The 72,089-nt window shown below is 33.1% G+C and overlaps 5 protein-coding genes across 10 annotated transcripts in view; 2 read left to right on the forward strand and 3 right to left on the reverse strand.

Annotated features, from left to right (window-relative positions):
- LOC111405507 (biotin carboxyl carrier protein of acetyl-CoA carboxylase-like) overlaps positions 1 to 1,735 on the forward strand; it is a 6,721-nt gene extending 4,986 nt beyond the window's left edge. Inside the window, exons 8-9 of the mRNA XM_023034429.1 lie at positions 1,237 to 1,282; positions 1,381 to 1,735. Of these exons, the coding sequence (XP_022890197.1) occupies positions 1,237 to 1,282; positions 1,381 to 1,451 (117 nt within the window). The 3' untranslated portion in view covers positions 1,452 to 1,735. The remainder of the gene's footprint in view (positions 1 to 1,236; positions 1,283 to 1,380) is intronic.
- Positions 1,736 to 4,320: 2,585 nt separating this feature from the next.
- Positions 4,321 to 7,312, forward strand: LOC111405508 (zinc finger CCCH domain-containing protein 39-like). Its single transcript, XM_023034431.1, has 2 exons — positions 4,321 to 5,368; positions 6,926 to 7,312. Exons 1-2 carry the CDS (start codon positions 4,780 to 4,782, stop codon positions 7,114 to 7,116), a joined length of 780 nt encoding a protein of 259 aa, XP_022890199.1. The 5' UTR covers positions 4,321 to 4,779; the 3' UTR covers positions 7,117 to 7,312.
- Positions 7,313 to 15,783: 8,471 nt separating this feature from the next.
- On the reverse strand, positions 15,784 to 24,709 carry LOC111405509 (DNA replication complex GINS protein PSF1-like). Of its 6 annotated transcripts, XM_023034432.1 has the most exons (8): positions 24,185 to 24,285; positions 23,949 to 24,062; positions 21,356 to 21,423; positions 20,587 to 20,797; positions 20,302 to 20,496; positions 20,026 to 20,188; positions 16,125 to 16,271; positions 15,784 to 16,034 (listed from the first exon to the last, which is right to left on the reverse strand). In XM_023034432.1, exons 4-8 carry the CDS (start codon positions 20,793 to 20,795, stop codon positions 16,008 to 16,010), a joined length of 741 nt encoding a protein of 246 aa, XP_022890200.1. In that variant the 5' UTR covers positions 20,796 to 20,797; positions 21,356 to 21,423; positions 23,949 to 24,062; positions 24,185 to 24,285; the 3' UTR covers positions 15,784 to 16,007. The 6 variants fall into 6 exon arrangements, with proteins under 6 accessions (XP_022890200.1, XP_022890203.1, XP_022890201.1 ...); XM_023034435.1 differs by lacking the exons at positions 20,587 to 20,797; positions 23,949 to 24,062 and adding an exon at positions 24,683 to 24,709 and having other exon boundaries at positions 24,185 to 24,293; XM_023034433.1 differs by lacking the exons at positions 20,587 to 20,797; positions 23,949 to 24,062 and adding an exon at positions 24,520 to 24,674 and having other exon boundaries at positions 24,185 to 24,293.
- Positions 24,710 to 37,918: 13,209 nt separating this feature from the next.
- Positions 37,919 to 38,679, reverse strand: LOC111406953 (protein LEO1 homolog). The gene is made up of 2 exons (XM_023036305.1): positions 38,475 to 38,679; positions 37,919 to 38,223 (listed from the first exon to the last, which is right to left on the reverse strand). The coding sequence occupies exons 1-2, from the start codon at positions 38,643 to 38,645 to the stop codon at positions 38,074 to 38,076; spliced, it is 321 nt and encodes a 106-aa protein (XP_022892073.1). The 5' UTR covers positions 38,646 to 38,679; the 3' UTR covers positions 37,919 to 38,073.
- Positions 38,680 to 70,201: 31,522 nt separating this feature from the next.
- Positions 70,202 to 70,900, reverse strand: LOC111406545 (ATP-dependent DNA helicase PIF1-like). The gene is made up of 2 exons (XM_023035952.1): positions 70,612 to 70,900; positions 70,202 to 70,512 (listed from the first exon to the last, which is right to left on the reverse strand). Exons 1-2 carry the CDS (start codon positions 70,898 to 70,900, stop codon positions 70,202 to 70,204), a joined length of 600 nt encoding a protein of 199 aa, XP_022891720.1.
- Between the last annotated feature and the right edge of the window lie 1,189 nt (positions 70,901 to 72,089).

A 72,089-nucleotide genomic window follows, 5' to 3' on the forward strand; every position in this document is an offset into this window, starting at 1 on the left:
GACATATTGAATGCACCCAAAATTTCATCAATAACCTAACGACTAAAAATGCAAAATGTCATAATTTAAACACCATCGTTGTTTGCTAGTCAGTCCTGTACATTCATCTATCATTGCCTCTTGATTCATATTCCTTGGAAACTAACCACGCTAGGAATTAAGACAATAGGCGCCACTGGCTCATTCATTGGCTCTGTTATAACTCTTATCATGTGACTTCTTGGCACAAATGAAAGCGTTGTACCTCTATCTCATTGAACATACTAAAATTCTTGTACTTCTGAACGAAGTCTTCATTACTCTTGAACCTGTCAAGATCAAGAAAGTCAAGTAAGCCATGCAATTTTTCAGAGAGAAACTAACATAAACCACCAGCAGGCTACATATAGATAAAGATACCCATCAAACATAAACGTATAGATAGAGAACTTCCACAACAGTTCATTAATATGCAATAATTACAAGTGGTCCACAAGATACATGCAAATAAACAGAAATAACAAGTGTCCCATGAACTCACCCCCCCCCCCAACCCCACGCGGGGCAAAGAAGAAATCTTCTTTTACCATGATGGCGCAAAAGAACCCAAATGATTTACCTGCAACGCCATGTTTAACACGAAGCGCGATGATCTCTGACATAACCTTGAATTCCGTCTCTGCTTTCTCTGTTTTTTGTGCCATAGTTACAAAAATAATTCATAATTTTGACAACTAACTAGATAATCATATCTTTTGGGAGTGGGTGTCATTTCAAGGATTTGAAGTATTAGTGCGAAGGGGAGTTTGAGGGAGGTGAAGGCAATGAGAGAGGAGGAATTGGGACATTGAGAGGCGATCTTGAAAGAGGAGTATTTTGAAATGAAGGCTAAAATATTTTTCTTTTTATACCTAAAAAGTTAATACCGTAATTAATATGTATGAAGAAATATTAGAAGGCCAAGTGCATTAATCAATTTTATGGCACCCAGGTCGTACTGGGCCTAATTTGCCCTAAAATATATCAGATGGAATTAGTTTGGTCTTGGTTTATAAGATCAGCAAAATAAAAATATCGAATCTTACATTTGTCGGACATTGTAAACNCTAACAAATTTGGATTATCTCTGAAAATTTCTGCACTACAATGGGCCTCTTGACACCGCAACTACCAACTTGGCTCTGTCTATACTAATGCACTTAAATGTCTCATGCCAAGGACATGACTTAATTTTTGGTTCCCTCTGTTTATTTTCAGTCCGATGTATCGGGAGAGGTGGTTAAGATACTGCGACAAGACGGTGGTATGTATCTTTTTCACTTTAACTTTCATTTGACATATATTTTCATGTTTGTCTCAACTTCTTTTTTTAATCACTTTGATGGCTCATTAAATGGACAGATCCCGTTGGGTATGGCGATGCTCTTATTGCAGTCCTGCCTTCCTTTCCAGGAATAAAGAAGCTTCAGTAGATAGTTCCGCTTAATTTCCTTTACTTACCCTTTTATCCGGTTCTTTATTTATTTTCGCACGGGTGAGGGATTGCATTGGTGGAGAACCAACTCCATTTTCATTGAGATATCTTATTGGGTGTCAAATAAAATTGTCTTGATTGACTTGTATGGAGAAGATTCAATCTCTGTTGGCTTGGCAATAATTTTGTTTTTTCTTTCATTTTTTTATTTTTTTTTTCGTTGTAAAATCTTTTTGTACAAGATGATGTGATTAATTCCTTAGTGCCTTCTTCTCTCTTGTATCTCTGTGAATCTATAGGTACAGTCGAGCTGAGAAGCTCGTTCAACTCTAATTGCCATTGGTTGTAGTAGGATGTTGAACTTGTCGACTACCAAGTTTACCAATGATCTAAGAAGTTTGACCCTTCCAAAAGTTGAGCTTCTGTAGTTTGTTAAAGACATTGACCTTACGTTTCTCTGAGTTAAACACTTGATAAATTTTTTGGATACTAATTTTCAATGCATGGTGGTGGGATTGAGGATGGAATTGATAGTTGATAGCGAATGCACTCGCAGTTTAGACAGATCATGTGTCAGTCATGTTGAACTTTTCATTTTTGGAAGGGAAAAGGATCAAGATCAATCTATATTATAGCATGATACACACTCTTGTATGGTACGCTCGTCCTCCAGACAGATGAAAATTACTTATAATTGATGTTCCACTAAAAGGCTACATGGTACCCCCCAAAAACGAGTTTCTCCCTAGAGCTATTATCATCCTCTTTTCTGGGTAAAACCCTTCATGTATTTGAGAAAATAATGACAAAATCTCAGTAAAATTTTGGGAAAAATTCCCCCCCCCCCCCCCCCCCCCCCTCCCCCAAAAAATAATAATAATAATAATAATAATCCTCCTCCTCTTTTCACTATAAAAACTTCAAGCCAAAAATTCAGAGAAAGATGTACTCCAAAATTTTATTGAAAATTGGTAAAATTATTTTCTAGCACAATAACTTGAGTGGAATTATTAGAGTATGATTGATCATTAATTTTCACTTTTTAATTGACGAGACCCATAATCGGATAATCCCTATTCTCATGTTAGAGCATTTCCATTCGTACTTTTTATTCTAAAGAGCATCTTTTATCAAAGGGATCCCCCCCCCCCAACCCCCCAATAAAGAGTTTAACTTTGTGTGTGTGTGTGTGTGTGTAGAAGAGGCCTGACTCTTTAAAATGGGGAAAATGAGGTTAACAAAGAGTTTATAGAAGATGCTCTTAGCACATTTGGTTCATTATTCTAATTACTTAGTTTTAACAAAATCGAGAAATCTCCAAATTTCATGTAATTACACCACTAGCTAAATAAATTTGTGAGCTTAGGTACGTGGCTATTATTTCGAAGATGGAGGTATGACCGTATGAGCGATTCTAACTCTTTATATAATCCGACAGAGCATTTCACAATTTTAATCAATTTTTGGTCCACGAGGTTCAAACCGTGTATTTACTCAATAAAGACGGAGAAATAGTGAATATTAAAAATTGAGGGAGCATGTATCATAGTCAAAATCAATTTTATCAAATAGATTAGAGCATTTTTTTTTTCTCGTATCAATTTTAAGTTTGGATCAATTTACTACATATCGATAAGAAAGGCTAACCTATTGCATTTAGGGCAAGTTAGGCTAAACTTAAAAATAAAAGAACTTTTTACTTTGAGATTGGCGACTTTTTTTTTTTTTAAATTTATTTTCATCTAAAATTATATTATTTAACTCACTCGACTTGTTAAAAGTGAATGATGTTAGATTATGATTTATTTATTTTTCTTTTTACTACATATGTTTTCGTTAGTTGTCACAACTACATTTTAAAGATCCTTTTCCATTACAATACTTCAAAATTTCAATATTTAATTACAAAATAAATAGCTCGATCATGTTAAGAGCCTAATTTTATTTTATAGTTGAGGACAATTAGACCGAGGCTTCGTTGCCCCCATGATGCATTACAAGAACTTTTCCTGCTTCCCAAGTGAATGGTCCATGAAAGTATAGATACTTTTTTTTGAAATATCACATAGGTCTATTTTGCCGCAAGTACCTCCACATTGAATATCTCTACTAGACAGAATTTTAGTGGCCTAAACACTTATTTTTTTTTTTACGAGAAACTAATCCAATTCGTAGCTATTCATGCTAGATCTTCTAGAATCCTATCGATTCATATGATATGAAGAGAACCGTTTGAAAATTTGACGCCCCTTTACTTATAAGTAAAATTGGTTATAAGGGCCCCTACAGGCATGACGCAATGGTAAAACAGGAAAGTTTTCTACGAAGCATTGGAAGTTTGAATTCTCGTGGCAACTGAAAGACAACACTTATATTGGAATGCAGATGTCCTATGAAAGTAAAGTTATGGTGCGCTTCATCCTCCCTTCAAGAGGTCTGTCAGCACGTCGTAAAGGGAGATCCACATGAAAGAGAATCGCATCTCGAATGTCCGACTCAAAAGTGTATAAATTATCTAGATGAAAATCGTCCAAAACACCATCAGTTGACTCGAAAAACTTCTTGAACTATTTGCTATCGCGATGATTTTATTGAATGTTGATACCTTTTTGGACGGTATTTTGGATAGTTTTATTGGATGTTGATTCCTTAATTTTTCCGGTCAACTGATAGTGTTTTGGACAGTTTCCGTCCATATGGAACTTAGGTGCATATTTATGAAAGATTAGGAATCTTCGCTGACACAAAATGAAGATTAGGGTAAAGTTTACAAAAAAATAAAAATATTGGGGACCGCTGCTGCAATTTCCCCCTTTCAAAATTAGCCCAATAACGCTTTTCCTTTTCCATTACCATTTTCAGTTTCCCAGTACATAACTCTGTACCATATTTATCCATTACTCTTTGCATGATCGTACCAAGGGAGGGTTTTGGAACTTACAGGGTTCATAATTTCTTTTCTTCCTTTTCACCTTAATCAATTTCACAATCAAGCATGCAAATCTGCACTCTGGTTATGGCTATGTTTGATTTTATCTGATTATCAAACTATATATTTCCATTATTGGAGAGTCATGCCCAAATTTCACATTTGTGATATTTGATTAATGTCTTTTGCGGATTTGTGGCTTATCCCAACTGCGTATTCTCCAAATTTCAGTTCAATCTGCTTAAATCCCAACTGCGTATTCTCCAAATTTCAGTTCAATCTGAAGTTGTTGCTAAAGTTTCATCTAGGTCACTTCATTTTTGAACACAGAGGATAAAAAAGCTGCAGCAATTTCTCAAATTTTATCCGTTTTTCGAAACCCTGAAATCTTTTGAAAATGGACAGTGTTCATGAGAATGAAACTCGAAGTGTTCATGGTGTCAACGATGCATCTAACCAGCAATTTTTTAATCAATCTAATGCTGAGTTTGGGCATTTCAAGAAGCCCAGATTTTCTGAAGCAATGAGGAATCCAAGGGTTTACCTAACAATCAACAGGTCGAAATTGGACATTCCCTTCAAATCAGAGTTGTGCATTCTGTTCCAAAGAGGCAAATGCTATTATGGTGACAATTGTCATTATGCCCATAGCATGAGTGACATTAGGAATCAAAGTTTTAACGGGCCTGCAAATGGGTATCAAAGAAATACAATGAATAAATGGAAAAAGTGTTTTAAGTTTTCTAGTGGGAAAGGTTGTCCTTATGGCGACAAATGTCAATTTCTTCATGAACGTGTTGGTGAATACAGGGAGAGTTCTGCTATCAGCATTGTGAATGGAGCTGATCAGATTGAATGCAAGAGTTTGAATGCAGGTCAAGAGTATAAGAGGCTGAATTTTCGCAAGATGAAGCTCTGTAACAAGTGGGAGAAATTTGGAAGCTGTCCTTATGGGGTGAATTGTGTCTACGCTCATGGACAAGCAGGTCTATCAGCGCTTCACTTAATTTACTGCAATTCGATTCTTTGGCGATTTCTAATTCATTGTTTCCATTTATTGACATGTTCTGCTACAAATATGGCTTCTTATGTAGTAATTTTTTGTGCTAAATAATCCTTACGAGGACAATCTTTTGGGTTGTTTAGAGAAGGCACGTTTCTGCCTGATATGAGGGCACAACTGAAACTGTGCTGTTGATTAGAGTTACATCTTATCTGCCCTGGTATTGTTGAGTCGAGTCACAAAAATTTTAAGCTCCTGAATTGGAATAATATTTATTTAAATGCTTGAAAATATCTATCCATTTCGATTATATAGGCTAGATAATCCATTATAAGTTGTTGATTCTTCTAGTCTCAATACTTAAATGTGTTCTTCAGCGAACACTCACGAGAAGTTCTGTTTAGTAATTTATTTTGCTGCTCTTACACAAATCTTGTTTAACCAAACTTTATGTCATGGGCCTGCTTGAATAATTGTTTGAAGGGGGAGTTTCTTCATTGTTCTGAGTTTTCTTGAGTCAGAAATGATGTAAATATTGATTAATGACACTTCTATTTACCCAATTTTTTCATGTGTAAGAAAATGACTCTGGTTATCTAACTTAATTTGGAGTGGTGATACTAATATATTCTCAAGTTTTATGAGTCCAATCGCACTGAGGATAAGCACATTTGACTGTGTGCGCTTTCTTTTCAGTTACATCACCAGGTTTGTAAATCACAATACCACCATTTTTTAAACATCGTCTTTCTACCCTGCAAGGCAATCAATTATTTAATTATCTTAAGTACATATTTGAGTTCTTTTATTGGAAGTCACTAGGATGAGGTGTCTAAAAGAAGACCACAGCAGAACCAACACTTTGAGAAACTTGATGGCTGTGAGAGTGTAGATAAAATTGAGAATGCCTAATGCCAGTTATGTGGTAGTACACAGTGCTGGAGATTTTATGGTTCCATTTATGTAATGTCATCTCTTATATGGCCTTATTTATCCCAGCCTCTGAATCTTCGTTATTTTGCAGCTTCTTTTGATGATTATATTGCACTTACAGGGTATATTGTTTTTCAATTGTGGCTGTTTTATATAGGTATTTGCCCGGATTTTTTATGTGCATCTTTTTCCTGGGTTTAATGGTTTAAAAATGGAAGTGCAACTGTTTACAGATTAGATTAATGGATACGGAGTTGCAAAATACTTGCACTAAGGGGGTAACTTTAGCATTCTACAGAAGGCATGTTTTGTAAGGGATAAATGCTGGAAGTTGTTCCTCAAAAAGTGGTTCATTCTATGGTCCTTCCTTCCTTTTGGTTGAGCATTATACATTATAACCTATAGCAAGTCCTTTTATCTTCGATCATTTAAGCCAGAATATCGCTGTTGAAATTTAAGCCAGAATATCGCTGTTGAAATGCAGGAGGCACTCACTGGATAGCCATTTTTTACATTTATCTGCTTCTGTCCCTTTCTTGGTTTTTTCCCTCTTTCGTGGTAGACGAAAAATAAATACTCGACTGATTCTTGTCAACTGGATGGACAGAACTGCAAAGGTCTGGTTGCATTACTGAGCTGGAATGTGCAAATGCTTCCAATGCAAAAGCTGTTGCTATGCAATCCAGTGATTCAGAACAAAAGACTGCTCGTGAGCTGAGGCTACAAGGCAAAAGGTGCTTTACAAAGTGGAATGTTGAGAAGATTAATCGTATCTATGCTGATTGGATTGAAAGCTGAATTTGAGTAATCTGTTGCTTTATATTCTTTTGCGAGGATAATGACAGTGTGAATCTTTACTGTTGGCAGTTTGGTCGAATTCAACCAGTTACTTGATTGACTAAAGACTTGGTGTTTAGCTTTTCTTTCTGGTTCTTGCATCTACATGATAGATCTGAAAAACAGCTTTTACATAGTGTGATTTGTTGTATGAAAATGCATATTGATCCTCTTTCAATTGATGACACTGTTAGGAACTGGGTAATTAGAGGTAAATTACTAAGTTTTAAGAGGAAATATAATTTTTTTTTTTTTTTTGGTTTGTCAAATTAAAAAATTAGTTATTTTTTTCTTTAGGCACATTACAACAAGGATGAAGTATTTATTCTAACTCGGAAAAAAAAAAAATACGAGTACTTAGCTTAAGAACGAAGAGCATAATAGAAGTGACAAATTCTAATTGTCACGTAATCTCGTCATATTTCTTGTTATCATGTATGATATTTTGTAAGCTCTTGTTCACTTTCATAATCACCTCTCATATTAAATTCATTAGTGTTTGTCTATAACTCGTCTCTTCTGGATCCAAACCCTCGTCGATATTACCGTGAGTATATTTAAAGACATCATCCGAATATAGTAGAGTTGGACGGGAACCTTCTAGATTATCCATGCAAAGCCCTAGTCCAATAAACTTGGATCTTCATGAATTTTACGTCGAACTCGATTGCTTTTCTATTGGTGAATATTAATCGGACATATTCTTTGACGCTCCAAATCTTAAGTTCGATTCGCTATTAGGATTTTTTTAAAGTTTTTTTTAAACAATTAAACTAATTTTTTAACAAATTTATTCAACCTCGAAACCTGCACAACGTAATGTCCGCGCATATTTGGATTACCAGTTGGATTTTGAATGTTATCTGAAAATCATGTATTAGAATTTAGAGTTTTTCAACAACATTTAATCATTTAATGAATTGTTCAAACTCATACTACCAATTGCTCTCGGGTACACATATTGCAATGCACGAGAAATGCAGCAACTTTTCTTGCCAACCTCTAAATGACTTGATTCCAAAGCCTATGGATAGAGGACTCGTAGGGCTATCCAATTCCACTGATCTTTTCCAAATATTCAAAGAATTCGGTTTGACGTGGGAGATAAAAGGTCGGACAAAAACCTCTTTACAAGTCTAAGATTTATTCTTGAATTCTATAGCAACTTAAATTAACTACATTATTATGTAAAGGATCCTTGATCTTAGCCAGTCCATAGGAGCAAATCATGGACACAGTCAATCTCAGCTCTAAAATCTTGGATATACAACCAAACTAAAGACACAAATCAGGGACATGGCTACTGTAAATCTACTATTACACCTTGTATATTGATTCACAATTAATAGGCTTCCTAGTATAGCTTTTCTTTGTGGTGTATGTATACATTGTAGCCCTCGCTGTAATTTGTGTAGAAGCCAAATAATTTCATACATAAAATATATTCTTACACCACAGTGCCTGTTTTTCTGTATGGCATCAGAGCATTTTGACTCTAAAGAGTATGATTCGCTTGCTTCCGTCATGACTTCTTTGATTGTCTCTCTTACCTGACTGGTGGTTAGACTTTTGAACAATCTTTAATCTCCATAAACACTAGCCAATTACAATGCCTCACCACCTCCAGCTGCCCATCTTGGTGTGCTACTTTCTCTCCTCTCCTCTTTGGATACGGTCTTATGGGGTATCTTGATGGATCCCTCCCATGTCCTACCGTACCCACCAAAAACACTTCAACAAATGATGTTGTGGCCTATTCTCGCTGGTTTAGACATGATCAACTCCTCTTGAACGCCATCTTGGCTTCAGTTTCGAAACAAATTGTCCCTCTTATTGCTTCGGCAAAAACCTCCTGTGACGCTTGGGACAAGCTTTCTCGCTTGTACGCCAACATGTCACGAACACGCGTCATGCAACTTAAAGAGGCACTCACTCTCATGCAATGTGATGACAAACCCATTATTGACTATCTCCATAGTATCAAATGCATTGTGGATGAGCCGGCTCTCATTGATGCTCCTCTATCTAATGATGACATAATAGTCTATGTCTTGCATGGGCTAGGTCCCGATTATCATGACATTGTTGCTCCTATCCGCACTTGCACCACTTCCTTGACATTCGAGGAATTGCATGACGTGCTTGTTGGTCATGAGACTTATCTCAAACGTCTTGAAGCTGCTAACAACACGCTGGTTGTTACAGCAAACCCAGCTACACATGGCAATTTCACCTATTGTGGCCGTCGCAAGGACTTCACTTGAGGCACTCCATCGAGTCAACCCGACTCAACTCATCCCGTGATGTTTTTCACAAGCCCAAGTGCCAATATTGTGATACCCTTGGCCACACTACTAAATCTTGCCCAAAGCTCTCTACCTCAACCTCTGGTGCAGCCAACTATGTTGGTAAATCACTGGCTAAGGACAAGAAATGGATGGTTGACTCCGGTGCTTCTCACAACATCACATCTGAATTGTCTAATCTCTCTATCCACTCAGAATATGATGGCATTGATGAAGTAGTAATTGGTGATGGTAAAGGTCTATTAGTTACTCATGTTGGCTCTCTTGTCCCTCGCGTTCATTTCATGTTACCAATATTTTATGTGTTCCTGAAATGCATAAAAATCTTATATATGTTCATCATTTTACCAAGTCCAACAATGTACTGATTGAATTTCATCCTGATTATTTTTTGTGAAGGATCGGACCATAGGGGCGATACTGCTACGCGGTGATTTTGAAAATGGTGTCTATCCTCTTCCGTCCATAGCCAAAACACAGTCATCAATTGCTGCCAATGTGGGAGAGCATACCTCTACCAACACTTGGCATCGTCATTTGGGTCATCCTGCTCACAAAATTGTTTCTCACATGGTTAAACAGTTTTCACTTCCTTTTACGTAATTCTGTTTTACCAAATAATTGGACATCATGTCGTCTCAATAAAAGTTATAAATTACCTTTTGGTACTAGCTCCATTGTTAGTCATAATCGTCTCTAATACATTTTTTTCGATGTTTGGGGTCCCACACAAATTCAATCCTCTAATGGATATCGCTATTATGTGATCTTTATTAACTACTATACTTGCTATTGTTGGTTTTTTCCCATGCACCAAAAATCTGATGTCTATCAAATCTCCACTCACCTAAAACCTATGTTGGAAAAGCAGTTTAACCATCGAATTAAAAAATTTCTACACAGATAATGGTGGTGAATATATCAAGTTAAAGACATATCTTCTAAATCATGGGATCAGCCACCTTACTACTCCACCTCACACACCCCAACACAATGGCATCTCAGAAAGACGACATCGGCACATTGTTGAAATCGGAATGACCCTTCTTACCCAATCTACCTTACCTATTACATATTGGCCTTATGCTTTTCAAACAGCCGTGTACCTCATCAATAGACTCCCATCCCTTGCCCTAAAATATAGTTCACCCTATGAACGTTTGTTTGAAACATCACCAAATTATCTCAAATTACGAACATTTGGTTGCTAATGTTTTCCTTGGCTTAAACCCTGCACTGGTCATAAGCTCGACTCCAAATCTCATGCTTGTATTTTTCTTAGATACTCTACCTCTCAGAGTGCATACAAGTACTTAGATTTAGCAACATCTTGACTTTATCTTTCCCGCCATGTACAATTCAACGAAAATGAATTCTCCTTTCTTCGGTTAAAGCCACCTTCTAAGCCTATCCACACGGGTCCACCCACTGTGGTCTCGCTCCACCTATCTATTATTCCAATAGGTGTGCCCAACCCATCCTCTAATCCGGTTGACGAGTCCTCCCCCAACCTAAACCATTCACATCACTCACAGCAGCAACCCTTGAATTCGAGTCCTTCGCATACTACATTAGCCACTTCTTTGGACAGTAGCCCAAGTGCTATATCTGGCCTACCAGAACCTGAAGCACCGGTCCCCACTCATAGCATGATTACACGAGCCATGAATAATATCTACCGACCCAAGCAGATATACCAAGTGCCCAAACATTCACTAGCACCTGCTCTTGAGTCCACTTGTGTATCACAGGCTATGAAGGACCATCTTTGGCGCCAGGCCATTAGTGAGGAATTCACTTCCTTATTGAAACATGGTACTTGGACCCTTGTTGAGAAATTCCTCATCATAATCTCATTGGTTACAAATGGGTGTATCGTATCAAGCGAAAATCAGATGGCAGCATTGACTGTTATAAAGCCAGATTAGTGGCTAAAGGGTTCCAGCAGCAACGACCTGGCTTGGATTATAAAGAAACTTTTTCTCTTGTTGTCAAGCCAGCTACAAATCCGCACGGTACTTACTCTTGCAGTGTCTAAGGGTTGGCCTCTTCGTCAACTAGATGTTAACAATGCGTTTCTCCATGCACTTTGACTGACGAAGTTTACATGACTCAACTAGCTGGTTTTGTCGACCCCAACTCACCTCATCATATATGCAAGCTTTATCACTCTCTCTATGGACTCAAACAAGCCCCACAGGCTTGGTATCATGCATTAAGTGATTGTCTCACTACAATGGGATTTTCTTAATCAAAAGCCGACTCCTCCCTATTTATCTACCATATGGATGATCTAACAGCATATTTTCTTATTTATGTTGATGATCTCGTTCTCACAGGAAATTCGAGCACTTTTATCCAGCAGATTGTCACTTCCTTGGGCAAGGCCTTCTAACTTAAAGATCTCAGCCCATTGAAATTCTTTCTCGGTGTTGAAGTTATCCCCAGCATCGATGGTATAGTTTTATCTCAGCATAAGTACATTAGAGAATTACTCTCTAAAATAGGCCTTGACAATGTGAAAGAGATTTTGACCCAATGTCTACCTCTGATGTTCTTCGCCTGGATGACAGCACAACCATTGTTGATTGCACGGAGTATCGTCAAGTTATTGGTTCACTTCAATATCTATCTCTTACGAGAACCGACATTGCTTTCCCGATTTCTCGACTTGCTCAGTTTAGCGATACCTCAAAGCAACTCTTTATCATGGTCTATGGCTTCACAAAACTAAAGGTCTTCATCTCACTGCATACTCTGATGCTGGCTGGGCAGGTAATATGGACGATTGAACCTCCACTTCAGCCTACATTATTTATCTCGACAACAATCCAATATCTTGGAGCACGCCAAAACAGCTCGTTGTTGCCCTCTCCTCCACCGAAGCTGAATACCGTGTTATTGCAACCACTGTTTCGCAAATAGCATGGCTCATTTTCCTCTTTCAAGAACTCCAAGTGTCTCTCCCTGCTGCACCAAAATTATATTGTGACAATATTGGTGCCACTCAGCTTAACTTAAATTCTATTCAACATTCTTGTATGAAGCATATTGCCATTGATATTCATTTTGTTCGGAACTATGTTAACAAAGGCCTGCTCAATGTATCTCATATCTACCCATGATCAACTTGCAGATCTCATGACGAAGGCTCTTTCAAAGTCTCGCTTTCAAGAGCTTCGCACCAAGATCGGTGTTACCAATGGAAGCACCGTCTTGCGGGAGCGTGTAAAGGATCCTTGATCTTAGCCAGTCCACAGGAGCAAATCATGGACACGGTCAATCTCAACTCTAAAATCATGGACATAGAACCAAACTAAAGACACAAATCAAGGACACGACTACTGTAAATCTGCTGTTATACCTTGTATATTGATTCACAATTAATAGGCTTCCTAATATAGCTTTTCTTTGTGGTTATATATACATTGCAACCCTCACTGTAATTTGTGTGTAGAAGCCAAATAATTTCATACATAAAATATATTCTTACACCACGGTACCTGTTTTTTATATATTAAACCAATTAAAATTATAATGTTCAGAACTAGAAAGTCTTTTAAATAGTAAAGATAAACTAACATCTTTCAAAAATTAAAGATAACTAATAAAAACTATAAATTCTTCAAATGTGAGTAACTACAAAAATTAAACTCCTTTCTCCCTTCATATCCTCCGCAATCCATGTGAATCTCACTTCCTTGACCATTCTTTAATTTGAAAAAATTGTCAACATAGAAGGTGGATTTTAAGCTCCACAGGAGTTATATCACTTGGTGCCCTTTGATCGGAAACATATGCACATATATACAAATGAAAGAAAAGAATTTAACACTTCATATTAATGGATACTAGCAAATTCATGATTTTCAAGAATTTATTGGGATTGTAGAAATCAGTTTTGACCATACATAAACATCTAAGCTCATAACTTCAAGAATGGTACAGAATCTCTCCTTCACAATCACACCTAGCTTTTCGTTTGAACTTAAGTTAACTAGAAATAGATTTTTGAGAGAAAATCAAAGGCAATTCGTTTTTAATATAAAATGCAGAAAAATGAATGGTTTATGTGAATTTTCACATATCTTCATGAATACCCATTAACTAGAAACTTTTTTTTCTTCAACTAACTTGACATAATTGTGCTTTAACGTGGAAAATGAAGATCTTTAATTCCAAAAATGTTTTTATTGATCAGAAACATATTACATATATACGAAGTAACAAAAAAAGATTTAACATTTCTCATAGATGAATATTGACAAATTCATAATTTCGAAGAATCCCTTGGGAATGTAAAAATCGATTATGATCATACATAAATCTCTCGGTTCATAACTTTAAGAATTCTAATATATATCACAAGCATACATATATACGTATCATGAACAAAAATAGTGAATAATTAGTACCACCTACCTTGGTTTTCTTGAAATACAAATGAAAAAATGGTGTAAAAATCTCTCATTCACACCCTTGCTGAGAAAAGTGAATGGTTTATGTGAATTTTAACATATCCCCATGAATGTCCATTAACAACTAACTTATTTACTCCAATTAATTTGACATAATGTCCTTTAACATGTAAAATGAAGATCTTTAACTCCAAAAACGTTTGTGTTGATCAAAAACACATACACATATGCAAAATAACAAAAAAGATTTAACATTTCACGTAGATGAATACTAATAAATTTATGATTCCAAAGAATCCACTGGGAATGTAAAAATTGGTTATGGTCATGCATAAACCTTTCGGTTCGTAACCTCAAAAATTCTAATATACATTACAAGCATACATATATACATATCATGAACAAAAAATGATAAATAATTAGAACCACCTACTTTGATTTCCTTGAAATATAAAGAAAAAATGGTGTAGAAACCTCTCTCTTTCACACCAAACTTTCTATTCCTTTGAACTTAAGTGTGTGTGTATATATATATATGTGTGTGTGTGTGTGTGTGTGTGTGTGTGTGTGAAAGAAAATCAAAGGAAAATTCATTACTCATGTGAAATGAAGAAAAATGAATTATTTATGTGAATTGTATCCTATCTCCATGAATGTCCATTAACAAGAAACTTATTCCTTCCAATTAACTTGACATAATTGTGACAAAGAGAAAGGGGAATGATCTTATTATAACAAGAAATCACACACACACACACATATATATATATACTTAAGTTCAAAGGAATAGAAAGTTTGGTGTGAAAGAGAGAGGTTTCTACACCATTTTTTCTTTATATTTCAAGGAAATCAAAGTAGGTGGTTCTAATTATTTATCATTTTTTGTTCATGATATGTATATATGTATGCTTGTAATGTATATTAGAATTTTTGAGGTTACGAACCGAAAGGTTTATGCATGACCATAACCAATTTTTACATTCCCAGTGGATTCTTTGGAATCATAAATTTATTAGTATTCATCTACGTGAAATGTTAAATCTTTTTTGTTATTTTGCATATGTGTATGTGTTTTTGATCAACACAAACGCTTTTGGAGTTAAAGATCTTCATTTTACATGTTAAACCACATTATGTCAAATTAATTGGAGTAAATAAGTTAGTTGTTAATGGACATTCATGGGGATATGTTAAAATTCACATAAACCATTCACTTTTCTCAGCAAGGGTGTGAATGAGAGATTTTACACCATTTTTTCATTTGTATTTCAAGAAAACCAAGGTAGGTGGTACTAATTATTCACTATTTTTGTTCATGATACGTATATATGTATGCTTGTGATATATATTAGAATAACTGACCCTACAACCTTATTAGAACAAAGTTTCAACCTATAGTCACTAGTTTAGAATAATTAACTTTCTATGGATAACAACTAGTGGTTGTATGTGCCTCTCAAAACTAACACCCAATTTGTAAGTCTCTCATCAATTAAAAACACTCGATCACATGCTCAATAATTTGTTTAAAATAGAAATAAATAACAAGTATCTATCTAGTAACATAATATTTGACAATTACAACAATGTCGTAATATTTTGGGCATATATCCCAACATTAGACTTGTTACAAGCACTTCATTGGAATTTTTAGCTGTCAACCCACTTAGATGCAAGGGTAGGGATGGCAACCAAGCTTGAGATTTTCGAGAAACAAGTATGAAGAACTAAAATATCTCCATCTACTACTCTTTACTTATTTATTTACTATCTTGCGTCGTCAAGGATTTTCAAAAAGCAGGGCCCAAAAAAAAAAAAAAAGGAAAAAAAAATTATAGTTTTGTTAAATTAAGTAAATATATTTTAAATTTTTTTAAATATGATTTAATTAAAAAACATAAAAATAAAATAAAAAATACAATTACTTGGCAACCAAATTTGATTCTACAACAGTAATTTCTCTACAATGCTTTCAAACAAGAACATCATTGGAAGACATTAATTCCACTCAACTAACTGTATTATCATGGCCATTATCCTCTTGCTTTACATAACTAGTTTATTCATATGTAATCATTGTATAGCTATTGAACCTTTTCGACTGTTGATGGATCCTCCAACCTTTCTATCAACCAGTGAGTTCTTCCATTAAGCCCTGGGGTTAATTTAAAAACAATAAAGATGTCAAAAGCCGGGGACTAGTTATAGAAGAATTTGATAATTGTCAACAGGAGGGAGTTAATACCTGAGAGATGTACTGCTCGGCATCAGTTCTCCGCAGGAATAACATTGCATGGCGAGCTAGGTTCGCTACCTGATCACTAAGCACAACCTCACCAATATCTTCGAGAACCCTCACCTTGATGTATGGATCTTTCGGAGGAATCATATCCTGGGGAGACGTGAATAGAGTAAAATTGCTGGGACATTTATGCCTAATCATTGAGATTTCATAGAATTACAAAATTCAGCCATAAACCAGTAGACAGGAATAAGTCGAACCCTTACAAAATTAGTTACTAATGTTATTGAATTCAAGCTTTAAACTATTAACTCTTGGCAGACAAGCGTAAAACCACCCTTCCAAAAGAAAAAGAAAAAAAAAATGAAAAGAAAACAATTCTAATGCAAATGAAGGTTCATAACATCAAATTAACGTGAGCAAAAAGTATTCAAATTCCTATATAATCAAAAGGGGTGATTGATCTCCCTTTTTAAGAAACATTTCAGCAAAACAATTATGTCAATTATGTTGGGAAAAAAACAAACAAGTGAATAGTGCCCCAGCATAGAGCAGATGATGTTTAGATGTCCTTGTCAAGCATAATGTTTTTAAAACAGGGCAAGATAACACGTTCCAAGTTCTTCAGAACTTGGCAGAAAAACGTAACATATGAACCTGCATGTCAAGTACTAAATGCTTATCTTCAAAACGTTCTCAAAGCTTAGTTCGTACAGATTTTTCCAAGGGGGGGAAAATTGTAGAATGTGTAGTTAGAAGTGGGGAAAAGTAATGGATCTCATAGACGTGGATGAAAATGATTTTGCAGAAAATAAATCTTTGACAAACAAGTCTTTAATAACATGTTTTGGAGTAAAAAAATTGACATAATTAGCACCCCATGGGGCAATTTTTGAATGTCATGGACATCTACTACTGTTTAGGGTTGATCAGATAGTTAACAAGCAATATAGACGAGAAACTCCAGCTCATACCTTCTCTGACCACTAAAGGTTACTTGTGCAATCGATCTAATGATGTAGTTTTACATTAACATGACAAATAAGCAACAAACAAAAGCTGAAACTGCAACTTTACCAATAGAAGCCCAGTCACCAGTGTTCTCAGTTTCACTTAATGCTTTCCCAAGATACTTCTTGTGAATTTACTTCCTTTGAAATTTTGTTTCCCCAAGGATGAAGGAATACCTTCCCTAAATGCATTGACAAGCTTAGCAACAGCCACCTTATTTACAACTTTAGATGAGGTTGCAAGAAACTAATGAATGCAAGGGGAAAATCTATCCAGAAGTCATTTTTAATGAGAAGCCTTCGGTAACTGAGCTGAACTTGTCTGCTCTCAAGGACACAATCTCGACCAGCCTTCCGAATTCTACCCCTGCTATCACGAAGATCAATATCCAGTCACCGCTTGAGGGTCCTAACTGAGAAAAATGGAATTTTCCTTATATGACATCTTAAGGGCGAGGTGGGGAACATTCAATCATCCACCTCATAATGCTAAAACTTTGAAGAGTGTGAATCAACGACGAAAATTTTATTCTGAATGTGCCAGCATCATTGATTGAACTTTCTCAAAGCTCTTTTAATCAGTAAATTTGGGGCGACCGTTTACTCTATATACTTTGAGTTGACACATATTTTAGCAACAGCCACCTTATTTACAACTTTAGATGAGGTTGCAAGAAACTAATGAATGCAAGGGGAAAATCTATCCAGAAGTCATTTTTAATGAGAAGCCTTCGGTAACTGAGCTGAACTTGTCTGCTCTCAAGGACACAATCTCGACCAGCCTTCCGAATTCTACCCCTGCTATCACGAAGATCAAAAAAATCATACGTCTGATCTGATTTCAAAAATAAAGCTTATTGGATTATGAAGAGTAAAATTGTATATCATTTAAAATTTCCTTTTTGCAAGTAATGCTATTATGCTTGGAAGGACTTAGTTTCCTTCTGCAGCCTTTGATTATTATTCTGAGAATGATCGTAGTCATTATAACATATGAAATGAAGTAATAGAAGGAAATAAATATTTTAGAACACTCATCCTGTAAGTTATTTTGTATGCTCTTCTTGCAGAGACCTCGATTTCAACAAACTAAGTGGACCAATTCCTGGCTCCTTTTCTAGTCTGTCAGATGTAGGTCGCATGTAAGGATTTCAGTTATCAAGACTTAAATTTCCATCTTTCATTCCCAACCCCCCCCCCCCCCCCGCCCCCCAAAAAAAAAAAAAAAAAATGAGACTTGTAACAAAAGGGCATCGTTATAACATTTTATTGATGCCTAGATGAAATTCAACAGACTTAAGTTAGCAAGTAATCTAATTATATTCTACTGCGTATCAGCCAGAAATGCTTTATGAATTTTTCTATTAAGCGAGTCATCGTATTCTGGCAGTGACTCTATCCCAGAGCAACAATGCAACTGACCTAGATAAACCATCAAGATAGAGTGGAAGATGGTTTCTAGCACTTCACAAAAAAAAAATAATAATAATAATAAATTAAAATTGATGGGCACTTCAAAAATAATAAATAAAAAAAATCATTTAGTGATGTCTTAAATTTTAAACTTTATGCAGTTATTGTACACTTCAGGCTTCAGTAACTCATTTCCAACATAAAAAGGTTGTGTGTGCTCCAAATGAGAGAGAGAGAGAGAGAGAGAGAGAGAGAGAGATGATGGGCAGAAAAGCACAGAATGAATCCGTCCACCCGCTTTAATGTTGCAGGACTAAAGTTTAAATAAGATTCGACCAGGTGATTCCCCCAACACAAAGTCATAAAATAAGAAAAAATTCAAAGGAATGAGGAAATTTCCTTTCCTGAACCTGAAGATTATAATGGAGACCATGTCGGGAAACTTACATCTGTGATGCTCGGACTTTTAGAAATGGCCGGCGTACCCGTGTCAACACGACATGAGTACTGGTACTTCACGGCAATTTATATAAGGGTTTATGTCTTCCAGCCATTACACAATTTTCATGATTTTAGTCAAATGAATTATTGCTTTCATTGTTACTAATGTTTTTTTCTTGTTAATAGGTTAATAAGGTTGACAAAAAAGCCATATTAACGAAATTTGGACTCTTTTTAGCCATGTCTCCATATCCTACATTTTAAAAAATGAAATATCCAACACTTAAATACGTACCCATACCCGATACTCATACCCGAGTCCAAGTATCTTAGATATCAAGTTCTCTAAAAATACAAATGCTTGCTATTAAAGCTGTGAGCCTCATTGGACTTCAAAGAATGAAGATATAACCTCTAAGTGCTCATTGAGGGTCATTCTAAGACATAAACCTTATAATCCCGGAAGTTACTTCTAATTGTTACCTGTTTTCGTGGATGTTAGATAAGGAATCACATCCTAGACAAATTTTTCTTAAGGGGGGAAAAAATACAAAAAATGTCTGCTGCATGGCAATGAACTATGTCGTATAAGATTATGATAAAATAAACTGCTGCTTTATGTTATATATATATATATATACATACATACATATATATATATACATACATACATACATATACATATATATATGTATATATATACATATATACATATATACATATACATATCTATATGTATATATATACATATATACATATATATATATATACATATCTATATGTATATATATACATATATATATATATTACAGCATCAATTCAGCTTGGAGACAAAACTTCAACATTATCTAGCTGATAGGTATATCAGATTCCAAAAGAATTATACAAGTAAAACACAATTTCAGAATCGTCAATGGGATCCACATTGTATAAGTAACATAAAGATCTTTTGAATTCAAAATGACCTAGTACCAAAATTGGCAATCTGCTCAAATTTGAAACATGTCCAATGAAAATTAAGTGAGAAGAGAATCAATTACCACACTCAAATCAAGATCAAGTTCTGACATATATGATTGTAGGGTTGCAGCATGATTCTTGAAATATTCTTTCTCTGAGCTACTGAGTTTCTCTTCAATTTCTTCAGGAAGAACACAGTCAACCACCCACCCCAAACTTCTGATAACTTCTGCTCGATTATATCTATAAAACCAAAAGAACAGAATAGAGTCACAATGAAGAAATGATCTGAGACAAGCATAGTGAGAAAGATTTACTCTAAAGAAAGAAAAAAGGTTGGAGAAGATGTTGGTTACACATAAGCCATGAGACAGCGCTTATTGCGGACCAATGAGAGGTGATGGATCAGGGCACCAAACTGATCTGATTTCATAGCTGTCTGGATGACTATCTTTTCGGCTTCTGATTTCCTCCTCTCGTCTTCTGATAACTCCATTTCATCTTCCGATCTCCTATTATCTTTCAATTTATTTTCATGCTCTTGTATTTTCCTGTCATATTATCAAGTTGAATGTAAAATCATACTAAACATTGACATGGAACTAGCAGTCATACTCACAGCCAATCCCTACCCCACATACCTGCTCACCACAATCAATATAGAGTGTGACAACCAACAGAAAGGCTTTCCGCAGCAGAAAAATTCCGTCAAATAACCAATACAAGGGTCGATGGTATGACAAACAAAAATTAAAGTACAAATGGAGCTATGCAATACTCTTTGGCTGTCCATAACATTGAGACACTGGAGGGATAATAGGAATGAAATGACAGCAGTAGGCCCTGTCATGGCTGGACAAAATAAATATGAGGTTTCGATGATCACTGAAGTCGAGATAAGATTAAATAACTTTAACCCGAAAGAATAAATGGAGGGAAACATCTTCAATAATCAGCCAATTTTAGATACTTCTAAGATAACAGAAAAAAAAATGCCTGCAGTAGGCTCAGTCATCCTTGGACAAAGAAAATTTGATTTTCAATGATATACTCTGGTGAAGATCACATTGGAAAACTTAAATCCAACAAAATGAACTGCAAGGGAATGAATCAATCTCGTATCAAATTGTCAACACTGGGCAATGAATTGTCATTTTGTATTGCAAGTTCAAGCATTAATAATGGGAGAGGTAATAACACCCAACAAAAAAAAAAGCTAGACAACTACTGATTTCCTATAAAATGACAGGTCAAACTTAACCGAAAAAACTTAAGTCTGTTATAGGTTTCATAACAAACAGTGTTAGAAACGAAGGCTGAGAAAAGAGCGTGGAAGAGAAAATAAGCTAAATGAAAGAAAAGTAGGGAAGGTTGAGTGGAGCATACAGAGAACAATAGGAAGAGAATTACCTCATCAAGGGCTGAAGGTGAAGGAGATGACCATTACACTCTTCAATCACTTGGCCAAATAGGTCATTCTGTGCACCAAAAGAGACCAAAGATGTCAAGTAATACACAGAGATCTAACTACATAAATATTATAACAGAGCAAAAATTGACAGAATTTTAGTAAAAGTGGGACCACAAACATGCAGGGGAAATCCATACACCCGGGTATATGGAACATGTTGCCGTATATAGTTCTGATATTTCTTTCCTTCATTTTGAAAATTAAAACTCATTTCTACTTCTGATGTGGGCAATATTGTGTCCAATGAAAGCCTAAATACTAACGATAGAAATGAATGAACTGTAATTTTTTTATCAACAAACAGGAATTTAACTTCACAATTCAGATTCCTTTGCATACTAGAGCCTTCCCTTCTGTCTCCACTTCATCCCCCACCTCTCCCACAAAATAAAAATAAATATGCAGCAATTATATTGTTATATCATTTTTATTGAGCAAACAGGAATTCAACTCTTGAAACTCACCTTCTACAGAATATTTTGTCAATCGGATCTAAATATTATGTACTGAGCCTCCTGGAAAGGCCATTTATTACTGCAATCTACATGGTTCAGTTATTCAATTTTTCCTTAAGATGAGAATCCTTAAATGATAGGCAGTGCAAAATGAGGTACAAAACCATGTTCAGGAATCATGTAAATTTATAATATGTATGTCATAAGAATACATATGCATAATATATCAATGGTTGTATACAAATGCCCATTGACTGCTTGTACTATATTCTTAACACGGTTAAAGGAACTCTGCTGTGCTTTTGTTCATTTTCAGTGTCATAATAAGCTGCTTGAAGGAAGCACTTGGGGAAAGAAAAAGAAAAGATCTCAACGGCATTACCAGAATTTTGAAGCTAGAGACGGCACCGTTTAGCATTTCAATTTAATTGTTTTAGCAGAAACCTTCAGTAAGATCAAGCAAAGAGAATTAGTAGCTGAACACCAGGAACTCTATGAGGATCTCAAATCTCAGGTTATGTTGTCTCTTCCCCACCTTCTTGAGTCGTATTATATCTCCATCTTTACTAGTGGATTGAAGGAGAAAATTCGATCCATGGTGAAAATCATCAAACCAACCTCTATTTCCCAAGCCTTTGAAACAGCCTTCTTACAGGAAAACACAATACTAGCTCTAAACAAAAACATAAAAAACCCAACCAAGTTCAGTTATCAATCCAAATGGCCTAGCCTACCACAAAAACCCACCGAAACTAATCCAAAACTTTTCCCTAGCAATGGCACTGAACAGACTCAAAAAAACCAAACCAAACCCCTAAGATTCAAAACAATAAGCCCCACTGATATACAAACCAAAGAGAAGCCTTGAGTCATGTTTTAGATGTGATGAAAAATATACCCCTGGACATATGTGTAAAAACAGAATTTTGAACTTCATATTGGTGGATGACGAAGTAGAAGGGAAAAAGGTGGATGCAGAGAAAATGGCTAAGCAAAGTGAAAGGGAAGAGGATGAGGAAATCATGGATATTTCCATTAATGCCTTATCAAGTAGCCTGAAACCTAATACCATCCGGATCCTAGGCCAAGTGAGGAGGAAGAAAGTATCAATCATTATTAATAGTGGCAGCACCCATAGCTTTATTGATGAGAAATTAGTAAAAGAGTTGAGATGTAAAACAAAACCAACTCAATCTATGACATTCGCTATAGCCAATGGAGACAAGCTACATAGTACTGCTATATGTAATCCACTTACTTGGGTCATGCAAGAAAGGGAATGTCAATTCTAGCTGAGGTTGTTGAGATTAGGTGGGGGTGATATGGTATAGGGGGTAAACTAGCTAAGCTAATTTAACCCATTTGTATTTGATTTCCAACGAGGTAGCATCAGGTTCTCTTACCAAGGGATGAAGGTGGAGCTGAGAAATGAAGCCCTGAATGAAGAATTTCTGATGATGGAAGGGGGACAGATGGGTCAGTGGATCCATAAGCAACCTAATGGAATTGTAGCTCAAATTCAAGCAATAAATGAAGAGGGCAAACACAAAATTCCTGCTGAGGTGCAGAATATCCTTATGCAATATCCAAAAGTGTTTGCGGAATAAAAAGGAATGCCCCTTCCCAGATTTAATGATCAAAGAATTCCTTTGAAAGAAGGAGAACAGCCTTTTAAAATAAGGCCATATGGATGCCCTTATGTGCAGAAGATTGAATGTCAGAATTTGATCTCCTTTCTTCCCCACTCTCTCCTAAATTCTCCCTCCCTTCTTACTCAATTTCATCTGTAATTCGTTCATCAAATTTCGGTTAAATATCATTACGGTTTTGGGGTATTGAATTACAGCTGATTCTGTAAATTGTGATTGAATTGCGCTGTAATTTGTTGGAATTAGTCGGTTTTGATTGAAGATTTAATCAATCATCACAGTCAGACAAATCATGCATTTTACAGTCATTCTCAACTATACTCCACAAACGACACTCTTGCAGGAAATTCATAGTGTTAAGAGGATAGCTAGTCACATCATTCATGTGGAAATTGGAATGCTTGGAAATAGAAATGACGGAATCTTACTCTTCCATGTATATCACATTATTTCTGTACCCCGAAATATTTGACTATTTCTTTTCTTTTCTTGGGCCACATTTGAATGTATCTTGAAGATTTTTGTAGGTCATATCATCTACACTAAAGATACATAAGATAAAATAAATTACAATATATTGAACAGACACTTTTTTGAGTTCAAATTTAGTGCACCGGAAAACAAGACATTACTCTCCATAAATCAAACAAGTAAGAATACTTACGTTGAAAGTGGTAAGCTGCCCAGGTTCACAGCTCACAAATTCTTTCACTAACTCACTTGCTTTTTTACCGTACATTTTCCTTAAATCTCAGACAGTAGTCCTCGTATTACTGCAATTCATCAGAAGCAATTTATCAAACAGCTTATCTACAGAACATCAAGTACATTAAAATTCAGAAGTGACAAGCAGATATAATCGCGCAAACCGGTTCACGCCTAGAAACAAGATATATAGATAGACACATATACGAAATACACATCATTGGGTTTGTGTTTGTGTGTGCGCGCACGCCCACAAACAAGTAAATTTCGATAAGAAAACAAATGTATATTTACATGGGGAAAGTGAAGATTCCCCGAAGAATAGTGGAGACAAGAGATTCAGGAAAAATAAAAATAAAAATAAAAAATACAGGAATTTTAACGGGAATATATGCGACTGAGAAATTTTTTTTGGCGGGAGGGTTCGAATAGCTTGAAAACTAAGCGCTTATCTGACCTCGGATTATGCCTCTTTGATTGGATTAAAATCAGTTTTTTAATGGATTTTGACGAAAGTTGTTAAAAAATTTGATTCCGTTATTAAAATTAATTGTTAATTTTTATTTAAATTAAAATTAAAATTAAAATTAATTTTAATTTTTACCAAATAGAAGTCTCTATCTGGATTTCCACAATTGATTTTTGCCAATATTATATTACCCTTGTTTTATTTTGCTACAAATAAGTTTTTTAATAGATTTTGATTAAAATTAATAAAATATGTATTTAAAAAATTAATAAAAGTTGTAGATATTGACTAACCAAATTAGGGCTAAATGTGATTTATGGGCAGTGTTTTAAAAGGCGACGCCAAGACGTACCTAGATGTGATGCTCAGCCAAAACGTCAAGTCTAGTGACTTGGCGTTTTGTTTGGCGGTCAACGGTGATCGTTGACCACTAAGACGCACCTATGCGCAATTATGTGCGCATTGGCAAGCATTATCATCATTTTTTAATTTTTTTTAAAAGTTTGTATTATTAAAAAACTATCAACGGCTAATTTCTTCATTTTGCCCTAATTTAATACAATCACTTGTATCGGAAGACACGAATGATGAATTAGATGAAGAGGAAGATAATGAATTGGAGTCTGATAAAGAGTTATATAAGATTTAAGTCCTCATACTATTTATTTACTATTTTATATTTAAATTTGAAATTTATTTTTTTTGTTGGAAACATTGAAAAAATATATAATGTTCCTATAAATTTGTTTTAAATGTTTAGTAAGTATTATTTTTAATTATTAAATAATTTTTTGATTTATCAAAAATTATAATAATATTAAAATAAAAAACGCAATTTTACGTTTTTTTACGATTAAGCCTTGTCTAAATTCGCGTGGTTCATAACTTGGCCTCTACACATCACCACACATTACGCCTTTTAGAACAATGTTTATGGGAGTGTTCTCAACTAAAATTTTAATGAATTTTAAAATATTATAAATTCTATTGAATTTCGTGGATTTGAATAGATTGTTACAAATTCCATAAGAATTTTAAATATGATAAAATTTCAAAAGATTTGGTTATATGTATTTTTAACTTAAAATTCATCCAAGTCTTTTAAAATCCTTCTATTAATGAATCTTTATAAATTCACTGGATATTGAGGATATCTAAATTTCAATGATTTAAAAATCAACCCAGACATCGACCCGAAAAATCAAAAGAGTCAAGGGTCTAACAATCGAACCGAAATCAACCAGGGTCAAACCGGATATCCAAAAATAATAATAATAATAATAATAATAATAATAATAATAATAATAATAATAATAATAATAATAATAAAACCCCAACAAACTATAAAATGTAATAACAACAACAACAACAATTTTTTAAATTTTAGTATTACTAATTCAAAGTAAATATAAATCAATATTTGTCAATTAGTTTTATTATCCTATGATTTATTTTAAAACATCAAAACTAACAATTATTGTGCTTAAAATAATTTGTTTTGTTCAAATTGAAATTATTTGTGCTTTGGGGGCCAAAATTTATTTAATAGAAAAAAGGAAGTGAACAATTATTATTTAAAATGCAAAAGATTACACAACTTATCTCACATCGAAAGTTGAGGAAAACATTACATAACTCTTCTCCTTTAAAAACAACACTAGGATTGAAAAGGAAGGCAAAATTGGGCTTGCAAATATTTGAGCCCATTTATTAAAATATTTTTTTTTTTTTTTTTGAAAAAAAAAAAAGGTAAAACCGTGACTAGTTTTTCAGTTTCAAGTTAAAATGGCAAGTTCAATGTGCTATTTGAGATTGATTAATATATTAGTATGGGACTGGATTTGAGATTGGATCTCGATTTTTCCGATTGAATTGGTCAGTCCGGTCCGATTTTCAAAATATTGCTAAACTTTAAAGGATTTCGTTAAATTTCATTAAAATCTCAATTAGGGACACCTAAATTTTAATGGATTTCATTAAAATTTTAATTGAAGACATCTAGACATAGAATAACTTTTAAAATTCATCACAATTTCAATTGAGAACGCATCATTTAGTTTTGGTTTTGGTTTTGAAAGTGAAATATTGTGAAGATTTGTTTCCATACATATTCAATCAAACCTTACATTCTATCTCCAGGGCCGGTCCTATGATTGTCGGGGCCTGAGGCAAATTCCACAAATTAGGCCTCGGCGAAATCAACGTAAATGCAAAATTCAACAGTATATTATGCGACCTATTGCTAACTTAAAACTAGCATTTAAACAACAACCAAATATATTATAAAAAGGATTTATATTATAAAATAACAAAACCAAATATTTAATCATAGAGTTGAGGAACTTGTGCCAAGTGTAGAAGTACAGATTAAGAAATCGACATAATTGACTAAAGATTTATTATCAACTAAAATTAAACAAAAATATACATATAGATTAAAATACGACTTTCTATCCCTTTTAAAGTAGATTTAGAATGAAAGAATTGTAAAATGTAGTAATATCTTTTCAAAGTTTTTGTACAAAAATAAGACGATGACGTGGATTTAACAAATACAACACATAAATATCTATCTTCACAAAGTTTTTGTACAAAAATAAGATAACGACATGAATATTTATAGACACTCATTTATAAAATTCATCAAATTCCGCATCATTTTCAAGAAAATAAACTCCAAATTTAACCATTTTAGATCTTGTCTTCAATAAATTTACATCAAATCTCACACCATTGGATCTGGGCTGTTTTGCCTTGTTTTGAAAAAAAAATAATAATAATAAAATCTGGACCGAAATGAGGCCCCTTATGGTCTTGGGCCTGAGGCGAGGGCCTCATTTGCCTCGCCTCTGGACCGACCATGTCTATCTCGACCATAAATTGCCCATTCACAAATGTAAATTTATATTGGCACATTAACATCCTAAAAAGTAAAAATCAAAGAAAGTATATATGACAAAATGAAGAACCGGAAGAAGTTCTATACGCATATAATTAATCACATGTTCCAAATCAAGCATGGGCAGATTGATAATTTTAAGTTCAAATTACACAAAAGTAGATGTGTGTAAGCTTTGGTTAATGCTGATGGAATTACGTTTGATCTTGGAGATTGACGAGTGTATTTTATACGCTTATTTGTGGCCTAAAATATCAATATTGGTAGTTCTTTTGATAAAATATATTCTAAATTGTTGTATTTTATAGGTAAAATTCAACGATTGAACGAGAAATTGAAAGAAACAAGGAAAAAATAAAGGAAAAGATTGAAATAAAAAGTATGGGACCAGCTAGCAACAATTCGACAATTGACTCAAACCATAAAATGAAGATCAAATCTGCAAAAGATTCAATTAGATGCAATTGGGAGCTAAAGGGGCGGAATATGGTTGAAATATTCTTACAGATCAATTTTTAGCCGAAAAAGTTAATTCTAAGTTTTTAGCCTCAAATTGAAGCCCATTTTTCAGATTGCAAACATTCTAATTGGAGAAATTGTACTTAGAGTAATTATACCTCTTTGAGTTATCTTTTTTAATGCACTTTGAATCATCTCGATCGGAAATCGAAAGAGAAAGTTATGACCTAAATACCGAAAGTTGCTCAGTGATGAACCGATAAGGGGCAATTCTTGGTGCGCGCACGGCACTCTATTTTCATCAACCCGAGAACCATTTGGCTCAATGGAGCACATGCAATAGTTATGCCGGTACGCAGGTCGACTATTTTTGCAGACAAATCAACAGTTTCCTTTTTTGATTAAGACATAAACTTAACCCATGTACACACTTGGAAGTCTTCTACATAAACTCCCCCTTTTGTACACCATACATACACCTCAAATACATATATTCTCTTAACATTCATTCATCCAAACCATAAAAAATTAAGTGCTATTTGTGGAAGAACTGAGAAGAATTCATAAAGCTTTGCAATAATTTAATCAAGGGAAGCTTCTATCTCGATTTTTGGTTGAGAATAAGAAAACTAAATCAAGATTCATCAAGAACGTCGCAAAGAAAGTCAAGAAGTTCAAAATTCTTCTTTGTTTATTAAATTTTATTGATTTTTGGGTGATGTATCCTCAAACAATGATTATTTCTTATAATTTTGCTATGCTAGGCTAACTTTTTAGATGCTAGAATGTAGATGAACCCTTGTTATTATGTTTTGGTAATAATTAATTATTTTGACGTCTAAATTTGTGTGTTGATTGGATTTTTATTATTATTTTCACCGAAGTAATTAGCTACTAATTCAGATGACATATTGAAATTTGTTGTTATCTAGTGAGAGAATAGATTTTTAGCTGAAATAATAAATGTTATAAAATTCAATAAGAGATATAAATATACATCTATACTTTACATGATTTCTGTAGGTGTTTTAAAGCTTTTAATGCATTTGTCATGATCGGTTTCTTCATCGAGAGATAGGAAGGGTCACATGATGGAAATAGATTTTATACGAATTGAGAGAGGTTTTAATAACATTAATCAACAACTCTTCACACATATTTGTCAAAATGGTTAATTATATTGAAAATGGATTAACAAGGAGGATTCGAAATCTTAGCATTCTCACATATTTGATAAAAATAAAAAATAAAAAACTCATTTGATTTAACGTTAGAAATAGATAGTTTAATTCATAGATTAGAATAAATAAACCAAAACTTGTTTGCTATTTGATTAAAGTTTTTATTAACTCAATTAAGTTCTTAGACCTCATGGATTCAACACTCTACTCACCATTTTATTACGTGATTGTGATACCGTACACTCGCGGAATTTCAAAGGGCCAAAGATTATCAAAACAACTCAAAATTTCAAAGGGTCAAAGATTATAAAAAAAAAAAACTCATAATATTAATTCAAAAACTTTACAATTTTAGCAATTAATTCATACTGTATAACTCTATCTTGACTCCCTAAATCGAAAGATAATGTGATTTTTTTTTATTCTTTTTTTTATCATTTGTATGAGTTTACCTTGGAATTGCATTTGCATTAGGATACTTACAATATACAACAACGATATTTGCAATCAAGACTCTATTGAAATTACTACAACTCATAAACTAGAATGCTACAAGAAGGAGTGGCAATGCCATATGCAAAAAGGAAGGGACTTGTAAATTGGTAGAGGCAAATAGAGCTTTTGTACAGTTTCATTAATCCGTTAACAAGATGTATACATCTCGATCGGAAAAGAATTTAGAGAAAAAGTCATCAACGAAACCGGAAAGAAAGGGAATCGAACCCCTGTAAATGTTATGCCTCAGGTCCAATCAACTTTGGACATAAGCACTGTTAATAAACAATTGATACAATTTTATGACAGGTCTATGACTTAATTAATATTCAATTAAATTAAATAATATATTCCGTAAATTCAAATCTTCATAATTTGTTAATTATAAGGAGTTATGATTGTGAGATGTAAATTATATTTGATTGAATCTTAAATCATTCGTGGTCGTAAGTAATAGCAAAATACGAATATCATTATTATGAATAGACCATTACGTGTGTCATTTCTTACTTGTGAAGTAAGTGGCTGATCTCACAAGCTAAAGAGTGGTGACACTTGAATGAGTATGTGGATGTTTTGTTATAGAACAAAACATTGGAGACCCACTAAAAGATTCCATATGGATAACTATCTGAGTGTCAGTGGTTAATCTCTAACGTTCAATAGTGGAATTGGTCCTTTGAGTTGAGGTCATCATAGTGCCTTATATGAGGACAGTCATACTTTGGTGATATTGGACGTTGCTCTGTCAAGTGCCACTAATACAGCTTGTTCGGGTATGTTAAGAATCATATGAAGGTTGTGAATTATCAAAAGAGGATTCGTCACTTTTAAATAGTAAGAGATTATGATTCACATTTCATTTAATTAAGTTTATAACGAAATCTTTGGCCAAGATGTACTCATAAGTCATAAAGGAGTTTTTAACTTATATTATCTTAATAGTAGAATGAAAGATATGATTGATAATCAGCATTGACACACTTCCATATCTCGTAATTAATCGGATCATATTGACGAACAGATTTTAATTTCACGATAAATGAATGAGTTTAGTTTTATTATACCACGTGACATTTTCCGTCATATGTATTGCCCTGACATATTGCTAAACATCAATCTGGGATGGCCAATGTAAATTAGTGATAAATTAAAAGGGTGTTTTAATTTATTATTTTTTATTAGATTAAAATAATAATTCACGTTGTTAAGTATCGTGATTGAGAACCTGATAGGTTGCACAGAAAATGAGAACCAGAAGATTTTGATTTGTCAATTAATTAATTTAACAAAGCATTGAATAAATGAATTAATTGGTTTGCTTATTTACATGCCCGAATTAATTAATTGAAATAATCAATTGAATTAATTAATTCATGGATCGAATTTAATTAAATATTGGACCGGGTCAGGAGACAGGCCATGCTCGTTTGGGCTTATATAAATAAGTAGTTAGGGTTTAGAATTTGTAGATAATTTTATTCTTGCTAGCACAAAAAAAGAAAACTCTAATTCTCCTACAATCTTGTTCTCCGTGTGGAATTTCATTGGAGGCTAGACAATTAGATAGTCGTGGGTGGCAGATCAATGTTGCTGGAACGAAAGAAAAGCTAAGGAGTTTGCAGATTTCACAAAAGGTATAATTTCTATCTAAATACAAAACAGATCCTTTGTGGAAATTAAAATCTATTTTATTTTTCGTTGTGCATGATTAAGTAGACTCCCAACGACGCCGGATATGAATATTGTTTAACACTTTGACAGATGATTTTCCTTATATCCAAAATAAGCGCTGTCGATTATAAAAGTAACAGTTAAATGAGTTTATATTTGAGTTTTTGCAATCTCAAAAGTGATTAATGTAATAAGTGTTGTTTAATAAAAAAGAATAAACTTGAACCGTATATAATTTTTTTCGTATCTCATCACCTGTTCTTTATTTCTGTGGACTAATTTTTGTTGGAAGAGAGAGCTTTGAAGGTCTTGAGTTCACTTGTCAGTTATGATGTCATTGAGTATTGGAGCATTTGGGTTTGTGACGTTTGTCCTATCATGACAAAAGTATAATATAAGGATTATAAGTTGTAATACATGTATACAATTTGATAAAATAATTTTAAGTATTTCTAGTTTTGCAAATTTGATCGGTAGATGAAGTAAGCAAATACTTTAAAATACTTAAGAAGATTTGAACTCTCGAACTATTTGAAATGGGCCATCAATGAAGAAAGAATTGCTTGCTTTTGTTGGGGTGAGATGCTTCTTCCACTAACGCTTCAACCAGGAATGTGTGTTCGTGTCCGATACATATTGAATACTGACAAATCTTAAGACACTCTACGACGGTCATTTTCTTTCTTTATAAGAAGTATTACATATTTTTAACTTAAAATTATTATTAAATAATAAATAGGCATTCATATTTAAAAGTTTTCAAAAAGAAAATTAATAACAAGTATAAAACTAAATTTCCCTTGTTTGATCCCCATTCTTTGAAAAAATACATTATTATCATTTCTACCACACATTTTTCAATAAAATATTATTACACGCAAATTTTAAACTCTTCATTATATTTTACCAACACATTTATCATTAATATACTATTCAAAAATGCAATTTTATGGAAAGAATGAGGCTCAAACAAGGGCTTATAAATGGAGAATTTTATAAAATTAATCTATTAACCATGTCTATACTTCTTTAAAAAATTTCGTGTCATCGTATGTAGTGTTGGATACACATATTCATGTTCCTGCTTTGTGCCTCCAGTTGATATTTAAGTTGCAAGTGTTTCTGTAGGTTAAGGGTTATGAACAATTCGAAGTATATTATACTGGTTATACTACCGTTAAAAGATGAGACTTGCTTTCCAATAAGGATACATTTCAGGAAGACTAACAAATTTGTCAAATTATTTCAAAATTCAGGTGTTAATTTCATTTAATAATATATGTAATATTTAATTAATTATCCTCACCACCACCAAATTAATAATATTTCAATTAATGATATCCCATGGACCCATCCCATCTCACCTATTAAAAAAAAATTCCACGAAATTACACACGGGCTTGTAAAATTTTTTCAGAATTTAAAAAAAAAATCTTATGGAGATTATAGCCCATCCCACGCACCCAGACCTTTAAAAAACTAAAAAAAATTAAAACGTTTTTTGGAGATTACACCGCACCCCACGGAATCATCCCAGATTTGTAACTAATTGTGTTATCCGTGATCAATTTTTTGTGACCAGACTTGTGCTATATGTGACTAACCGTGATCAAATTTGTTTTCAGTGTGACTATCTGTGACCATTTAATTTGAAAATGTATGTAATCAAGTCACTAACTTGTGTTATATGTGACTAACTAGGACCAAATTTGTCTTTGTTGTTATTGTCTGTGATCGTCTAATTTGTGATTGTACATAATCAAGTCACCAACCTGTGTTATTTCTGGCTAGTTGTGATCAAATTTGTCTTTAGTATGACTAACTGTAGCTAAATTTGTCTTTAATATGACTATCTTTGACCATGTCAATCTTTACTATGACGGTATGTAATCAAGTCACATTTGATCATAATTAACAAAAAATTGGTCACAACCAATCATAATAAATACATGCCTGGTCATAGAGGGTCACCACAATTAAATTTGTATACACCATACACTAGCACCACCAATCACCGCCAATGCACCACCTCAAATACATGACTATATATTAATCTCAAATCCACAACAACAACAACAATCACAATCACAATCACCACCACCACCACCTTCGACAAACCGACCATTGCATAATCACTGTTTATGAAAATTAGTCTTTAAACGTAGATTTTTAGGTAATTTTTCCATATACTTCTTTTCTAAATTTTTAGAAATATAGCAACATTTCAGAGTAGACAAAACTTCCCTGCATTGTTACCAAAATAGCCTCAACCTATAATAATTGAAGTAAGAAAATTAAAGTATGGACTGTGAATAAGAAGTAAGATGATAGATTTATATTCTTTGTTTACAAAGTTAAATCTTGCACCTGACATTGATTTCCATAGCCCGTTTGAATAAGGTTGAATAACACTGTTAGGTCGAATTTGATATTCTAATATGTGTGTGGGTGTGTGTGTATATGCCTAGTCTATTTTTTGCTGTTGTCAAGTAAAGCTTTATATAATTCAAATAAAATTATATGAAAATTTTATGTTATAGAATGTGTGTATATGCCTAGTCTATTTTTTGCTGTTGTCAAGTAAAGCTTTATATAATTCAAATAAAATTATATGAAAATTTTATGTTATAGAATGCTAAGTGAAGATCATTGTTTCGATCTCTGAAATCATTTATGTGTGAGATGAGTTGAAATGTTTATTGAGACGACAATGATAATTTGATGTTAAATTGTTAGAAAGGAAATAATAATACTACTAGAGATTAGTGTTAAATAGAAAAGACTCCGTTAAATTCCTAAAGTATTTATCCCAGTAAATAATTCTTTTAACAAAACTATGTTAAGCCCTATTTGGAATTAGTCGCCCTACGTAATATACATGTGACGGTTAATAATTTGTTGTATAAAATAATAAAAAACTACCACATTAATATACGAAATCACTAATCGCTATGTGTATGCTACATATGACGACTATGGCAGTGGATGACTGCAAATAGCATTGCTCTTTGAAATTTGTTAAAATCAAATTTTAATGAGATTTCGCATTTTATAACAATAGATTCCTGACTTTAAAAATGATATTCCCTCGTTCACATGCCAAAGCATTTAGGGCATCTTCCATGGTTGCACCATTTTTTGGTGCAAAGTTGCTCCAATGCAACACCAAACTTTGCATCATTTTGGTGTAAAATGTAAAATATCTCTTTTACCCTTATTTAACATTTCTCAAATAAATTTGTTAAGGGTATTTATGTCATTTGTGCTATATATTTTTTAATACGATAAATTATTATTATTTTATTAATATCATTTTCATTTAAAATAAATTTTAAATGCAAGACATAATAATTAATAAATTAATGAAAAGATGAAAACAATTTAAAATACATCAAACACGATTATTTATGAAAGTTAGCACGAAATATATTAAATAGTGACATACATACGATAATCTAATTTTATTTTTAAAAAAATGATACATAAAAAGTGCATAGTTCAGTAATCTGAAAGATCACATCCAGATCCTCCAAAATCGCTAAAATAATTTCCAAACAAATCAGATAAACTTTCAGATCCTATATCTTGTTGTTGAGATCTCTTCTAACAAATTATTGTTTGTTCGTTTTGCAAGCACAAACGTACGTGTGAATCTGTTATCGAACTCAAATCTGTCAACAAAATTTTATTCTCCTCACGATATTCTGTCATTGCGAATATTTTTTTTGTTGGATTTCGTAATCCCGTTGTCTTTCCTCACTACATTGTTTCATAATTTCGAGAATTTGTCGGTTCTCTTCTTTAATGGATGTAAGTAATTTTATACCTTCATAATTTCGAGAATTTATTGTCTATCCAAATTCGAAATGCATTGTACTATTTTCTGATGGCATGATTTTATATTTTCGTTGTTGTAGTATTTTTATTAATTGTTCTATGTTTTTAATATTTATTAATGAATTTAATCTTTTCCGTAATTTAATGTAATTATTTATTTAGTAATTTATGTATTTATGAAATAATTAAATAAATAATATTTCAAATAAATAAATTATAAAGAATAAAAAAGGGGGAAGAAAATGGTTAAACACTGTTCGTTTGGTGTAATTTTTGGTGTAATGATTGGAGATGAATTTTAGTTTGGTACAAGATTTGATGCAAAATTTAGTACAAAATGATGCAAAATTTGGTGTAGGGTTGGAGATCACCTTAGAATAGGGAAAAGGCCGTTGAAAAGGATATAATCCAAAATACTCTAATTCCTCATCTTACATTGACCAAAATGACCCTATCAATTATTAAACAGGGGTAAATGGCAATATATTGAGTTGAAGGATAATTTGGGAAGTAAAAAATTACAATCATGCCACTTGTACATTTTATTTGACATTTTGCCACGTATCGTAGCATGATTAGACAGTTTTTAAAAACTGCACACTTTCCCGCCAACAACATTTTGAATTTCTAAAGCATGTCAAACTTCTTGTACAATGTAGAATATAGAAGAAGCTTTATTCGAAAAACTAATAGTGTAATCACCCTTTGCAGAGTCAACACTCTTTTTTGTGAAACTGACAAAAACCGACAGTGAATGACAACGATTACAGTAAAAAAAAAAAAAAAGAAAGAAAAGGACAGATCTCATTAAAATGGAGATCAAACATACGCAACATTGTGAAAACGTGTCTTTGTAAAGATTAATCCCATGATTATTGTGATCGAATGTTTCTTGGATTCTTCCATACTAAACCTCATTAGCATCTCATCCATGTACGTAAATTGATTTAACCTCTTGGATTTATCTCTATCGATATAAAGTCTAGTAGGACGTCTTAGTTATTCTGTAACTTTCTTTCATGAAATGTTAGCTTCTGACCGGGCCAAAGGTCTTAACAATTGTATTTTAAATAATTTCTAAGTAGAAGTGATGATTAATGAGGAGGGTTCTAGCAAACTACAAGGCGATGAACCTAAGAAAGATAAAAGCCGCCGAGCCTTAAACAAAGATGCAAGATGATGAGCCAATTGTAAGGTCAAACTGCAAAATAAAAGCCAACGAGGCTTAACTAAAAATAGAAGCGACGAGCCTTGGCAATCAAAAATAGAAGCTACGCCTCACCCGGAATATAAAAAGTCAACCCAGAGGTTACATTTTTTAGTATTATGCTAGCCAAACGAGGGCAGGTGACAAGGTTTAGGGACAAAGACTGCGTGTCAGCGGCTCATTGGTGCTTTTTTTTATATTTTTTTCAAATTGTCCAATCGGTGTTTGACACGAATCCCCCTTTTAAAAACCTTGTCCCCAAACCTGTTTGTATAGCATATCTCCATTTTAGACCAATGTGACCCTGTTCAACAAGAATAATCCTATAGTTTTAAGGTCATCCAAGCCAAGCCGCCTCGGCCACTTTTAAGAATAGATAGTGGCCACCTATTTCGTTGGATAGCAATTCTATTTGATTTGGATTAGAATCTTAAATGAAAGTCAACATTTAATTTTAAGCACATATTTCATAGGATCCACAAATTTTTAACTTCTTATTTTATCAACTTTTATTAAAATATACTAAAAATCAAATTTTAATCTCTAGCAAACCAGTGCCGGCCTTGACTATAGACGGGATAGGTGATTGCCTAAGGCCCTATTTCGGTGAGTACTCCAAAAAAATTATTATTTTTTATTTTACATATATTTTTACATATATATAGGACTCCTTATTTGAAATTGGTCTAAGACTCCCAAAATTTCAGGACCGACCTTGTACCAAACAAGGAATAGACCCTTGTAGTATAACCTTAACGAATAAAGCTTCAAGGGATGGTTATTATCAACTTTTTGAGAGGGTTACATGAAATGCACCGCCGCTTCATCACAAGTTCTTTGTTGTCGGAACTGTCGTCAGCGGAAGACGGAAGCAGAATGAATATCACAAAGATCCATATCAATTATCAAATTGTGAGAAACCAAGACTCGTGAGGGGGAAGGAAAAAAAATTAAGATTGTGAATTACACTTTGATTCCGGTTTAGAAAATACAAATTTAAACTAAAAAAGTAACAAACTTTTGCACAATTATGTATGCACAAGACAACTAATTGTCCGGTATTGTCGGAACGGGGACCGAAGTGCTACTGGTGCGAATGTTTGGGGACTACAAGTGCAAATTTCTCTGTAAGGAAAGAGCATTTGCACTTGGTTTCAAGGACACTCAATTACTGCAAATTTTTATATGTTCACAGTTCAAATATATTTCTAAATTAATTTTATGTTTATAATATCCATGTCCGTATCTATACCGAATCATTTTTAGTCATATCCCCCAATCCTAGATTTTTGAGAAAAAATTTATCCCGACTCCTCTATATATACCCATATCGAACACCCACTCCTGAGACCAAGGAACATAGCATCAAAGATGCTCATTTATTGAAATTTCCTAGCATCCAATAAAATACAAGACAAGGAGTTTGAAGTCAGAAAACACAATGTATAAGCCAGGGTTTTGTCCAAACAAAACTCAGTGATAAAATGTACATATCAATTTTCAAGATAAAATCCATTAGAAATGCAGTGAAGAACCCTGTTAAATTTATTGCATCCCATTCCACGTATTTGATGTAGAAAAATTTGTCAGCTAACCTCAGCCTCGGCTTCTGAACCTTCGCAAGCCTTCACGCTTTCCTTTGCAATTTAGCTTTGCACCTCCTCTGTGACGAAGAACCCTCGTGTTCTGCCCTTCTACTTTTGTACTTGGAATCCTCCACTGGCTGTTGTGATGGTCTAGCAGTTGGGGTTGCTAACTCGTGAGGGCGTTTCAACCCCTGAGAAGGGAAATTCCATTCAGAAATGAAGAGTAATTACTCAATTAAAATAGATATACTCCTGGAAAGATAACTTATTTCACAATAATATGACATGCTTCTAAACATTTATAGGAAAGAAAATAAAGAGTTAGCTATGAACGACTTTCTCATCTTCCGACTAAGAAGTAAGTTAGATCTGATTATTTGCCTTACACTGATTAATTAATGGAAAAAGGCCAAACCAAGTTATTTGCAAATTATGGATTTACCTTTTCTTTATACCTCATCTCCCTCTCAGGGTCGATGTCAGCAGTGAAATTTTTTACTTTGTTCACTTTATTATTCCTTGCACCAACATCAGAAGTTGAGGAGGAAGGCATAAGTTGCATCCTCTTTAATATTCTCCCTTGAGATTGGAAAATTCCCTGTAAATTTGGCATAAAAAAATCAAAACTTAGAGTTGAAGATAATGGTTATTACTATGTATTGAAATTTGGAAACACCAAATAAGATATTTTTTAAGTGATGATAAATCGTGACCCATGCCAGCTATTTGAGAAGCCATAAAATTGACAACATTATTTGCTCTTGCTGATGAAAACGTGATTAAGGTACCTCTTCAGTTTTGAGAAAAGGTGTGTTTGGATGTCTTGCATGTCTTGCTCAAATACATCAAAAGATTTATTTCCAATGTACAATTGCAGGCTGTCATCTTCCCATGTTACAAAACGAGCATTGCTTTCAACCTACACTAGATTTAATTCGTAACAGTATAGAAGCATGACAATCAGAAAATATGCAATTTTGCTACCCATTCGCAAAATGAGGTTCAAAATAAAATCAGTTTGGAACTCAAGATCGTGGATAAAAGTTCAGATAACTTTTTATTTGAAAGGTACCAAAGTTCAGATAACTGAAAATATAATTTCAAGGAAACCCAAAGGTATACTTCACCTACAAAATGAGTCTACATTAAAATAATGTAGACCTTTTTAAACTGAGTTCGTCTAAGCATCTATTATATCCTACACAACTAAAAGTCACAATAAAGATTACCAAAATTCATAAGATATTATATAAGCCCTGTTTGTCATCCTTTACGTTTTTCCCATTATTCTTCTACACTACTTATTTTTAACCACACATTCTTCGTTAAAATAATATTATACGCAAATCAAGAAATTTTTCTTTTTTTTTAACCATACATTCTCCATCAATCACTATTCCACAATGCATTTCTTCAAATTAATGTGGCTCAAATAGGGCCATAGTGAGACATGAATATGGTTACAAGATTTCTTAGTTGATCCATTTTGTTTTATCAAACATTAGATCCATTGTGATCGAGACGGAGTAGTAAACACAAATCTCTAATATCACTTCTATGATTTCAATTAAATTGATGTTCAAATGTCTCACACTTCTAGGGTTTCTTTCTGCCCCTTCCTATCTTGAACATAAAGTTCTTCAACGTGGTCGAAGATAGCTCTATAACTATAAATTTATTCATATAGCGTAATTCCACACAAAAAAAGAATCGTGATGCATACGACATAACAACAGACAACCGACATTGCGCTGCACTGGTCATTTGACCTCACATGTGCAACAATGTGAAACAATTTTATGATTATGACATGAGGGTGACATTTAGGAAGAATAAGACCCAACTTATGGACCAGGAGAAAAAATGGAGGTGGGAGCAAGCGCATGACAAGAGAGAATTGAAATAACAAAATTCCTAATAATATTATGTTAATTTGTGATAAGTGTAGTTTCTACACTTATTCGAGGTACTAAAAGATAACATTTTACTGTTCTTTGGATAAAATACTACCTAACATGTGTTATATTTCATTTTGTAAGTAAAACTCGATTTTTTATTAGGAATTGGAGAAAAGAATGCAAAAATAGTAAAAAGGACGAAATCCAAAAATCGAGGACTAAATTGCAAAAATATATAAATGAAACGAGCAACGAAATGAAGATTGAATATGCCAAGGATTTAATTAGATACAATTGGAAGATAAAGGAACAAAATTACAAGAAAAATGGCTGAAATGAAGCAAATCCAAAGTTCGGGGATTAAAGTGTAAATACTCAAAAGTTGTGTCAAACCTTACGATGAAGATTCGACGGTTTTAGGGTCAATCAGATGAGGAAAGAAGTCAATGGAATGAATTATAGTCAAAATATTATCACATATCAACTTTCAGACGAAAAAATTATTTGATACCAATTTTTGGCATAGCAAACGTTCGAATTGAAAAAATGATATCTCTAGAAGAATTATAGCCTTTGCGTTATCTTTCCAACACATTTTGAATCACTTCAATCAGAAATCAAGAAAGAAATATATGACAAAAATACTGAAGGCTGTCCGATGGGAAAAAATTATACCTAAGATGCAACTGCATCTATGCCTCCAGAACTCTCGGGTCCAGCTATGGCTTCTTCTATACGTTCGGTTCCATTTATACTATGCGGCCGCATAGTCTTTTTCGAGGCAAGATTTTAAATCTTTTCCAATTGAAACTCTACTTTGGTAACAACATTTTGGGTTTTCTTTAAATACCATAATTTGTCCAGATTGTGATAGAATTTTACAGACCTAAAATTCTCTATATTTCATCTATTTTGGAAGCGAAAAATAAGTCTATACATCAATTCAAGGCGAATCATACAAGGATTTTGAAGATTCATATCCCGATTTCAAAATTTGAACTAAGAACGTGGATTTTTTCTACTTCCATCTATCTGATCTCCGGATTATGTTTTTTCAATTATTCTTGTGTAATTTAACTATAGGAATGTTAGGCTAAGTTTTTCATGGTATTGGACATATGATAAACCCTATTATTTGTTTATTTTAATTTAAGACAATTAATTTATTGTTTCATGATTTTTCTTGATTGGTTTTGCATTCCCATTAAACTATTTAATTGCTTCATCACCAATTAGATAGTAAGTTGCTTGTTGTACAGTAGGAATACTCACAATAAGTCTAGAACTCGACAAAATCAACACATGGACAATAGGTATTAGGAATAATATCTATGTCATGTACAATCATGTATGATAAATTTTGTAAATCAATGCATATTTTTCATATGAATTCGGACTAGGAATAAGATCTGGTCGTATTAAACATAGGTTTAATATATCTTGGAAAAAAATATTAAATAAAAGTGGATTACCGATTGTATTAAATGGATGAGTTTACTAGATTACGATTTAAGAATTAAATAAAATGGCGATAGGGGGATTCACGATTCCAATACAAACATTCACATATTAGATAAATGCTTTATTTACTTTCTTAGTTTAGGATTAATATAGGAAACAAACAAATCACAACTCTTTTGATGTCACCAAACTTCGAATTTAATAGTAACCATTAAATTACAAATTAGACCGTATTTCTCGTGAAAACGACACTCTTAACTCACAAATCTTATCATTTGTACAATGATTCCGTACGCTTGCAGTTTCACGCGAACAATTTGCCTTAGAAAAAAAAATCAACTAGTTGTTGTGAAGCAAGTGGGCAATTCTCTGGAATTCACGACGACTCAGGTCTGAATTGAACACATATACATAGATTTCTTAGTTATTCTTTAAATCTTTTCTTCTACCTAACAGCCAATTAGTCAACAACCAGTTGATCTATGTGCAACCCAAAGGACAAGACTCAACCAATTTAGTCATTTCTTTACTTTGTCTGTTCTCTCCATTAGACATTCTTTCTCCATAATGCTTAGTACTATCCCATTTCTTTATTTTCTATGACCAGCAAAGCAATAAAAATTGTATTGTTGTGCCACCTTGGAGCATCATATAGGTGGGTTTACTATGAAGCTAGATATGGAGTTTGTCAAATCACAAATTTGTGATCGTTAGGCCACTAGGGGACATGGTATGACCAAATTGCTAATCATAAGTGGCGACTTTTACAACCCAGATTTAGACATTAGACCACATCATTCTTCTAATAAGTGCAATTGGAAATTCTATCAATACATGGATATTGGTGCAAACAATCTCAATTCTTTCCTGAAAAACTCCAGCTGCACTTCCAATTGAGTCTTACCCACAGAATATGGATATATGAAGAGTTGATCAGAGTTTCATGATCATGCATGCTTGTGTGCTAAATTGGTAATAAAAACAGACAAATCAACTTACAGACGTTGTGCCATCAGGATTTTTGACAGCCCTCCATTGAATCATATTTTTGAAAGGGATATGCCTTCTAAAGAGATTAACGTTCAGTAACCCATAGTTATGGACAATGGCTATGGACTATATTTGGACATATCAATTATGGGAATCATATTGACAGATTGTGATTATGGCAGATTGACATTTTGCCTTATACATTATTTTTGTAAATATCCTTTCTGTATATACACTACAAGAAAAATGGCATTTGGCAGCATATAAATGGCAACATTCACCAATTGTATGTTGCTAAAAGGGGTTATTGCAACATTCAGCAAATGCATATTGCCATTGGTTGAGAAAATGAAGATTTAGCAACCTTTTTTGAGTGGTTGTTGCTAATACACCTTTTCACAACGTTCAAAGGCCGTTGTTGTTTTTTTTTTTGGCAACGTGCAATGCACGTTGCTTTAGATGTTTTAGCAACGTTCTTTGAACGTTGCTGTTAATTAGTTTCAGCAACGTTCATTGAAAGTTGCCGTTAACAAGTTTTGGCAACGGACAATGCACGCTGCTGTATATTTTTTAGCAACGTTCATCGAACGTTGCTGTTGGTTGGTTTTAGCAACGTTCAGTGAACGTTGCGGTTAAGTGTCTTTGGCAACGTTCACTGAACATTGCGGTTAAGTGTCTTTGGCAACGTTCTTTGAACGTTATCGTTAATTTCTTAGTAGTGAATTCGACATTAAAATATAAATCATACAAAACTTGACCCGGACCCGACCCGCACCCAGAACCGAACCCGACCCTTTTAGTTTGTAAAAAACCCAAACCAGCCCTATAATGTCTTCCCTGTCTCTCACTATCGCTCCCTCTCCCACCGCTCGCCGTTCTCACTCTTCCTACCACCGTGAAATCTCCCCGCCACCGCGAACTCTCTTCCAAACAGGTAATTGATGCTGGTTCTTTCTATTGCCTCTCGTGTTCATAGATGACTTGATGTTAGGAGGTTAGGGATGAGATATTTGCTTGCAAACTTGATACTTTTCGTGTCTTCCTATTTGTTCGGTCTGGTGATAAATTGTAAGAAAACAAGATAATTATGTAGAAGACATTTGGTTTTAAAGTCCACGATTTCAGACTAAGAATGAAGAACTATTGGGGATTGATCGGTTCTTGGTTTCGATTCCAAAAAGTTTGATTCTAGTTAAAATTTTAACTTCTATGTGTACCCATTTCAAGTTAATAGTTTCATCTAGATTTTGGAGAATTTTATTGGATATCCAAATTATTTTCCTGATTACTAATTTTGTGTGTCTCTGCAGCAATTAGTGGTGAAGGCAGTCTCTCTTGCTATTGCTCGTGGTGGTGTTGTTCGGACTGTGACTGTAAGTTAATTTTATTGTTTATGCATTATATATCCTCCACCTGGTGAATCCCCTGCAGTCTTTGACCACCTGGTGAAAGCACCAACTAATTTTAACCAGATTTCATAGATCTACAATTTTTATCAAACTTTTAATCATACATTTCATAATCTTTTATTAAGATCTACTAAAAATTTGATTTTTAGCAAATCCAAATAGGGCTTAATCATTAGAAATGTAATTACTTATTGTAAAGATAGATTATACTATGATTTCAATTAGAAATAAAATAAAAGAAAAAATATTCATTTTGTTTTCCATCATCCTCCAATTTTTTATATGCCCGTGAGTGCCTAAGGGTAGTTAGGCAAGAAAGAATTATTCTCCAAGTTAGCTTATTAGGACTTTTTCTTTCGAAAATATCCCTTGCAGAGACGTCCCTAGATTGAGGAAAAATGGAGTTTCTCTTAACTTGTGCATTTTTAAATAGGGAATAAGGAATGTGGTAGTGAAAAGAGAGCTGAAATTGAGTTGGTAGGTTGAATTTGCGCTGGAGAGTAATAGGAGGGGATTTGCACATAGACAAGACTATGTTACATGAAGCAGAGCATGAGCTAGATATCGAAGTAGCAACAAGATATGAGGACTCACATTCGTATTGAAATTTAGTATTTATCTGTTATATCTTCCAAAGAGTTAGACATGAGAAAGTTAAGCTTATAACAATGTGTTCTACAGCCCACTTGTTACCTCGTAAAATAGTTGAGGACTTCCAGAACTATTTATCGTAAATTTTTTATATATCATTGTAAATTTACCTTAGATCCAAGTTTTAACAACAAAAATTATTGATGACTTATCGGGAATGTTATTTTCTTTTAGCATGGCAGGGTGGATTAGAGTGATAAAAAATTGAGCGAATGCCTCTATATATGTGTGTTAATTATGTCTTGCGCGTGTAAAAAATGTAGGCATCAATTACAAAATGTAACAATGGATGAAGTTACTTCACATGTTTTTACAAGTATGATACAAAAGTAACAATTAAATACACTAATGGAGGGAGGGAGCACTTGTCCCTCGAATTATGGGATTTTCTAATAACTTCTAAACAAATATAGTCAAAATTTGATTGAATAAACGACCATTTATGAAGAAAGTTGGGCATAATATTTGAATAAGAAGACTTTGGTCATGACGGTGAGTTTTTTAATTTTTTTAATTTATTTCTATTTTTTATGTAATAATTATGTCTTTATGAGATTTTTGTGTTTGTTTGTTTTATTTTGTATTTACATATATGATTAAACTTATTTTTCCAATCTTTTTGATCGGTTATGTCCAATGAAAACTTCTTTTAGAATAGTAATGAAAATTTGATTGTTTTAAATTAAATTTGGTGATTTTTCTTTTCTATTTTTTCTACTATGTTAATTGTATTTTATGTATGGTTAAATCAATGTTGATTACTTTTGTATTTTCTTAATTAATTTTCTAAATAAAATAGGAAGCTTTACCATTTTTCAAATGCTACTCTTTTTCTAGCTACAGTTGCATAGCCAACTGTCACCATATACTGCCCTATTGTCATGTAATCAAAATCTTGGCTTGGCCACTAACTAAATGAATGAGTATATTTTCAATATGTGTAAAAAATAAATATGCTAAATCCACACTTATATTTTTAGTAAGTAAATAGTTTAAACAATTTCTTGTATTTTCCATAACATTTAATGCACGACAATTTATTAAAACTATTGAATTTGCACAAAATGTAAATCTAAGTCATAGCTTTGTGTTGTTGCTCGAAAATTCTGATACACCAGCTGAAAATTCTATTCGAGATGATGCTGTTGCTCGAATTTTAGGTCCCGAGCGTCATGGACGAGTAAGGGGACTTGGACTTGGACTTGGGGTTACACCATCAAAAATAGATGAAAATACACAAAGCAGTGAGAAAGTGAGAGACCTTGAGAGCAAATTACAAACTCAATCAGTAAGGATGGAAACACTCGAAAAAAAGGTTGAAGCACTTCTGAAGTTATCCCAGGTTATACTTTGCTATTACGTAGAATATGATAGCGTAACTTAATATATCTTATCATTTCAATAAGTTTAATTTTTTTGTATTATTTTGCAAAATCAAAATAAGAATGTAGAGGATATGAGTTCACGTGCTTTTACTCCACAGGTTTTTGTATTGTATATTATTTTTTCAATATAATTTCAGATTATATCATACTAGTTTTAAAAATAGACTTTATTTTAATGCGAATTTGTAGTCTCAACAAGGAAGTGGTATGGAGGGAGATATTGCACCAGTGGAAAATGGAAAGTGTCAACTATTGCACTGGTACTTGGTTGAGGAGGAAATTGTAGGCGAAGGGAAGATTGCATCAATAGACCCAAGTACAAATGTGCATCACGTGCCACTGACGAGATTGTTGGAAGGTTTGGGTTGACGAGGTGTACATGAGTCATTTGCCCTTATATAGACCAACGGAAGAATTTCGAGTTCTTAGTGACGCCATAGGAAGTACTATTGCTTGGCCAAAGAGCTGCATTAGACTTATTTGACGAAGATACTTTATAAATTTCTACATTTTTTTTCATTTACGTATTTGTCATTAAACATGTTTCAAGAGTGGCTATATATGTGTGCATACACAAGTCTACAACCTTGAAGGTGGAAGTTTGTTCATGGCATTACTAATGAGTGCACAATGACTTCTCTTAAAAAAGAAATTGATCTTATTTTTAAAAATCGATCAAGTTTTAATTATGAGCTTGTATTCTTGAGCGTGTGATTCAATTTTTTCTTTAAATGACATAAATATGCTGCTATATACGTTGAATGAGTATAGACTGGTTATGTAAAAAGAATGAATATAGTTGTGTCTTAAAAAGTTTTAAATGACATTGTATTGTTTCTAAATTGCTTGCTCTTTTTGATTAATTTGTTGTTATATTCTTTCTTTCTTGCACTTACATGGAACTGAAGTGAGTTTGAAAATCTCTTTTGTGCTTGTATCGTCTTGGATCTTGTCTATGTAAAAAGATTTGGCTGGGACTCGTTAGAAGCTTCGGTTATGAATCGTTTACATAACTTTTGGACATTTTTCATAGTTCTTTGGTTAGATGGTGTATATTTTTGAATTGAAGTATTTATTATGTTTTGATGAAGTAATATTGCATATCGGATCATGTTTATTGGCTTAAATGAAGCACTTTTAATTTTTTGTTGGTTTAAAGTACTTGTGCGTAGATAGTAAAAATATGTTTTTAATTCACAGGTTTAATTGGCAAGAAAAATGTAAAATAATTGATCGGAAAAATAAAAATGACATTTGCGACAAACCCCAGTTTCGGCAACGTGCAAGAGCACGTTGCTGAAACCTGGTTTCGTTGCAAGTCTCAGCGAGGTGCATTGCACGTTGCCGAAACGTGGTTTCAGCAACGTGCTCTTGCACGGGTTTCGGCAACGTGCAATGCACGTTGTCGAAACTCTTCACTCTATGGCAACGTCTCATCCCACAATAGACGCCTGAACGTTGACGTAAGTCTACGACAACGTTTTCTGCTTGTTGCCAAAAGTGGTTTTTGGTGTAATGATAGTGCATGTAGCCGTTATCTTGCTGTACTATAAAAATAGGAAGCTATTGTGAATACATTATATACTGGAATTTACCTAATACTTCATGGTATCAAAGCCAGTAACAGGCCAGCGGCGAACATTTTCGAACAGCTTTCTCGCCTCTTTTCTGATCAGCCTTCTTGCCTCTTTTCTGAACAGCTTTCTCACCTCTTCTCAATGGCGCAAACACCAGGATCAGGAGAGTCCAGCAGTCTAGATTTGACATAATTGATCACAGAAATGTCCTAACTCACCACCTCCTTATCCAACTCTCTCCTTCCCACCTACAATATCTCATCCCAATTTCCAGTGCTCATGGACCAAAATAATTATCTCACTTGGAAGTCTCAATTTATAGACATCCTTGACATACATGGGCTTGGAGGCGTCATAAAAAATGTAGAGGATCCTCCCAAAGTGATGGCAGATGGGACTGTCCACCCAGATTTTGCACGAGACAAACTGGTGTTGAGTTGGATCAAGACAACATCCTCACCTTCCACTAAAACACTCCTCATCTCATGTTCTATTGCTTCTCAGGCATGGAACCTATTGGCCAAACGATTCTCACCACTAGCAGGGAATCATGTGCGGCTCCTTCAGGATGAAATTCGAACACTCAAATGGGACAATAATACTCCAATAGCAGGCGATCGTGTGCGGCTTCTTCCGGATGAAATTCGAACACTCAAATGGGACAATAATACTCCAATCTCTGACTATCTCAATCAACCAAAATCACTCTTTGATTCACTGAAGTAGGCCGGTGGCTCTATGGATGAAGATGAACTCATCACCTTGTACCCTTGATGGACTTGGAATCGAATACAGAAATTTAGCAACAACACTCTATATGATTCCCATAATTGATATGTCCAAATATAGTCCATAGCTGCTGTCCATAACAATGGGTAGTAAAACATTAATCTCTTTTAAGAGGACGGGGAAGTGTGTGGGGGTTCGGAACTTGTCCAGAGGGAGAGATCTGGGCCGGTGTCATGATGTGTAGGGGTAAGCTAGGGAGGAGAGTCGTCATGAGGTGAAAGTGGGTCCGAGGAAGAGGAAGGCCTATGCAGGGAAGAGGAAAGCTTACTAGAAGTATCGAGTGAGCTTGATAAGGGAGAAGGATTGGTCTAAATGTCAGATGGGCTAGCAGCTGGGGAATGTAAAGCAGGAGGGCCAATTAAATTTGCACCCGATGCAATGGAAGAGTTGCTGTCGGTAGGCATAAAAGTTGTGTTGGAAAGTAAATTTGTGGCATAAGGAAAGGTTGTTTCGTCAAAAACAACATTTCGTGAAATATAGACCCGACCGCTTGTCATGTCAAGGCAACGATATCCCTTATAGTGAGTCGCGTATCCAAGAAATACGCACGGTGTGGATTTAAATACAAGTTTATGTTTGTTATATGGTACTAAGTGAGGAAAGCAAGCACACCTGGCACTCCTAAGGATAGTATAATCCGGAACCCAGGAAAATAGTTGTTCAAAAGGAGACTTGGAGCCGAGAAAAGGAGTCGACAATCGATTGATCAAGAATACGGCGGTAGAAAAGGCTTCCACCCAAAATTTGAATGGAAGATGAGATTGGGCTAAGAGACAAAGGCCCATACTTACAATATGGTGATGTTTTCGTTCCACCACCCCATTTTGTTGAGGAGTGTAAGGACAAGAAATTTGGTAAGAAATCCCATGATCACGAAGAAATGACATAAAAAGATTGCTTGAAAATTCACCGCCACCATCAATTTGAATTTGCTTAATTGTGGAGTTAAAATGAATTTCAATCATTTTAGTAAAAGTAATGAAGGTGGAGAGAGTCTCTGATTTGCATCCCAATCTGGAATTTGACCAATTTTATGATTTAATGCTGAAAGAGGAGCACCTACAGAAGAGACTCAATCTTACAATTAATTTTGGTGTTGCAATGGTTGCTGATCGGAGACCCTTTAATTGAAATCAGAACAATTTCTCCACTCATGGTGGCAACAAGGGACATGGCAGAGGAAACCGTGGTCGGGGACGTCGCCTCTGCCCTTTTGGCTACCCTCCATCGACGTGGAATCAAGGCTGCCCACCTCACGATCAGCCGCCGCCAACCCTCTCCGACAGACGTCCTCCTCTCCTTCCCACATCGGTGCCTGCCTCCTCACGTAAGAGTCCCATTTGCTTCAGATGTGATAAAATGGGCCACATAGCACGATTTTGTCCAGATCGTGGGCCTCAAGCCTTTATGGCCGAACATGCCTCCTTACCCAAAGCGGCCCAAAACTCCACTTGGTGCTTTGATTCCGGGGCAACCCATCACATAACTCCCCATTCAGGTGGTATTTCAAATCCTCAGCCTTATACAAGTACATACACTATAGTTGTTGGTAATGGAAATGAACTAAAAATTACTCATATTGGGAATGCAAAATTAACCGGACCCCGGAAATTATTAAATCTTAATGAGGTTTTATGTGTTCCTGCCATTCAAAAAAATTTAATATCCATTCGTCGTCTTTGTCGTGATAATGCATGCTTTCTTGAATTTGATGCTAATGGGTTTCGTGTAAAGAACAACAAGACAGGGAGTATCCTTCTCACTGGGAATAGCTCGATTGATTACCCGCAAGTGAACGGGATCGTGAATAAGTAATAAAGTTGTGTGTAGAGTATCGAACCCACGAGGACTATGTGTTTGATCGAGGTAAAGCTAATGATTTCCTTAATCGAATAGCAAGGTCGAGTTGTAACTAATATTATTAAATCTATCAACTAAATAGAAAGCAAGTAAAAATTTATCAAATTTGCGAGAAGTATTGCTAAGATGTTGAATCCCCCTTGCTACTCCATTTTTAGTTTGACAATTTAAATTGACAATTTGAAATCATGCTCGTTGGTCAATGTTCCTATCTTAATTGAAAACCTCTCTCGATAGTTATCAAATCTATTCCCCTGATGCGACCTTCCTATCACTCGATGAAAGATGCGAACATGATAAATGCATTAAACGAGCTAAAACATCTTATAAAAATAATCATATGAAGTATAAAGGTATATCTCTATCCTCTATCGACCTTACAATATTTATTATTTTGTGCTAATGATCCTATTGTCTCTCTCGATAACAACAAAATTCACAAATAATTCAACTTGTGGCCAATTAATTGAAAAGCATGAAACGATAATAAACATCAAAACAATTAAACAAATTAACGTCAATTAAATTATTCAAATTAAAAATTCATAAAAAGGGTTTATCGCATCCTAGTAAATATGAAAAATTAGCCTAACGTTTTTAATTACAAAAAATCATATATAAGTGGAAAGACATAACTCGGATTTTTGATAAATTGAGAAGATGAAGACAAATATTGAAATCTTGAATCTCTTCAATGGTTTCTTAATAAATCTCCACTTGCGCTCTCTCTTCTTTGTCCAATACCAAGTTTGAATCTTCACTTGATTGAATTCTTGCAAGTTCCCTTCAATTCTCTCACAAAAACAATGAATTATCCTCCTTTGATGATGATAATTGATGAATATCGAAGTATATTATGTATAAGAGAAAAGTATGAGAGCCCCTTTGTGTATTCTCCTGTTGGGTATCTGTAGTGGTCGAAAATTGGTGAAAAATCACGTCCAAATTGGTTTCCAAAAGAGTTCAAATCGAATAAAGAAAGGTATACTCGCACGCGGATTTTTTGTCTCTACACAGCAGTCAGTATTTTGATCATAACTTTATCTCTCGATATCTGATTGAGTTGGTTCAAAATGCGTTGGAAAGCTAACTAAAAGGGCTACAGTTTTTCTAGAAATAGATATTTCAATTCAGACATTTACTATGCCAAAAATTGCTCGCAATCCTTGACTAAAAATCTGAAAAATATATTATGTAATTGGAAGTCGATTTATGGTAATATTCTGATGATATTCCATTCCTTTTTTACTTCTAATTGCATCCAATTGACTCCCATCAATTTTTAAAATATCTCTTATGGTACAATTCAACCATTGGATATTTGCAATTTGGTCCTTAACTTTGTACTTCGCCATTTTTCACTTCTTTCTTTCGGTTAAACTTCCAACCATCGAGTTTTACCTAATAAATGAAATATACAACAAATTAGGATATAATTGCTTTAAAGAACTATTAAATGTCTATATTTTTAGGTCTACATAAGTGTATAAAATATACTTATCAAACACCCCCAAATTTAAACATTTGTTTGTTCTCAAACAAAATCATAACCTAACTTAACAAACACACAAACACATAAAATATTTTGGTTGGATAATCTAGCTTTTTACATCGGGAATGGAGATCACTGTATAAAATTTACAAACTGCTTCAAAGTCACAACACTAAACCAATATCCAATTTTTTAATGCAAAATCGATGTGTGTCTGTGAAGAACTATGTAGACATTAATGACTTTACAAGTTGCTCCAATTTTCGACCATCTATGGTCAAATTTATCATTTCATCTCTTGTAAGATTCACATACCCCCAAACTTATTTTTTTCACTCTTTTCTCAGCGTGTGATCTAAGATTGAGTTTTTCATTACTATCCTCACCCTCTCCAATTTGGGTGGATGTCACTAGTTGCAAGTCAACACATTAATGAATAAAGATTCTCCAATTATTTGATTGCTTCGACTACAAGACTCAACTAGGCTAATTATTCGTCACTGAAAGCCAAATTCCCTCGATCAAGTGTTAGGACTTAACAAGGCATTTAATGCATTTTTTATTTTTATTTTTATTTTTATATATATATTTTTTGAACTCCCCTTTAAGTTTTCTAGATGATTCATGTAGCAGGCTTTAGACCGATGACTCACAAGTCAGACGACTTTAGGGCACCAGCTTTTTAAACACCCTTATAGGTAGGGGTGTCAATGGGCCAAGCCGAGTGGAGCTCTTGCTTGTTTTGAAACGAGCCAAGCCCGGCTTACGAGCACACGTCGTTTTTTTTAAACAAATAGGTAAATTGGAAAATAAAAAAGTAATTTTAATCTTTAAATTGTGAATTTTTTATATAAAAAACTAGGTAAAAAATTTAAACCCTCGTCCTTTATCCGGGCTTGGGACCCACTACTTAAATTTAGAGTAAGCGGAGTTAAAAATTGTGTTGTTTATTTGTTTGTTTGTGTACAATTTTTTAAAGAAAATTTAAAATAGTATTAAAAATTATTTTTTCAAGCAACGCTGCACGTCCCCTTGCATATAATCTTCGAAGTAAATTCCTTCTAAAAATTGAAAGGGTAATCGAATGCCCTTTCAATTGTTAGAAGTATTCACTTCGAAGATTATATAGAAGTCTTTCACTTCGAAGATTCGATTAACCTTTCAATTTTAAGAAGGAATTTACTTCGAAAATTATATGCAAAGATACGCACAGTGTTGTTCGAGAAAAGAATTTAAAATATAGACATATAGTAGTAATAGTACTAAGTACTAACAAAAATTTAACTAAATTGATGGAAAAAAATTTTCTTTTTTTTTTTTTAACTAAAAGAGATAAAAAAAATTAAAATTAAATCTTTATTTTTTTTATTTTTCATTTTAAAATAGATAAAATATAAACCCTCCTCCTTTATCCGGGCTAATGAACGGTTACTTAAATTTTCAGTAAGTAGAGTTAAAAATTGTACACGAAAAATTTATTGTAACGTGTACAGTTTTTTAAAGAAAATTAAAAGTAACGATAAGAAAAGAAAAATTTCATCAATATAATTAAATCAAATATCACTTACTTGACGACATGCAATTTCGGCATATTTATCTTGTAGTAAAAAATGAGCGTCCTGCCAATCCTTAACGCATATTAACGCTTCTAAAATATCTTCTTTCAATCGGCTCCCGACCTTGCTCAAGACTCTTTTACCTGCACTAAAAGCAGACTTCGAAGCAATAGTGCTAACTGGAGGTGTCAACAGATCTTTTGTAATTGCAGATATAACTGGCCAACGTCGTTCATAATTTTGCCAGAATTCAATTACTTCGTCTGAAACTTTTTTAATTGTTTTATCTGTTGGCATATTTTGGTTGAAATAATTAATTAAATCAGCAGGCAATACATTATGGCTTGAGCTCGTAGATGTTCGATGAGAATGAGATAAAGATGTAGACGACATGGCAGTGGTAGTAGATGAACACATTGCAGATGAATCATATCTATACGAATTAATGCCTTGAAATAAATTAAATATTTTCGCATCTTCTTCTTCAATTTCAGCGGAAGGAGTAGGTGAAAATGGTGCCCGACTAATATTGGTATCCATTCGGTTCGCATATAATTCATACATTTCACATAATGTTTGCTCTAAATTTCTATATGCGATAGATGTATCAAATGTTAAGGCGTTTGAAATTTGATTAATTATATATTTAGTTCTCGATAAATTATATCGGGGGTCCATCATGCATGCTAAAGGAAATAGCATAGGCAAGTCTTCCTAATATTTTCTAAATTTTAACTCCATAGCAATTATAATTTTACTAAAATCAGGGTCTTTTTTTATTTATGAAATGTTCTTGCAATTTTATAAAGATGTTCAAGCACCATACAGTTGGTGGGATAGTAAAACGCCCGATAAAATCTTAGTGATTTCATAAAAAGATGTCAAATCTTTTAACTTTCAAAGCTATTTGTCAATCACGTGCAGTCAACATACCCTCGTCATTACTTCAAACATATCCATTGTTATAAAAGTCAGTTATTAAATATTCAAAATCTTCACATGACTTTAATAACAAGTAAGTAGAGTTCCACATATGACCTACGTCGTTAACAAATGTTTTAGCATTTTGCACTCCTATTTTGGCACAATAATCCTCAAATACTTATTTTCTATTTGGGGAGATTGTGATATATATTAGTGCGTTCCTAATATTTTGAAGTTCATCCTTTATATGTTTTAAATCATCTTGGACAATTAAATTCAAAATATGACATACATAACGAATATGAAACAAATACCCACCAAAATCAGGTTGCAGTACCCTATGCAATTTATCGGCAACTACTTTATTAACACTAACATTATCGAAAGCAAATGAACGAGTTTTACTTTCGGAATGATATTCTCTAACAATACTAATAATAGCATTAAATATATTATTAGCGTTGTGAGGAAACTCAATAATTCTAAAAGCAATAATTTTTTTTTTATACATACACCAAAGTGGGTCTATATAATATGCAGTAGCAGCTATATATGCTCTTTTATTAATCCCTTTCCATATATCCGAAGTTAAAGATATGACACCCCATATTTTTGCAAATCCATAATTAATTGTTGTTTTGTTTCAGTAAAATATTGTATTGTATCAGAACGAAGAGTGTTTCGGCTTACCCCAGCGTACCTTGGCTACAGATATTCTTTCACATACGAGACGTAATGTTGGTTGTCAATTAATGCCAAAAGCAACTCAGCACTAGCAACAAGCTTCACCATTCCGATTCGAGCTCTCTCCTCCGAATACACCCATGTGGATAGGGGTGCAGCAGAACCACCGGCGTCTAGACTGCCATATTGCAATTGTGTTTGACAGCCTAGAATAAGTCTGTGTTTCGCCGCAAATACTTCGTAATGGCAATTGAGATGGGCGGTACCAATTCCTCTTTACCATGCCAATCTTTGTTGGCAGTATTTAAATACTGCTTTGGATTCTGGGACTCCATTGACGATTTTTTCCGTTGAAATTAACTTAAAGTGATCCCAACATTTTGCTTTTTTTTCCCTTTCGCTTTTCCCTCGCATCAGGAATGTTTAATTTAGCATCTTCTTCCTGATCGTGTTCCGCTTCGGGAACGTCAATATCATCCAAATTAATTGGATAATTTGGATTGCCGCTTACATGATGATGAAGATCCAAATCTGGAATATTTTAAGGTAGGGGTACGTCATTTAGACCTTCAAATTGATTCCGAAATTGACTTTACTGTGTCATAGGCGATTCGTTTCCTTCCACACCGAACAAGTTTTCGACAAATGTGCGTGAATCCATTTGTTTAATTGTAATAAGTAATAACGAGTAAAAGAATAATTGTATAAATGTAGTGAGAAATGAAAATTGGATGAAATTTCAATAAATATAGTGAGAACTGAGAAATGAGAATTTGATATTATATAAATTGTATATAAAAATTGCACAACTATCAACACAACACAAGAGAGTTGAGAGTGAGTTGTAGAAAATTTTGTGGTTAAATGCCACTATTTATAGAAGAAAAAGAGGAAAAAATAAATAGAAAAATAAAAAAATTAAAGGACCAAAACGGTCACTGAAAAAATTCAATGACCGTTAACGGTCATAAATTTAATAAATAAATAAATAAATAAATTTTCAGGGATCGAAACGGTCACTTACAAAAGTCAGTGACCGTAATGGTCACTTTATAAATGAGTCACGAAAAACGAGCCGCTTGCGAGCTCGACTCGCCCACCGAACCTGCCTGCTCAACTCGAGCTCGTGTTTTTACGAGCTCGAGCCACCCATGAGCTTCGTTTTCACGAGCCGACGAGCCGCTCGGCCCATTTGCCACCCCTACCAAAAGTTCCTCGAGCATATTTTCCAAAACTTGTGTACTCGATAAAACGTTTAGAAGATGCTCAAGCATAATTTCTAGAACTTGTGTGCTCGATTAGACTCAGTCCTGAGGCCAGGCGGACGGGGCCTGCACCTCAGGCCCAAAATCCAAGGGGACCCCATATTGTTGCCCCCCCCTTTTTTAATATGGCAGCCCAGGACCAGCCATTCAGCCAGGAGCAGCCTAAAACTCTCATGCTCCAGCCCGTAATCCATTATTTATCCCAAATTGAAATCCTTTTTCCCAAAACACTTGTCTCCGTCTGACCATCTCTGTCACTCGACTTCTCCTTCCGCTACCAGTTCCAGAATCTAGACGCCAGACTTCCAGTTCGGCTGTTCCAGTCTTCCAGATTTCCTCTTCGCGGCTTGGCTAGTTGGCTTCGTAATTCGCTCAGTTCGCTGGACCTGGAGCCTCGAGTTCCATTGGCCATTGTCTCAAACTCCCAGTGAGTTCAAAGTTTAAACACTGAGTGGCTACTGGCTTGGCATTTTTGTTGTCGAACGAGTGAGTTCGAGTTTCCTTCCCTAGGGCTAGTGACTAGTGAGTTCAACTCTTTTACCATTTACATTTAGGCATTTACTTATTATAATTTTGGTGGCTTGATTTTAATTGATAAATGGTCTTTTTTACTCTATGTGGGCTGTGGGGTATACTGTAATTGAATTTCAGAGAAGTTCTTAGAAAGAGTTGAGAAGGAAAAGGAATGGGACGACCCTGACGAGGTTTGAGTGTTACCATGTTAAAGTTCTTTGAAGAGGCTATTTGGATTACAGTTACAATACATAATTAAATTTCAATGCCTTTGCTGAATTCTGTGGGTATGTGATGATGATGATGAAGTGCGAGATAGGATAAGGCACTCGACTCTTGATTGCTATTTGATGTTTCACATGACTTGGTTGGGTAGGTTGAACCATGGATGATTTTCTTTAAAAGGCCTAAGACGAAGCTCCAATTTGAGATTTCAATTTTTGGGAATAAAAAATAAAAATCTGAGCAAATTTTGTTGTCGAGAGTGGCTTTTAGCATATTTACTAATTTATTACGTACGTGACAAAATATAGGCATGTGCATGGAGTGGATCGGTACGAGTATTTTAATACTTGAAAACCATTCATTAAACTTTTGGGTTAAATGGAACCATTTGGGGTTCATTTAATTATTAAAATCTAATCCAAACTAGAACTTTCAATTTCGATTTCGATTCGGATTCACTTCTACTCGAGAGAAGTTGCTGAGGTTTGAGAGCAGGTGCCATCACTTATTCTTTGTCATTGGTCATAGATATAGGACAAGATAGAGTGCAGGACAGAAAAGAAATGGACTTGACCAAGGGACAAAGAATTGATTTTAACTAGACTCTTAAGAGTTTTGATTTGTTCAGATACTATGGAAAGAATAAATTACGTAGTAGTTAATTTTATGTGTACCATCTTTGTTTAGAAAAAAATGTTTCGTTGGGAGGCCTAATTTATCGACTTCGCCTCAAGACCCGACAATCACAGGACCGACCCTGTGCTCGATGACCATCAAAAGGGAACTCAAGCACCCATCAAGGTAGGAGAAATCCTATTTTTCCTATTTCAACTTCTAAACACTCATGAACCATGTAGAATTGTGAAATAAGTTTATATACTCCAGAAACTCTTCTCCTTAATTTCTTGTCGAGAGAAAAGAAAAAGAAAAGAAAAACTTAGAAAAGAAGAAACAAATTGTTATCAAACATTCTCTTTTACATTCTAAAATCAGAACACCACAAAATCCTCTACCATATAAGTTCAGAGTTTGGATGTATATAAGAGATGAACAGAGTTCCAATTAGGAAAGAACGAGTTCATTTCTAAGATCTATATGGGAAAAGAAGTCCAAAGCTTCTAAGGAGGTGCTGAAAAGCACAATTGAGGAGTTCTTCGAGTAATTACGAATTATGTGTTAGAATTTGTTAAGGTTTAGTTGTGTTGAAATCAAGTCCATAAGTTCAATCTTTTCATAGTGGATCATTTAGTGGAACGGGTTGCTCAGAGATTTTTTCATTTAAAGATTTCAAGGATTTTTTCTTCGTAAATAAGTCTCGGTGTTATTGCTTTTCAACACATTTACTTTCTTGTTTTGTTGATCGCTATGCTCGATATTTCTCGTATTTTTAATCCAACACTGCTCCTAAGTTCATATCTACTTGTTTTAACTGTGGACAGATAGGTCACACTAGACCTAGGTGCCGTAAACTCTTTTTTAGAAATGACAAAGAAAATGTCACTAGTCAGGACAAAATCTTAATTAAAGAAGTCAATCTTTTAACTGAAACAACGACATACTTGACGAAGATAACCTCTTCTTTTGGGAGACTTCAAGTAAAATAAAATAAACTAACTGAGCATATCTTCACTGAAAATCAATTGACAAACATTTTCACCGAACCTATGGATGGTCTTGGGTCTAAATTTCTTAGGAAAACTTTGGTATTTGTACTGCTCGTTGAGTAGTATTTTAGATGCATGTATTAAATAGGTCACGTTCTTCAATTCTTCTTGAATATACTTTAATTTTTTTTTATCTTTAATTTTTGTTGACTCATTCATCACTTTCCTATTTTGATTTAGAAAAAATTATAATTATAAAACATAAAGAGTTTTAATTGTGTAATACTTTGAAGTGATGTCATTGAACTTGTCATTTTGTGAACTATGTACTTGCACGTTAAAAAGTGGCAAAAAAATTTATTACCTTATTTTAAAACATACTTGCAGTACTTGATATAATTTACTTCATGTTTCTTCTTACTATGCACACTAATTCTTTCTGAGTGAGTTTTGACCACATATGTGAGATTCAGAATGGCAGTCACAGGTGTAGTGGAATTCCCAACTTTTAACTAATTGGGCTTCACTCTAGGATATTCTATAAGTGTCAAGAAAAACAAATAAAAAAAGAAAAAGAAAAGTTGTTGAAAGGAATTGAGCTTCAAATTGTATTCATGAACTTCAAAAGCTCTCTTGCGTTTCACATGATATTGTTTGAGTTGTTTTATTTCATGAAACGGGTATCACAAAGCATTTGAAATGGAATTCGGTAGTTGTGAACGTTGTTTGGTTAGTCAAATTCAAATTTGGTGGGGATCAGAATTTGATTCTTTTGTAGTATTTATAAATGATATTGTCACTGAATGTCAAAGGAGAAGTTTGTTAGTTCTAAGTAAGTTTTGGCAAAATCCGTGTCTAAAAATATCTAAATCGAGTTGTAATTGAAGTTGAGTTGACGGGTATTAATAGTTGGTTGAGTACATCATCAAAAAATCATGGAAGTAGAATAATTATTGTGTGCTGGATGAACGTCTAAATAGTGCTGAAGCACATTTTCCAGAACTTACGTGCTCGATTAACGTTAAGAGGGCGTTTGAATGCCTATCCAGGCGAAGAAATACTATTTTTCCTATTTAACTTCTAAACACTCCTAAACTACTTATATACCAAAAATTCTTCTCCTTCATTTGTGGGTTGAAAGAAAAGAAAAAATAAAGAGAAAATCTTCAAAAATAATAAACAAATTGTTATCAAATATCTCCTCCACCTTCTAAAACTAAAACACCACAAAATCCTCTACCATATAGCTTAAGAGTTTTGATGGATATGAGAAGTGACCAGAGTTTCCATTAAGAAGGAATGAGTTCGTTCTTGGAGATCCATATAGGAAAAGAAGTCTAGAGGTTTTGGAGCATGCATTGAAGCACACAACTAAGAGTTCTTCGGGTAATTATGAATTGGGGGTGAAAGTCTACTAAGGTACAATATATTATTGGTCTATAATACCTTGTATTCTATATGAGGGTAGAGTGAGTTGTGTGAGATAATTTTATTGTTCATTAATCATAGTCATATGCATGATCATTTTCTGGTTCCAATGATGCTCACTTGATAAATTATTATCGATTCATGTTTGAATAGTGCAACATTTTTTAAAAAATGAGGATTCTTGGATGCCCCTTTGATCATTCGTGACAAAAAGAGGAAGTAGTATGAGTTAAATTCCTCTTGTTGGTATTAGCATGTTGGTATTCTATGTTGCATGTGTTTCTAATTATTCTATGTTGTATGAGTTAAATTCATATTTGTATTTTCTTCTTGTGTTTCACATGGTATTGTTTGAATTGTTGCATTTTAGGAAACAAGTATGACAAAGCATAAGATGGAGTGGTGTTGTTGTAGAAGTTGTTTGATTACTCAAATTCAAATTTGGTAGAGATTATAATTTGATTCTTTTGTAATATTTATAAATGATAATGTCACTAATGCCAAGGTAGCAGTCAGTTAGGTCTTACTAACTCTTGGCAAATTTCATGTCCAAAATCATTAAAATGAGTTGCAATTGGTGTTGTGTTGACGGGTATTAATAGTTGATTTAGTACGTCATCAAAAAATCACGGAAGTGGAATTAGTGTGTTCGATGGAAGTCTAGACAGTGCTCGAGCACATTTTCTAGAACTTGTGCGCTCAATGAACGTTAAGAGTATGTTTGAGTGCTTGTCCAAGCCAAAAAAAATTCTATTTTTCCTATTTCAAATTTTAAACACTCCTAAACCACCTACAATTATGAAAAAGAATCATGTCCACCTCTGTAGACTTCTATTTATTTTGAATTGTCTCATGTTTATTATCTTCATAATCGTTTGAGATATTGTATAACAGAGTTTTGCTTTTGATCATAACTTCTAATTGAAATAATGTCATACGAAAGAAAAGTTTCAATAAGACGATCATATATGCCTACATGTTATAATTACCAACTTAAATTATGCCACGGTCCTATATACCTACATGTTATAATTACCTACTTAAATTATTTAAATTATGACATGTCATTTCTATCATAGTTAATTACTTTTTCTCCAAATAACACCCTCAAATGATGACACGTGTCCTTAAGATCAACTTAGTTTTTACTCTCTTATTACCCGATTTAGTTTTTTAATTGTTAAATCTCTCTTTTTATTATTATTATTTTATTATTATTATTTTTTTTTTTTGCAAAAGTTATATCTATTATAGGAAAAAAATATTTTTAAATAGTGTATTGATGTGAAATATGTAGTTAAAAAATAAGAAAAAGTTTTGAATTTGCGTGTAATATTATTTTATTGAAGAATGTGTGGTTGAAAAGATATCAAATCACTGTTTAAAAATGTATTTTTTTTCCAAATAATATGGATCAAACGGAGCCTATATTTATTCTATCATGAAATTTAGCATATAGGTTCATTCTATGATCTAACATATTGGAATATTCTGCAACATATTGTTCATATTTTTTATTAAGTATATTATATTTTTCAGAAGATGCATTTATATTTTTTAATTAAGAAATAATATTTTTTTATTTCTTCTAACATTCTTTCTAATAAATTATCTAATCCTTTAATTGTATAACCTGACATTCAATCATAAATAATCTCTACGATTCTCTAAAATCTTAAAAAGATTCGTTCTAATTTTAGTAAAAATTAATAGTTTTACCTTAATTTTGATCTAAACTTTTATTCTTAGAATTGAGTGACTTTCGAGCTCTAAATATGTAAACTGCTTCCTTCAATGGCCGCTCACCTACACGAAATCTTTACTAATTCAACTTCTTGCTCTCACTGTGTCATTTCTAAAGAATAAATTTCTAGATTTCGATTAAAGAAAAACTCTCCTTTTTGCTAAAATAAGAAAGAAACCTTTTATTAAATCCTTCAAGAATATATGAGAATAAAGATTTAGAAACTCATATTGATATCAGAATATTGAAATTTATTTCTATAAAAATTTGTAACAAGACTTCTATTTAGTACAAAATGGTTTCTAAAAAAACTGGTTTTAAACTAAAGATAGCTTGAGAATGGATATTGATTCTCAATTACAACTCGATCCCCCTCATTTCTTTCCTAATACCTCTATTTATACATATATATGGAACTCTATTATTAATCTATTTACATCATTGCATACACCAGTAATATCAAAAGCACACTTGCCTTTCTATTATTGTCCTTCTTGGACCTACATCTTTACATGTATCTTTTGCTCTTTATCAAATGAGCATCTTCCTTTCCATTATTGTCATTTTATCTTTGTGTCTTTACATGCAGTTGGGACAATCTCTTAGATTGCAAGATTCCTTGATAGTGGTAGGACATCCTGAAAATTGATATATGTCGAATTTTATTATGTGTCCTTTAAGATTTCTGATTTTTCATGTCCTCCACTTGTAACTAGCATCCAATTTTCATATTGACATAAACATGAAAATTTTTTATCATACAAATTTTCGGCAATATTGTTTATAGCTTTGATTCCAAGTGCTCTTCTATACTTGATCCATGACTTTGTTGCCAATGGAGCTTTTTTATCATTCTCCATAACATCTATTTGGAAATTGGCTGCTACATACCCAATTGATATTATATGTTCAACTGAATAATAAACAATTTCATCATATTTAGAACTTATTGAATAAAATTTCAGATATATTGAATAAAATTTCAGATATATTCTTCGTCTTTTGACAAATTTTGATACTTATTTTATGAACATATCATCAAATTTTAATATTTCAATCAAATTCTTACCTATATATATTAAATCCAGAAATTCATAATCTGCAATTATCTATTAACTTTATTAACACTATTAATTATTTGAGTGTTTTCTCCTGTGACTCCAGTTATTCTTATATTACTATCACTATTCCGTGTTTTTATCGAAAAACTTTTAAATATTGTTATATCACTTTCTATGTCTATTAAAGCACATGCTGTTATGTTTGTTTCTATGATAATAACTTGTATATATATAGTTAATGGTAAGCTTTATCTATTCATTTAATTCTTTTTGAATAATATAGTTTGTCCATTATGAACTATGTATACTCCTTTTCTTTTTATAATATAATCTTCTAATCCATTTAGAAAGCTCATTCCTAAAAGTATATGAGGGTATTTATATTCATATTCTTATCTATATAACATGGTACTTAAATGTTTATTTCTCCTATTTTTATTGATACTTTAACTTCTAATTCTGTAATATGTACTTGTCTATCAAAATTTACACATCTATATGGTTCAGTTTTATGAGTTATTAAACCTTTATTTTTACTTGAAGTTATATGACATTCACTGGCTTTTATACCTATTAGTATGTTTGTTCCATTTATATATTCTCTTATATTAAAATAATCTCCTTCTATTTTCATATTTCCAGCATTTCTGCAAAGTTTTATTTTTTTTATATTACTAAATTCTTTTGATTGGTTTTTATTATGTACTCTAAGACTTTTTGATCTTTTAATCAATTTTTCACCTTTAAATGTTATATTATTAAAGTATTCTTCTTCATTTGATTATGTTGTTTTAGGTTTATTTCTTGTTATACTAAATTTATATCTTCTGAAATTAAACTTATCTGTTTATTTGGTTATATTATTTTGCTAATATCATTATATTATTTATGTACTTCAATATATGATTTATTGGAATAAATATTTTCATAATTAAAATTGGTAAATGTGTATAAAGCTCTATATTCTATAGTTATAATTTGATCAGCTGGTTGTATGATATCATCTCTATGTAACTTAAAATGTAATCCAAAATTTTCATTAAAGTTTTTATCTTTTAATGAGATACAATATTTTGGGTAGCATGTAAACATTATTTTTTGATATGCCAAATTTCATTCTATTGTTCCTAAATGACTATCTTTTAGACTTATTATTCTTCTATCATATAAAGTTATAATTAAGGGCAAGTCTATCCCTTCTCTGAATAATGATTTAAACATTATTTGTATTCCTACTAAATAAACATATTAAATTTTTTCACTTTGTTTTTTTATTAATTTTTGTTAATAGTTCTTCAACTGTATTTTTTGTTAAAAGATTTAATTTATGTTTTTCATAAGTTGTTCTTACATCTATAGTTTTCTCAATTTTATGATATTCATTTATTGCCATCCTTTATATTTTTCAAATTCTATCTTAGACTTCCTATTTTCCTATTTTTAAATCTAAAGATAATTTTTGCATTTTCATAAATTTGTTATTATCAAATGTGACTTTTAATCCATAACCTCATGTTCCTTCATATTCTTGTATATTTATATTATTATTTTCTATTTTCTCTATTTCTTTATTCAGATCCTGATTCATTATCTTATGTTTCACTTATATATACTTCTTGATTATAATATTGTTCAGTATCTAATATTTCACTTAATTCATCTTTTATTTCCAAATATTCTTTTTGTAATATTTTAACTTTCTTTTTATCAAAATCAGGGATTATATGACATATTTCCCCACAATTCCAACATTTACATTGACTTTTATTTTTCTTATAATTTTTATTTTTCTATTGACCATATGGGTTATTTTACTTTTATAATATCTTCTTCTATGTTTTATATATTTTTTATTAAATTTTTTAAAATCTTTAAACTTTTTATTTTTATATTTTCTTTTATTAACCATTCTTCCAGAATTACATCCCCATTGTATAGGTTTTTCCATATCTTCACAACATATTCTAGTTAGTTTTCTGATTTTTTTTTTCAATAATTGTCTTTGTTGATATATATATATGCAAGTCTTTCAAATAAAAATTTTATTCTTGAACCTAAAGTTCTAGGTATTCTAATATTATCTCTTATATATTTTTCAAATTCTATTTTAAAATCCCATGAACCTAGTAACTTATTATAGTAAATGTCTTGGTATATTTCTTGATTTTCATTACTAAAAAAAGAACATAATAATAATCTCTGAATTCACAAATATATTCTTTAATTTTATACATATCACATATTGTTAAATTTTATTAATTTAATTCTGGCATTATCTTTTTCTCTTATTGATTCTACTTCAGCATTTTTTATCCAATTTTCTCCTAAAAATTCATCTGAAATATATTCTACTAACTTTTCTATACCTTATTTATCTCATTTTATTATTTCTGTTTATACATTTCTTTTGATTAATGTTTTTGTATCATTATTTATTCATTCCCACCAATTTCTAATATTTCTTTCAAAGGATGCTATTAAGAAATCTATTCTTCTTTCAGTACTTTTCCCATGTGTCATCTTTCACTCATTCTCTTAAAAGAGTGGATCCTAAATTCACTATTCATTTTTGTCGTCCTACTTTTCACACTTGAACCGAATTATTTATCATTCATTATTAGGTTTTTCTCTCCTTTACATCCCTCTTTTTATTTATAACTAGTGTCATGCCCGTGCAATGCATGAATTGGTCTTTTTTTTAAAGTAACGTTAGTGTGTTGAGTTTTTAGGAAAAATCTTGTCATTTTGTAAATGTCCAGTTTTACCAAATATAGCAAATATGTCAATGATTTCACGGAATTATTCTTGACTTGTGCTTATTTCCCTGATTCAATGCATTTATCATAAAGTATTTGACAAAAACAAACAATTTCTATGAAAGATTGGACAGAAAATAATTAGAACGAATTTTCTAATTTTAAACCTTTAAAAAAAGAATCTAAAAAGTTGGCATACAGAAACACAACAAAACATAAGAAAACCACACCGGAAAAAAATAGTAAAATTTGATCTTCTATTAACTTGGTCATATGATAGCAGTTGCTCTTAGTAGTGAGTTCAAACGTATTACTACAATCATAATAAGTAATAAAAAGGAAAATATGGTACCACTGAAATTGAAGAATAGGAGATAATAGGAAACAATAGAATTCTCTTTCAGATTTTTCCTTCTCGATCATTTTTGATTTTTTGTTTCGACGTAGGGGTAGAGTAGCTATTGGTTACGCTAAGGAAGCAAGCGATTATGACTTTTACTGTTGAGTCACTCACGATAGAAAGTATGTTTCATTCCTTGTTTACCTGAATATACAAATAGTTGGAGGATTTAGGAAGTGAAGCAATCACTAAGTTCTGCTGGAAAATAGTATATAGTGTACAAGGAAATAGTCTAAATTTTAGGAGTGGGAAAGATTATGCATTTAAAAAGTTATACTTCATGGGATTGATGATCAAGAGATCATCTCCCATAATCTGTACTTGAGCTTCAGTTTCACCAATTAAACTGTGGGTCTCCAAATTTACTATCCCAAAACCAGCTCCACCAAATAAGAATGCTCCAAAGGCCAAGCAAACATAGCATAAGGCCTGCAAGATAAATGAACGGTTTTCTAAGAAAATGCATGTGTGAAAAAACAAATTTCTATGGTTTGAAATTAAAGCCGATGTAAAGTGAAACTATATTACTTTTCTAGGATCATTCGTTAGTGTATCCAGTATATCCTTAGATCCATCCCTACAAGTAGCAACAGGAAGAAGTGTCGAATTTTTCGACCCTGCAGCATCAAGTTCAATTAAAAATCCCGTCACATTCAAATAGGGATTCATATTCTGAATTTAATTCACCTGCTATAATCTTAGAGGCATATCTTAACAGTAGCGCGACAAGAGACCTAGAATTTTTCTGCACCACTTGGTGAAGGAGACCAATCTCTTGCAGTCCAAACTTCAAGAGAAGTTGTTCCTCTACACCACCTATTCCACTGAAAAGAGCGTCCAGGAGATTGTTTACAACGGCATACGAATCATGGTCAACAGAGAACTCCACGAGGTATTTGAAGTCATAATTTCCTTGGAGCTTGAAAAATAAAATCAAATGTCCTAATGAATAAATAATGAAATCTGGTTTAATTACATTCAACTAAACTCATAAGGAAGTAAAAAGACAAAAATGAGCATTGTTGTAGGCTCAACAACCAGAAATATGACGCACAAATACTGATCAATGTCAGCTGAATAGGCAATAAAAATTAAGACAATGAAGCATACAATAGATATCTATCGACCCAACTGTTCAATTTTACCACTAAATAGCTACCACCTACAGTTAAAAGTTTAACTAAAGATGAATTCAGTTTTCATCTGTCTAAGAAAACATTGGATAACAAAAGTTAATAGTTTGATCCAATACTATGAAGCTATAATCACCTAGGCAATAGTACAAGAAGCTATAATTAACAATAAAAATAGAGCTAACTTTCCTTATAAAAATAATCAATTGATAGACAAATGTGAATACTTGATGTTCTGTCCATTAAGCTTTGATCTTGACCATTGTTGAAGATTATTTTGTTTGCTGTGTCTAAGATTGCTCAACCAATTTGGATAAACTATGATACTTACTAATATAAATCAAAATTCAAGGACATCAACTGAGTTCAAAGTTTTATTACCGTTGGAAAAAATGTTAACCAACATTACTTTTGCACCAATTTTCATAATATAAACGTAAGTTGTCTATAACAGTGGCTTGGATGAATCTACATAATGTGCATAAGAATCTATATTAACTCAATGATACTATTGTTAGATAATAACGGGTAGCCTATAATTAAATACAATTGACAACGGAGGGTATGAAGAAAATTACACAGAGTTTTAATCAAGTGGTTAAAGGCTAATGTTTGTGCTCTAGCATCTATAAACAAATGCTTGCCCAGCTGTTCATAAATGATCGAGTTTTCTTAATTGGACAGAAATGATCAAATGCAATCCTTTTGGATAGGATAAATTTCTATTGAAATCACTAAATTGCAATCGAGTTTTCCTTTTTTAAAAGACTCACAAGAGCAAATTATTTTTATGTCGTTGAATCATTGGAAGTTATGTGATTCCACTATGATGTGTGCTCTTGTACTTTAACTTCGGACAACATACCTTCATAGAAGATTTTAAAAATGTCAAACCGAATAGGAACTTAACAACACTATCAATAGAAAAAAGGTTTAACTACTTCTGGGACGATACTAGGGAGAAGAGGGGATACATCGAGGTGGCTTCAATCATTCATATTTATTTACCTAAAATGAATAAGATTTCTTTTTGTAGGTAGAAGGATTAGGTAATTAACATTTCATTACTTTTTAGTCAACAATTATATTTTACTTCCATTTAATTCATTCCTAAAATTTACACCATTTCCAAATTTGAAGGGTAAGCAAACATAGCATGAGCCCAGTAAGATAATGAATGGTTTTCTAGGAAAATGCATGCGTGAAAGAACAACTTTCTATGGTTCTCTATGAATATTGAAAGTGATGAAAAGAGAAACTATCACATTTCTAGGATTATCCGTTAGCATATCCAATATATTGTTAGATGCATCCTTACCAGCAGCAACGTGAAGAAGCAACAGATTTCCCGACCCTACAGCATCAAATTTCAATTAAAAATTCGTTCATATTCAACCACGGATTCATTTTTAGAATTTAGTTCATCTACTATACTCTCAAGGGTGTATCTTAATAGTAGTGTTACAAGAGACCTAGAATTTTTCTGCACCGCTAAGTGAAGGAGGCCCATCTCTTTGAGTGCAAACTTTAAGAAAGGTTGCTAGCCTGCACCCACTGTTCCACTGAGAAGAGAGTCCAGGAGATTGTTTATAATGACATACAAATAATTGTCAATAGAGAACTCCATAAAGTACTTGAAATAATAACTTCCCTAAAGCATGAAAAATATTATCAAATGTCCTAATGAATAAATGGTGAAATATGGTTTGAAGTAATTAAATTCAACTAAACTCATAAGGAAGTATGAAGACAAAAATCAGCATTATCGCAGGCTTCTCCACCAGAAATATGATACATAAATATTGATTAATGTTAGCTGAATAAGAAATTGAAATTAAGACATTGAAGCATACAACAGATATCTATCGATCCAACTGTTCGGTTATAGTACTAAATAGCTACCTTCTACTGTTAAAAGTTTAAGTGAAGATGAATTAAGTTTTTATTTGTCTAGGAAAATATTGGACAGAACAAGTTAGTAGTTTGATCCAATACTTTGAAGCTATAATCACCTAAGTAATAGTACAAGAAACTATAATTACCAATTAAAATGGAGCCACCACTTTGCTTTGAGAAATGACCAGTTGATAGATAAACATCAATACTTCATGTTTTGTTCACAAAGCTTTGATCTTGACTACTGTTTAACATTGATTTGTTTGCGAGGTGTAAGATTCTCTTGAAGAATCTTTGCAGCACTAATAAGCATTACAACTTGTGCATCATGCCCATAAGCATGTATCTTTCGAGGATTCTTACTCTTGTGATTTTACTCCACCTTTTCCTACAGAATTTACAACTCTCGAACTCAAAAAAACAACAATAACATATTTAGGATTCCAATAATTTGTAACTCTGTCACAAATTCAGAACTTAATCTAAGCACAGAATATACAACTCTCAAATTCGATAAAACACCACTTTACACATTTAGGTTACAAAAAATATGTATCTCTTTTACAAATTCGCAACTTAATCTAAGAAAATGATCTCAAAATATTTTTCACATCAAACAATCAACATTAGATTTATATCGTTTTTCAAAAAGAATAAAAAAAGCAAAAAAGAAAAGAAAAATTCAAATTTCTTTTTCCAAAAAAGAGAGAATAAAAGTCCAACAATTTAAGTATAAATATTCACAAACCTGTATGGGAAGAGCATCCACATCTACCCTTATGGCAACAAAGAGATGCTTTCCTGAACCAATGGAGCCAGGGTATTTATAAGAAATCCCCGTCTTATCCAATTCTTTTCTGCTTGACATCATTATAGAAAATAAAATCCATAATAATAAACAAACATTCAAGAACTTAAATGAAATGTTCAGGTGAATTTACTGATTGCCAATTTTTTGTTGATATCCCGTGTTAGAATCAAAAGTGCAACTCCAGCTTTCAAATGTTGTTCCCTATTTTCGCTTTCGAAAGCAGTTATCTAAATTTCTATATTTACTTGTTCATTGAAGAAGATTGCATTGAAATAATTCAATTTAAGATTTTCTATATATGTACAAACGATAGATTTCCTTATATATAACATTTTTAGTGCATGTACTGTGTAAACTCGCGTTGCTTGATAGGTTAAGTAAAACTTTGAGGCACTTGCTTGTTTTAGCTCTAGACAATGCTATGTAAAGTTGGCCATAATAAAAAAAAAGTTCTGGAAGATATAAGCCAACAAAATCAAGTGTTTGCCCTTTTACTTTGTTTATTGTCATTGTAAAGCATAACCTAATTGGAAATTGAGTTCTTTTAAATGGAATTGAAAACTTATCACTTTCAAGTGGTATAAAAGGGATCCTTGGTAAGAAGACATGTTTTTCAAGATATTCACCAGACGTAATTTTTGCAAGAATTACATTCTTCTAAAATTTTCGATAAGTCAGTCGTGTTCCATTGTATAATCCTTCAGAAGGGTTGATATTCCGTAATAACATTACATGACAGTTTACTTTAAGGTTTAATTCATGTGGTGAAATATCATTTGAAGTCAGTCTACTGAGTAAATCTTCTTGCAAGCTCTGTTCTAATTTATCAATTGCTTTATCAAAGCTATAATACATAAAAATTTCACCAGGAATATGTTCTAATAATATCTTATTAATATGATCAACACACTCATTTCTAGGTGTAAGAATAGCTCGATTTGTCATCATGTGTAAATTGTTAGCATGAGCTTCTATATTTGGAAAGACGTGATGTATCAAATATTTTAAAGATGTAATTTCATTCTTAAATAGTACAATTATATTATTTGGAAGCTCGATACACTTACAAGTATGTTGTTTCTCTGTTCCATTTCCAATTATTAATAAGTAATCACAGAAATTAGGATCAAACTTTTCCCTCACATTCTCAGATAATGAAAGATGTAAAAGCGATGGCCATAATTTAGAGAAAACTAAGCTAGCTTTCATTATAATTTTTTTCCCTCTTGGTACCACTGGTAAAACTTGTCGAAAATCCCCTTTAAAAACTACCACTTTCCCACCAAAAGATAAGTTACAATCAGTAATAACTCTTAACATTTTATCCACAACTTCAATGTCACAACGATTGACCATGGGTGCCTCATCCCAAATGATTAATTTTGACATTTTCAACAAAGTTTCTAAAGTTGATTGTTTGTTGATCAGATAACTTACATCACCAAATAATTCTAAAGGAATTTTAAATCTTCAATGAGCAGTTCGACCTCCAGGTACGAGAGATGTAGATACTCCAGCATATGCAGTTACCAAAGCAATTAAATTTTGAGACCTCACAACAGCTAATAATGCTTTATAAAAAAAAGTTTTGCCCGTTCCTCCTGGTCCATCGATGACGAAGGCACCACTTAATCCTGATGATATTTTTTCCATTATCGTATTGTATGCAAATTGTTGTTTGTTATTTAACCTTGTCGCACAAGCATTACCTCCTTCAATATCCAAATTCAGTATCTCATCTTCAACTATTCTTCTCAATCTATCATTCTCGTTCATATTTACATTGTATGACACTATTTGATAGTCATTTATATTTTCTAAGATACAACTGATATTCTCTAGAGCCCGTACTTTAGCAACTTTTGAAGGTATTTTTTCATGTACATAATCATCAATCATATAACATTTGAATTTATCCCATAGAAGTTTCAGATTATTAGGGCTACAAAGCACAAGAAGTGTAACAAAGAGACGTCTCAAAGAAAAAGGCATTTCGTATAACTATAGATTCAGATATACATTCTTCATAATGATTATCTCCGCTTAACAAACCATGCAGAAGTGCTGTTTCACGGTAGGTAAGAACAGTGACTCCGTTCCTCCTGGACCATGCATATTATGTTTAATGATAACAGAATATAGATGGGGATATTTGTTTTCTTCAGGAATTTCATAGCAAACTATTCTATCAACTTCTTTGGCACAAGAAATTTTATATCTAGAATTGAAAATTAACAACAAATGAGTATGAGGAAGACCTCTTTTCTGAAATTCAATAACATATATATGTGCAACAACTGGGCCTAAAATACTTTCTTTGTATAAATTATGTTTCAACTCTTCTAATTTTGCTCTGGATATATGAACAATTAAGTCCGGCGCGATTTTGAACTTCATCATTGTTATATAGTTCCTGCTTAATTTCTAGTCAATTTGGATTACATGTTACAATTAAAAATATATCTGATTTTCCATAATGTTGTACATAGTTATTCCATCCATGTATCTCCTTAGCATATCACGAGGACCACATGTAAAAGATTGT

The sequence above is a fragment of the Olea europaea genome, chromosome 12 (assembly GCF_002742605.1).
Source record: "Olea europaea var. sylvestris chromosome 12, O_europaea_v1, whole genome shotgun sequence".
Taxonomy (NCBI): Eukaryota; Viridiplantae; Streptophyta; class Magnoliopsida; order Lamiales; family Oleaceae; genus Olea; species Olea europaea.

Coding starts and splice junctions, on each gene's coding strand:
- LOC111406545 (XM_023035952.1), bottom strand. CDS start 70,900: ATGGTCAATCGTTGTGACATTGAAGTTGTGGATAAAATGTTAAGAGTT. Junction 70,513..70,611: donor AACAGAGAAACAACATACTT/GTAAGTGTATCG, acceptor CAAATATAGAAG/CTCATGCTAACAATTTACAC.
- LOC111405509 (XM_023034432.1), bottom strand. CDS start 20,795: ATGACAGGGCCTACTGCTGTCATTTCATTCCTATTATCCCTCCAGTGT. Junction 20,497..20,586: donor ATATTGATTGTGGTGAGCAG/GTATGTGGGGTA, acceptor ATAATATGACAG/GAAAATACAAGAGCATGAAA. Junction 20,189..20,301: donor CGCTGTCTCATGGCTTATGT/GTAACCAACATC, acceptor TTGGTTTTATAG/ATATAATCGAGCAGAAGTTA.
- LOC111406953 (XM_023036305.1), bottom strand. CDS start 38,645: ATGCCAAATTTACAGGGAATTTTCCAATCTCAAGGGAGAATATTAAAG. Junction 38,224..38,474: donor AGATGAGGTATAAAGAAAAG/GTAAATCCATAA, acceptor TTCCCTTCTCAG/GGGTTGAAACGCCCTCACGA.
- LOC111405508 (XM_023034431.1), top strand. CDS start 4,780: ATGGACAGTGTTCATGAGAATGAAACTCGAAGTGTTCATGGTGTCAAC. Junction 5,369..6,925: donor CTACGCTCATGGACAAGCAG/GTCTATCAGCGC, acceptor CTGGATGGACAG/AACTGCAAAGGTCTGGTTGC.